General features: G+C 43.9%; 1 protein-coding gene across 1 annotated transcript; it reads left to right on the plus strand.

Moving 5' to 3' along the window:
• The first annotated feature begins 2,958 nt into the window (after positions 1 to 2,958).
• LOC144827833 (GTPase IMAP family member 4-like) lies at positions 2,959 to 36,756 on the plus strand. Its single transcript, XM_078685999.1, has 3 exons — positions 2,959 to 2,965; positions 4,116 to 4,238; positions 35,390 to 36,756. Exons 1-3 carry the CDS (start codon positions 2,959 to 2,961, stop codon positions 36,247 to 36,249), a joined length of 990 nt encoding a protein of 329 aa, XP_078542125.1. The 3' UTR covers positions 36,250 to 36,756.
• Positions 36,757 to 72,089: the final 35,333 nt, after the last annotated feature.

Raw genomic sequence — 72,089 nt, forward strand, 5'->3', positions numbered from 1 at the left:
GCCTGGACATGTGTGCCCATCTGTGTGTGTGCATACCTGTGTATGTGAAAGCATCTGTGTGTGTTTGCCTGTGTATGTGAAAGCATCTGTGTGTGTTTGCCTGTGTATGTGAAAGCATCTGTGTGCGTGTACGTGCCTCTGTGTGTGTGCGCATGCGTGTCCAGGGCAATGCAATCCTTCACTTCTGTCAAGATTAACATAAACATGACTGTTCTGTTTATATCACATTTGTCGTTGTCATAATAAAAAGAATGCCAATGTGGCCAGGCCTCGCCTCGACTTGGGGTTCTAATTAGCGTTTTCTCTCCAGCCTGAAGTGTGTTTGAGGTCAGGCAGAGCAGATGATGCATCTCTTCTACGCAGATGATTCAGTTCTGATGGCCAGGACACCCCTGGCCTTACCACACTTGATGGGCTCTTACTTGACCTTTATAGATAAACTGGGACTGATAGTCAATAGATCGAAAACCTATATCATGATAACAGGGATGGGAAAGAAGAAGTCCATACCATTTCACCTAGATGGGGGCTCGCTGGAACGAGTAGAGTCATTTATGTATTTAGGACTCTTCTTAATAATTGGGGGTCTATGATTACAAATAGAACTAACATGCTGCAAAGAAGTATAGGCGTGTTGTGGAAATTTGCCTCCAAACTGGGGAAAAAATCAATTACTGAAATGCTTAAAATATATAAAGCAAAATCAATAGCCATAGCAACCTACGGAGCTGAAATATATGGGGTATGGCAGAAGTGGGTGCCTTGCAGATGGTCAAGGACAAGTTTTTCAAAAAATTGCAATCAGTTAAATCAGTCTTTTCGAATCTGATTGCCCACAAATATCTTGCCCTCCCCTTTATTTCTGACACTATTAAATTGACCCCACTCCTTTTATGGTTGCTCATCTGGAAAAGGGATACGGTTGGAATAAATCAGACAATACTAAAAGACGTAATATCTTTAGATCAAGCCAGCAATATCCTGTGGCTAGTATATGTTGGAAGGTCTCACAGACTCGGGCTTAGCTGATTTGTACATAACACCAAACAAATGTTTGCCCTTTTCCAAGATTTAGCTGAAAAAGGCCTTCTTCAAAAAATGTTAGCTAGAAAGATAGCAACACAATCAAAGTAAAGCTAAGGTTATTCATTACCATACCTTGCCCAGAATCCCCAAGGATCATGACTCCTATCTCTCCTTTGTTTTTAATAATATACATAAATATCTTTTAACAAGGATGAGGTTAAATTATTTCCCCTTGACGGTAGGATACCCAGCGCATTTATACTCACTGAAAAAACGGTTGCAATGTCCTTGTAATGTCTTGTCTTACCAAACCATGTCTCATATCTTACTTTTTTGTCCTCAAAAAGTATATGCTCCCCTGATAACAAAATTGAGCCCAGTTTCACATTCTACGGCTCTTGCAGGTATTAACTCCCGGGAAACCCCATATATTTTTTTCATGGTTGCAAAATGTTTATATTCAGTTCTTAGTATAAGGAGAGATTCAACAGGCAGGGGTGTTGTTTTAATTGAACAAATAAATAAAAGTCTCATGCCTGGAAAATTATTTATTGCAATGTGCTTCTCGGATTTGCCCAGGGGGAATTGCATTTTTTTATTTCATGCTGCAACAAATCCTTCTCACAATGAACTAAAGTTTATTTTGCTTGTGAATATTGATATTTTATTGGACATATCTTAAAACCAATTATTATTAATTTTAGACTTCTTGTTGATCAAATGTTTTTAACTTTATGCATAGATCAAATGTGAATAAAGATATTTTGTCTTGATTTGATTTAGGATACCTTTGTCAATATCATATCCACCTCCAGAGGAAGGTAAAGGACAGTGTTTCCTTATTGTTTTAGAGTTTCAATTTAGTTTGATTAATTTCTTTTATATGTCTTGGATGGTGGCAATTACACATCTCATTGCGAAAAACAACATTTGTTTCCATGCTTTTTTTATAACCTCCTAAATCAAACCTGTTGCCTTGAATTCATTCTTCTCTAAATAAACTGTCCTTCAGTTCCCCATTTGAAGAAGCAAAACTATTAAACCTTTCAGAATATATGTAGTTATGTATTATTCAAATTGGAGAATGTATGAGCAAACTCGTAAATAAGAGTGCTGAGGTACCAATGCATCAGCGAGGGGGGTCAACGATTAATAAACTCCTAAATGATGTAGATAAATGGAATACTTGTTTTCTTAAACTAGGCAGGTTTTTTTATATGCAAAAATAATGACTTTTTATAAAAATATATTTCACAGGAAAAGGGTATGGAGCAGAGAGGATCAGTAAATCAAAGAACAACAAGAAAAGGAGAAATTACCACAGGTAAGGTAAAAATCAAAGCTTCTTTTTTGTGTATGAAGTAAAATACTGGACAGGTTTGCATCTGAGGTTTTATAGATTTGTGTCCCTAATGTAATCTGACCTTGTTATTTATTTACTTCCTGCAGATTTTCAGAAAATCCTCCATCACAAACCAAAAAGGTCCAGTAAGTATTAAAACAATCTCTTTCAGCTTTAAAGTTAGGGGACACTTGGCTCACGAGTTTAAACAAATAGCTAACAAAGCCATCAATTGACAATCCCATGTTAAAAGACAAAGTATCTTTGACCTTTAAAACCTATGCGTGGGTGGAGATGCCAACATACACATCTCTAAAACCTCAATCATATCAGCTAGAACACTTTTCAAAACAAGAAAAGTGGAATCTGATTCCATTGAGACTGGGAGCCTATTCAGCTAAGAGACTTTACCCCAAAATGGAAACATCAAGGAATGGGCCTTTGTGGACATGGAGATGAGCCACTACTCCACCTATTATGTATCTGTCCAGCACTATTAAATATTCAGAAAATCCTTTCACGGCCAACACTAAAGAGAGAACAAATAAGGACTTGCAGAAATGCTTAGGAGGCTCCACAGTCCAACGGGCATGCAAGGTGATAGAGTTTCTGAGCCTAGTGGCAAATAAATTAGAAAAGAGTGCTAGATGAATAGAACTTGTCATTTCAGAACCACCTTGTTTATTCAAATTAAAACTTCACAGCTCATATGACTACAGCATTCTATTTACAAATTATGAAACTATGCTTGTTTGGGTATAGTTTAACCCAAATTCATTAGAAGCCCACTTTTTCCAGTAGGGCTTGTCATCACATGAAACAATGGGCTGTTATGAATTAATATGAAATTAACAGGTTGTGTCACCAAATTGCTTAAATATAAGGTATTGCAATTATACCTGGCCTACATCACTGAAATGTTTAAATGTGTATAATATTATGGAAAAAAAGAAAATGTGGCCTATTTAAAAAACAACTTAACGCACAGTTGTGATTGATGAGCACACTCCAGGAGTTTACATTGATGAGCCTCGAAGAACTTGAACTTTCTAAATGAGTTATGCACTATTATGTATACCTTGAAGTGTTTCACAAATGCTTTATTGACAATGTTGATGACTGCCAACGCAAGGTTTTATATTACAATAAATCGTATTGAATGCAGGTAACATTTTATTTCAATAGAGTTGTATTGGAGTATTATGACATAGCTCTGCTTTGATTAATGTTGTGTCATGCTGAAAAAGCCAGTAGGCCTCGCTTTATCATAGTGACACTCCTTTATATTGTATTTACCATACGTAGAGATAATGTGATATTGTGGCTACTGGGTTCATGCTTCTGAGCATTCAGAACTCTTTTGAGGGTGCCACCAAAGGTCTTTCAATCTTCTGATTGTACATATTTGAACTTTCATACATATTATTCAATAGCGTGTATAATGAAGTACAATTCCTTTTCATAAGAAAAAACTATCAGTGGACAATGTTGCTGTTGCCTACAACAAAGCTGGGAATATTAACCCAGACCGACTCTTCTTGGTAGGCATTGAACTGCTCTGCTTGCCTACCCTTGGAGAGTGAAGTGATTCAGTGGGGTTCTCAGCAAAGAGAAAGTTACTGAGTTATTATTTATGAAGGACTCACATCCTTTGCAACTAATAAACCAATTTCTTACAACAGGAATCAAAACTATATACGCTCATGCTTATGCATGTTCACACATGATTGTGTACTTATTTTTACAGGTAACCACTGGTTCGGGTGGATTTCTTTGTGGGCAGCTTTGATATGGCTGCAACTCTTTGGCTTCTTTGACTATTTAATGAAGCAGATATCAGAAGCTTTGGTAACAAAGAAAAACAACACAGGTGAGAAATATAATGAAATGTTTGAAAATGCTATTAAAAAGGAGACAGTTTTAGAATCAGCCCCCACGCTCATAATTAGGTGTGGGCTGGCACTAATGGAGACACCTTCTCAGCAATGAAATGTCACTGCTGACCAAACAATACGGTATTCATTGTTTTTTATTAAGATAATTTAAAGTAGGATGCTTAATTTATAATGAATGCAATTTGCCATTTCTCTTACTACAACATCCTCCTCAGACAATTCACAAGTTTCCGAGGAAACTTCGAAAAATTGTTCACTTGAGAACATAGCATTGTGTATGAGAATAAACAAGATGCTGAAGATTTGGCAAATCGTTGCACTGGTTTCACCAAAAATGAACCTACATAGCATGAATTCAGGGCCACAGGGCAGCCCCAGGGCCCATGTGGCCCCAGCCCAGTCCCCACATGGTGTGAGAGCTAACATTGCTCCCACCCATATGGGGCAGCCCCTATTAATGCTGTTCCCTCTGGGTGGGAGCAATATCTTGTTCTATTTCTCTGCCTGCATTAGTGCTGAAAAGGAGAGAGATCATACGTCTGCTCCCAGCCAGCGAGAACATTTTTAAAGCTCCCACTTGCTGGTAAAACATATGTGCTTGCGACCGTTTGGTGGGAGATGCGAAAATGCTCCTACCAGACTAGATCACACACGCTGTAGTAGTGCGGGCAGGCAAACTACTATCTCCTGGTGGACACAGCAGATGAGCCAGCCCTGGGGGAGGTGGTCTCTGGGCACATGAAAGGTCCAGAGAAGGGGGCCCCATGGACCTCTCCCTTTTGATTTATGTGATGGGCATAGGATACCAAGGTCCTTTGCTGTGTAGCCCTCTCCTCTTGTAAAATATATAGATCTCTGGAGGATGGGGTACTTGTGGCTGAAAACACTTGTGGAGGTGGGCTGCATGTCCACTCCCCCTAGGGCAAATTATGGCTCAGGGAGAATGACTGCACACCTCCTCCCCTTAAATGTACCTTGCACCAGGTGGTGGGTACCCCTTGGACATAGATGGACTGAGGAGGGAGGCATCTATTGATTCCTTTTTTTCTGTGATCCCACAGGACTATTGATTCTATTTATTTTGGTGCCAGTTGGGTCCCTCTGTGCTCCCCCATGGGACCTTGGGGGCAGGGTGGGATATCAGAAACATATTTCTGATATGTTGGCAGCCAATCACAGCACTCTAAGGAAAAGAGATGGCTTATGGGGAAAAAGCTCCCTTGGCCAATCAGAACACCTTATTTTTAAATTGGTGCTCCTGCGTCACTCTCACAAGTCTCTTGTTGACCCCAAAGTCCACATATACAAAGATTGTGTAACCTTAACTTCTCATAAACTACAGATGTACACCAAATAACAACAACCACGGTCTACAGACTTATGGGGTCATTAGGAAAGTCCCCCGCCATCCCAACGTGAAGAGGGACTGCCTACCATAAGGCTGAGGGTCACGTGGGGGCAATTAGGATGTGCCCACCACAGTGGTGGGCGCATCCCGCATATTTAACATTGTTGCAATGCTAAAAATGCATGTCCCGCATTCCAATGCACAACATGACAGGCACTGCAAGGTGCCTGCCACGTTGTCTATTGAAATGCAGGGCAGTACAATAGGTACCCCCCTTGGATACCTCCCACCCCCCAGAGCCCCTGGGGGCCAGCAACAGGCTCCCTTCAAGCAATTCCTGCATGACTCACGGAAAGGCATTTTTCTGCCCCATAGTAATATGGCTGGCAGTGTCTAACAGACACTGCCACCATATTAAACTCTTTTCTGCCCAGTCGACTTGTTGACCAGGCGGACAAGCGGCAGACGGTTGTTCCGTCTGCCGCAGTCCCCCCACCATAGTAATAAGGTGGGGGGAAATGGGTGGCAGGCGGGGACAGATCTCAGGCACATTGCCACCACCCGCATCGACCCTAAGATTTTGCTTCCTGGCAAATTTGTTTTAATTCTGTTAAGTAGTTTTTGCTGTAGAGCTTCTTAAAGAAATCTATGGTAAATTCATAGGGATTTTGTGACACCCTTCTTTCTCTGCCCTCACTTGACAGATCACTCCAAAACATTTGATGCACAAACTGCTGCACTTTTTTGGAAAGTTTTGTGAATATTAATTAAATGGTGTTGAAGGTAATAGCAACACAAAAAACAAATACCTATTTAAATATGTGTGTGTGTGTGTGTATTATTACAGGTATTTCAGAGCAGGATGCGACAGAAGGCAGTTGCCAAGTGGTGAGATGTAAGTGAGAAAACAAAACTGAGTTGCAAAGACTGTAATTAACTTTAGTTTAGTTAAAGCTGCAATGAATGCAATGAATGATGGTTTTAAAAATGGCATATTTATTGCACTTTCAGGTTTTTTCTGCTCATACCGAGCGGCAAAAAAATATGTGACACTGGTCAATGATGTATTTACGAGCTTGAAAGGGTGCTGAGAAGTGAAGTATTTGTACTATTTTAGTTTGGTTGAACACACGTGGAAGATTATATATATTAGCTTACCCGTCGCGCGTTACTGCAATCTCAGAAAAAAGAAATTTAAGGAAACTTGTTATGATAACATTAAGTTTACATTGTGTCATTTTGATTGAAAATTATTCATTTTAATATGGAAAACATTTTAAAGTGTTTTAATTCTGTTTATTTATTTGAGTGCTTGTGGATACACAGTATTTTTTGTTTTTCCGTCTGGTGGGTACACAAATAAATCAGAAGGTTTTCTGACGCGAGAGCTGGCCACATACAGTTGTCCATGTGAGAAGCACAGATTCTCCAAATCTAGTCCACACACTTACAGCGATTGTCTTTGTGTTTTGTTGATGGTCATTGCAAAAGCGAGTCGCACCGGAAACTGTAAACGTTCAGTATTGGAAAGATTATGAGGGCCCTAGGGGGCCGGAAGGCCGATATTTAACACATTTTTTTTTTTTTGCCAGAAACCTTCGCGGGTTTGTCCTCAACAACTTCCCAAAGTTTCATGCCGATCGGATGAATGGTGTAGTAATGCATAAAGGATAAACAGACATACTTTTGTTTTTATATATATTGATATATATATATATGAAGTAAAAGATAAGCCATCCCCGCACTTCCCAGCAGGTGAACAGAGACTACACGAATCCCAAAGATCAGGCACAGTTCTTTATTTGTTACAGAGCTTACAAATCGGACGCATTTCGGGCGGATGCCCTTGCTCACAGACAGCCAGATCTTGGCCCGCCATTTTTTTAATATGCTTAGGTGTACACCAGGTGATATAATGAACATAAACAAGATACTACGCCTGGGCTGACTGTGTTGGTTGTTAGCTAGTCTTTTTTTTAACTAGTCATATAATCATCTTCTAATTCATGTATGAATACATGGACTGTGGGAATGCACAAATGTATGACTAGCAATGTATATATATATATATATATATATATATATATATATATATATATATATATATATAACTTTTTTTTTTTTCATTGAAAAAAACATAGGTTTCAGGGACGTTATAGTTAGAAATTAGCATTTAAAAAACCTTAAAAATTCACTGAAAAACCAATGGGTTTCAGGGTCGTTATAGTAATATGTGATATCATCAACAGTGCATTGCTGAGGCGCGAGTTATACTTAGCTCAACTAACTATAACAGCTGAATTTCTCCCTGAGAACTGTGTTTTTTTCTGTGAAGTTCTAACTATAATGTCACTGAAACCCATGTTTTCATGAATTTCAAAGGTTATTTAAATGCTAATTTATAGCTATAACGACCTTGAAACCCATGTTTTTTTCAGTGAATTTCAAAGGTTTTTTAAAATGCTAATTTCTAACTATGCCTGCAGAGGTAGAACATGTACAGACAGAGGTAGAAAGTCACAAAAAGAAGCAAGAGAAATGCAGAAAGAGGCAATAGAAGTCCAGAAAGATGTGCAGAATGAAGCAAGAGATTTGCAGAAAGAACCAACAGAGGTGCAGAAAAAAGCCTTGGTGAAAAGTCATTCTGTGCCCCCACCTTTTTGCTAACTGGGACTGGTGGTAACTGACTCTGACCAACCAAGCCCAGAGCCAGTGCTATGCTGAATGACACTTAGAAAACTAGGGGAGGGCGGAATTTGTGTCGTCGCACTACGCAAAGCTCTGCAAAATGGTAAAAAATATCTGCGATCAAGCGAAAGTTCAGTGAACAAGCGGAATTGCTTGATCCGCCCATTTTTTGATGCTTTTTTCCTCTTCGCAAATGATGTTTGGGTGCTTAGGGAGAAATACCTTGCAAACACACATTTTAAAAGCGTGAACAAGCCAATAAATACGCAAAGCTGTGGATCGCAGAATCTTTGGCAATTCTGCGTTCCCCGGCAACGCAAAATTACCCAAATTCTGCAAATTCTGCAACCGGAATGGAAATTACAGCTCAGGCCTAGTGAAAATACCCCCTACACTAGGTACAACATTGGTACCTCGGTGATTGGCATGACCTCCCCAGTAAGGCCCTAATACATAAAAGGGCAGGGGATTAAAACTACCTCTAACTCAGAGGTGCAGAAAGAGGCAAGAGAAGTGCAGAAAGAAGACACAAAGGTGCCGAAAGAGGCAAGAGATGTGCACAAAGAAGCAAGTGAAGTTCAGAAAGAGGCAAGAGAGGTACAGAAAGAGGCAAGAGAGCTGTAGAAAGAAGCAATGGAAGTGCAGAAGGAGGTAAGAGAGTTGCACAAAGCAGCTAAAGCAGTGCATAAATAACCAACAGAGGTACAACAAGAAGGAAACGGGGTGCAGAAAAAGGTAGCAGAGGTGCATAAAGAGGCAAGAGAGGTAAGGACAGAGGCAGTACATGTGCAGAAATAAGTAACAGATATGCTGAAAGAGGCATGAACGATGCTAAAAGAGCAAGAGAAGTGAAAAAAAGGCAACAGAGGTACAGACAGAGGCAAGAGAGGAGCAGAAACAAGCAGGAAAGGTGCAGAAAGATAGAACAGTGGCGCAGAAAGAGGCAAGAGGGGTGCAGAATGAGAAAACACAGGTGCAGAAAGAAGCAACAGAAGTGCAGAAAGAGGCAAGAGAACTGCAGAATGAAACAACAGAGGTGCAAAAAGAGGCAACAAAGGTGCAGAAAGAGGTAGGAGAGGTGCACACAGAGGCAAGAGAGGTACATAAAGAGGCAGGAGGGGTACAGAAAGAAGGAAGAGAAATGCAGAAATAGGCAAGATAATTGCTGAAAGAAGCAATAGAGGTATAGAGAGCAAGATAAGTGAAGAAAGGGGCAAGTGAGGTACAGAAAGAAGCAAGATCAGTGCAGAAAAAACCAACAGAGGTGTTGAAAGAGGCACAAAGGGTGCAGAATGAGCAAGAGAAGTGCAGAAAGAGGCAAAAGAGGTACAGAAAGTGGCAAGAAAGGTACAGAAACAGGCAGCAAAGGTACAAAAACGGAGCAGGGGTGCAGAAAGAGGCAAGAGAGATTCAGAAAGAAAAAGAGGGGTACAGAAAGAGGCAGGGGGTCTGCAGATAAAAGCAACAAACTTTGCTGAAAGGGGCAAATAAGGTAAAGAAATAGGCAAGAGATCTGCAAAAAAAGCAACAGAGGAGCTTAAAGTGCAGAAAGAGGCAAGAGGGGTACAGAAAGAGGAGAGAGAAGTGCAGAAAGAAGCAAAAGACGTGCTCGAAGAGGCAAGAGGGATGCAGAAAAAGGCAATAGCAGTGCAGAAAGAACCAGGAGAAGTGCAGAAGGAAAATTCACTTAGAGTGTTTGATACAAGTAGAGGATCCAGACCTTGTTTTACTTACTGAAACTTGGGTAAATGAAAACATCGATCCTGACTGGCACCTAGTAATTCCAGCCGGATACGTTGTTGCTAACTCTGACAGAAGAGGGATAAAGGGTGGTGGAATTGCGATAATTTATCAATCCCAGTAAACGGTTAGATTCACTTGAGAATCTACCTTAGACATCGAAGCAATGTCTTTCAGTATAAAACTTAACAACTTAGAAGTGTTTGCAGATCTGTTAATTTACCGACCCCCTGAACTCAGATCCTCTGTCTCGACTTCCCTCCAGACATATCTGGAGTCATGTTTAGACACAGAACACTTCACCATACTAGGTGGCTTAACTTCCATCTGGAAGATAATAATAATCCTGACACTATCAGTCTATTAGATACATTAGCTAGTTTTTAATTAAATCAAGTTGTCTGTGAGTCTAAACATCTATCAGAGCATACATTAAATGGTATCTGAACCAATAACTCTCTTATAGAGGTTAAGAAAGTCTGTCCTTTACCCTGGTTCAACCACTCTGCTGTGCATTTTACCATCACGCTAGTGACTTTAAATGGTGGGCGGAGGATTAGAGCAGTAGACAGGAGCTTGTGGATGTTTCCCTTGCACTTCTTCAGCTTTTAACTCTTCTGCACTTTTAACAACCATTAACAACCATTTCCTCATTTGGAAGAGGACAACCATCCTGAACTTCATAGCAATGACCTCCAGTATCAACTGCAAATGATAAACTATTTTCCTGGAAGTAACTTTCCTCATTAAAAAAAGACTCAGTAGTAGAAATATGTCTCTAATGTCCACTAAGGATTTTACAAAAGTTGGTTCTGATCACAAGTCTTTTTTTTCTACAATTGTCTTTCAGTACTTTGACTATTTTATCCAACAGTTTCATTCTCTTTAAAATCAAAATGAATAACTTCTGTTTAAAATTGAAAGCAGCATCCACTATACTTTCAATACGCTGCTTCTCTTTGAATTGCAATACTTTTCTTTTATATTTGCAACATGTTTTCATTAACTTCTGAATCACTCTAGATCGAAAAAGTCTCTGACAAATTTCTTGAAATTGCTTTTGTCTCCGAGTAGCAGATACTATTTCTTTATCATGTTTCCATTAACTTGTATTTGAAATGGAACTCTGCTTCACCTTACTTGAAAAATTCTTCTTTTGCTTTGTGTGATATTTTTTCATTAAATATTCGTAATATTTTTTTCAAAAGTTTCTGTTTTATTCACATTTTTTTCTACTTGAAGATTTTATCTTTTACTCAAATATATATTTTTCTTCTCTTTTATTTTTTTTTCACTTCTTCTAGGCATTTCCAAATGTTAAACAAAATAATTTGCTGAAAATCAAAAACATATATTCAATTATTTTTCACATTTGTTCAATATGTTAAAATAATAACATACAATTACAAAACTTCAACTAACGACTTCCAGACCCAGTGCTGCAAAGTGATGGAGCACGACGGAGAAGCACTAGGATGACAAGTAGTGCCATAGAACATACAGCAAGTATTTATTTAAATATTTAAATATACATTTACAATTTATATATAACTGAACTACCTCTTACTTTTCCCCTCTCCTCCACACCCCACCACCCCACAGCACTTTCTCTGCAACCCACCGCAGTCAACTTTATAGATACTACTTTAAAAATGTTTAATCTATGTACTTAGGATGATATTATCAACCAAACAGTACACACAAAAATTTCCATTATTAGCCTAACAATTTAATCTACAACTTCGCAAACATATCACTGCACCCAGGGCTTTAAGTGGGGGGATGACTTTGGGGATCTGACCACCAGCACTTTAAATTTGGGGCATGCGAAACGGGTCTTTATAGGGCTCTATTTTTGGGCCTCAGAAACGTAATCCGTTTTTTATTCTGTAGTGCACTGTAGTGAGGCTGTGAGAGCATGCACATTGTTCACTACTTAGAAGTGCAGACATCATGCCAAGAGACTCGCATTGTAGGAGAAGGGAAATCGTTTAAAGATAGACATTTTCTCTCAGGATTTTCCTTCTCTTTTTACAACGCAAGAACAACATCATCATGGGGTGATTAGCAGACAGACCACCAGGCATGCAACGCCCATGGCCCTGGACTCTCTCAGACAGCTTCCTCTGTGCACACACAGAGCCGCATCAGAGTACTTCACAGGTCTTCAAAATATCATTTTTTTGTTAAGACGACTGTTCTTTTTCACCCCTTTCTACAGCTCTACATCCCCACTCTGCCTATTGCTGAAAGAATTAGGCTCCCTCGAAATTTTGCTCTGGTTGTGCCTCTGGAAATGGCCACAGCCAGGCAACTCCAGCACGAACCTGCTCTGACCTTACAGACTGTCTTGTTTTAGTACTACAAAACACACGTTTTGCCTGGGTCACTTAGTTCTAACACCCCCTCTTTAACATGAACATAAAAGCTTTCTAATTACTTTCATATTCCTATACTGGGCTTCACATAGAAATATAGAACTCAAGGTTCCCAGAACCCCAAATTAGCTCTCTGATATACTTTCTCAAATGTAAGAAGTACAGGTATTCAGTATCTGTCAGTCATAGCCACTTTAAAACAGTGTACATATATACAACTCGACAAAGCTTTATGTTTCTAAATTAACATCTTACACTTAAAAGCTCCTTTACATAGCTTTCTCTAGATGTACCTTTGTTTAAAACACCACCAGAGAAGGGTGATGAAGTATGCTTCACAAAGAGCAACTCAAAGCTTTGTTATTCTTTATAAGAAACATCTGCCTGTCAATGCTATTTGCAAGCCCTTTTGACGCCTTAAGAGGGTGGGTGGATGAGTATAATATGTTTTATTTAGGATCGGGGCGGACACTGCACAGAACTAAGAACTTATAGTTAATTAAAGCGCGAGTGGATGCATGGCCAGATGCATCCATCCATAGATACATGGATGGTTGTATCAATATATGGATGGATGGTAGGATGAATGATTGCAGGGACCAGTACTTACGAGAGATGGGTGGGCTGATAGATGCTTAGGATTGGTTCTGGGGCAGATGTATCTATGCATATATAGGCGTATGGCTGCATGAATGTCGCTGTGCATACTATAGACAAGTAGGCTCATAGATTAAGATAAGCACAGGAACAGATGTATGTATGTATATAAGTAGGAATATATGCATTAATTAAAAGATGGTTGAATGGTGCAGTCCTTAGGATGGATGGATTTTGAGATTTAATTGGGCCGGTTCTGAGGACCGGCACTTATTTTCAGGGAGCCTTCAAACAGGTCTCAATCAGGCTCTGTTTTCCACCCTCTCAAAGATAGTCATTTTTTTTATTGCACTGCATTGAGAGCATGCACATCAATGTACTCATGATTATTTTGCTCACTACTGAGAACTGGAGACATCATGCTATGTTACCGAAGTTGTAGAAGGAAGAGAAATCCTTTAAAGAATGTTTATTTCCAAAATGCAGGATAATTGGAGAGGATTTTCTAAAGCACACAATGATACTTAATTTGATTTAGACCACAGCCCAACTTGCATAGCCCACACCCCTTTAAGAGCTTTGCCCCTCCCCTTTTAGAGTGCCACCAGTTTTCTTCACCCACTTACAACCCTAACTACACCCTGGTAACAAAGAAACAGTGTAAGCTTCCATTAAAAAAAAAAAAAAATCTACAATGGCATCAACACTCTCAGCCTTCTACCACAGTACAAAAGTGTCTATCAGCATGAAGATTTCTTATCTACAGAAATGTTGTGTAATTTGTGTCGCTGTCTGCTGGAACACTCATCACCAAAAGGTATTAAAACATGGGGATTTTCCCGCAAAACATATACCATACCATAAAGCGATTCATAAATGGGCACACTGCCACTGCACCACCCTCCTCCGTATCCTTCCTTAAACTTACAACTTCATAGAAAGAGCCACACCAAACCTAGTTGACACACTATAGCAATAAAGGAACTTAATTTCAATAACTGTCTGCCGGAACGCTCATGAGCAAAGTGTATTAAAACATGCAAATTTGCGAGTAAAATATATACCATGTCATACAGCACTTCATAAGTGCTCCCAGTGGTACTACATCACCTTTAGTAGCTTGACATCTGCACGTTACTATATTCTGTGTTTCAATCAGCAACATAACCACCTCTCCCACACCCACCCTGCCCTTCCTTAACTATAGGAAATCAAACAGAAACCCCCACCATTACTAGTAGCGCCATTATACCCAAACACAGGCTTAATTTTAACAGGTGTGTGCCAGAACACTTATCAACAAAAAGTATTCAAACATGAAAATTGGCGGGAAAAACATAAACCATCCCATAACACGGTTAATAAATGGACCCATTGGCACTAGATAACCTTTACTAGCTACACATCTACACGTTACAAATATCCGTGTTATAATCAGCAACATACCCACTCCCCACCCCACCCTTGCTTAACTTTACAAAATCAAACAACGAGCCCCAGCACTCCCGTTAGTGCCACTATAGCCATACATAGACTTAATGTCAACAGGTGTCCGACGGAATGCTCATCAGCAAAAGCTATTAATACCTGCAATTTTGTAACTCAAACATACACCATACCATAAGACGATGTATAAATAGTCACAGTACCATTACACCACTGCCACACCTGCCCTTGCTTAACTTTACGCAATAAAAGAAAGAGCCCTACCAAACGTAGAAACGCCACTATAGCCATATAGATGCTTAATTTCAACATGTATCTCCTGAAACGCTCATCTGCAAAAAGTATTAAAACATTCAAATTTGCGGGTAAAACATATACCATGCCATAGGGCGCTTTATAAGTTCTCCCAGTGGTACTACATCACCTTTAATAGCTCCACATCTGCACGTTACTATATTCTGTGTTTCAATCAGCAACATAACCACCTCCTTTACCCCCGCCCTTGGTTAACCATACAAAATCAAAGAGAAATCCCCACCATTCCTAGTAGCACCACTATACCCATGTACAGGGTTAATTTTAACAGGTGTCTGCCAGAACACTTATCAGCAAAAGGAGCCCATATACCCATCTTTGTGACTCTTAATCTTTTCCCCCTTCAGGCATATACTGCAGTTTCTAGCCTATGTACAGCTAGGAGTCTCCCCAGCCATTGTTTCCCCATAGAAGGTACATGATCTTGCCAAAGGGTAGCCAAACAGAGTCGAAACACAATCATACTGACATAAAAAAAAGTTTGAGCCCGGGCAGGTACATGAGAGATGCTCACCCACAATACTATCAATTAGGGAGTCATTTCTACTTGCTGTCCCAAATGGGATTCAAGGATGGCACTGATTTCCCTTTTGATCAGGCCCAGCTCAGGGCAGGAAGCAAACATGTGCACGATGTCTGCCGCAGGATGGCTGCAAAGTGGACATGTTGTTCCCGCACCTCCTCCCCATTTAGAGATCTTCTCGGGTGTTATATAGAAGCATTGTAATTGGAGATTCGTAGCAATACAAGAGGTTTGGGGCAAATTAAGGAGTCTTCTACTTCCCGGCTTCAACCTGTAGCCCCTCTTGCCACCCTTCCAAATTTTTGGGTAGGTCATCTGACATGGTCTCCATTTGTTTTTTATAGATCCCACCTAGTGTGCCAGACTCCTTGAGTAGTCCCTCAACCAACGTCACTCGATCAAAACCCCTCCTACCTCCAGTTTTCCTCCCTAAGAAATTCCTAATCGGGAGGTACTTAAAGAAATGCCTATTATCTACCCCAAAAATGTATTTAATTACAGCAAATGACCTCATCCCGGTTCCATCGATAATATCCCCAACCGTCCTCACTCTTTTATCATTCCAAATCTTCATTAATGCATCATTAAAGGTGCTGGGGAATGATTTATTGCCATACAAAGGGGTGTAAGCATGAATTAGGCCAATATGAAGCTTAACTCGAAGAAGACGGAGGTACTCCTCCTCGGACCCACCTCCATCAGCCTGGGATGACTCCTGGTGGCCGACCACATTGGGAACAGCACCAACACCCACTGACCATGCACGCAACCTAGGATTTATCCTCGACTCCTCCCTCTCCAAGTCTAAACAGGTCAACACCATCTCCTCCTCCTGCTACAACACCCTTCGCATGATCCGCACGATCTACAAGTGGATCCCGACCGAAACAAGAAATAAGGTGACACAGGCCCTTGTCAGCAGCAGACTGGACTCCGGAAACACACTCTATGCAGGAATCCCAACCAAACACCTACAACAACTACAATGCATCCAAAACGACTCCGCCCGACTGATCGTCGACGTCCCCACCACAGCCACATCACCCCCCACCTGAGAGACCTACACTGGCTCCCCGTCGACAAGAGGATCACCTTCAAGCTCCTCACCCACGCACACAAAGCACTCCACAACGCCGGACCAGCCTACCTGAACAGCAGACTCAGCTTCTACACCCCCACCCGCCAGCTCCGATCCGCCAGCCTCGGCCTCGCTGCTGTTCCCCACATCCAACGAACAACCTCTGGCTGCAGATCCTTCTCCTACCTCACCGCCAAGACCTGGAACACCCTCCCTCCCCACCTACTGCAGACCCAAGACTTACTTGCCTTCATAAGACTCCTCAAGACCTGGCTCTTCGAGCAGTAGCGGCACCCCCTCCCCTCAGCCCCTTGAGACCCTCACGAGTAAGTAGCGCGCTTTACAAGTACTCTGATTGATTGATTGATTAACAATAGCCATGACCAGTTGTGTTTCTGTGCCTGCTAGTTTAGCATAGAATTCATGTAGATAAAGTTTAGCTTCTTTCTGTGTCCTTCAGCCATACCTTGAAGTTTCCCCCCTTATCCCTGCTTTCAGGGCATCACATACGATATCCACCTGAGTGCTACCCTTGTTCTCAGAAATACATCTCGGAACCCATGATTTGATGTGTGCAATGTAGTCTTGATCAGATAAGAGTGCTCTATCAAAAGTCCACCATGGTGTTTCCCTTTTTAAAGCCTGGAGTGGAATATCGAGTACTAGCGGATTGTGGTCAGACATAATCCGAGGGAATTTAAAAATCTGACAGTTAGTTGACAAGCTCTGGGACACAAAGACATAATCAAACTTACCATGTGACTGATTTGGGGCTGATAAAAAAGGTGAAGCCATCATCTTGAGGTTCCTGCGAGGTCCAGGCATCTATAAGCCAATGAGTCTGACAAAGATCCAACAATGATTAAAAAATCTGGGATTTACGACCTTTGTATACGCTCAAACCCAGCTTCATTGTATTAGCTCTCAAATTTATGTTAAAATCCCCACAAATAATCATTGGTAATGGCCACCCAACTAATTCCATATTTAACCAATTAAACAAAGCCGAATCATCAGTAAACGAGCCATAAACCGGACAGAGCTTGAAAGGAAAAGAATCCTTATTGCCTAAAGTGAAGGCCCAACTGCCTAAATGATCCGCCTTAGAGCGTGAGAAGCTAATACTCTTCCCACAAGCCATAATACCTACCCCCTGAGTCTGCGTACCTTGAGTTGTGGAGGATATTATCTGGTAATCCGCTAGTTCTGCCACCTTCTGCCTCCCTCCTTCAATGTGCATCTCCTGTAAACATATTATGTCTGCGTTCAAATACTGCATATCCAAATTGATCCTGCACTTTTTTTGCAGACAATTAAAACCACAAATGTTAACCGATGCATTTCTAATCTTACCCCTTGCCATTTAAAACATTCTCTATTGACTTCCCAAAAATTAATTTACCATACTATATGATCTCCATGCCATTGCATATATCTTAGCCCAGTGAACCAGCCATACACCCTCAAGAACCTCACCCCCTTCCCACCCCCCACCTTGTGGCAAGTAAGGTTTGAAGACCCTTGTGATGTCTCCTGCATGGTACTGCTTCCCACCACCACCCATCAAACTCCATTGTGCCAACACTAGAAAAAACTAAATTTATTAACTCCAGTACATCAATTATACAGGTATTTCCTCTTTAATAGTCCTTATGGGCCGAGGCTCCTGATAGCTCTTGTAAAAAATCCTGAGCTTGTATCTCCGAAGAGAAGACCAGATGGATAACCTTGTGACGGGCAGGGCTCAATAAATACGCTTCACAGCCAGCCTTTTGAAAAGGAGAAATAAGCTGGCGAAGCCTCCACCTCCTTTCGACTGTTGCATGGTAAAAGTCCGGCCGGACAAAAAAGGAGTGGCCCTCCGCTGAGCGCCTTGCTTCCATGCATGCTTTGTCAAAACTGCTTGTTGCAGCTGAAAATTGCCAGAAAAAATTAATATTGCTCTGGGTTTATTATCCCCTTCCATTTTGGCCCTTCCTTTTCTTCAACATGAGTGGTAAATGATGCACTTGTTGCACTTCTGAGTCACAGTGCGAAAGTTCAGGAAAGCCGCCCTTCAGCAATCGGAGCACAAACCCACGGATATCTTCCCTCTCTGCACTTTCCGGAATGCCTAGTAGCATTAAATTATTCCGCCTTTGGATGATTCTCAAAATCTTATAGCTTCCACATGACAGTCGTTATCCTAGTTTTGTTAGATGTTGCTTGTTGGGTAATGTTCTCTGCTCCTGTCTCAAGTGCCAACACTCGTTCTTCCAGCACCTTTCTGCTATTTCTGTGCAAGTTTTGTTTAATTTCCTGATGGTCCCATGTATCAGCTTGGTTCCATGGTGAATCCTCCTATGCTCCTGTCGAGCCCCAGTTTGAATCTGTTTGAGAGTTGAATTAATGAGATCCTTTGAGGGGGAGGCCGCAGAGGTGGATGTTGTTAAGGCAGATAAATTACTCTCTCCTCGAGTAGTAACATCCGGAGTAGGTCAGTCATCAATATCAAAGTGTGTAGTGGAATAGTCTCATTTTATTTACCCTGAGTGCTTTGATCAGAATCAGATTGCATTGCTTCCCGGTTTTTCTTTTTCCCCCTTTAACCTTGCTCCAACGCTGCTTTTGAGTGCTAGGGTTAGAGAAGGAACTGTGTGAGGCTGACTCCTCCACCAGACAGACCTCCTCGGTGCTAGCGCAAACACTAACATTGGACACAAACATCCCCCAGGCCTTGATCCTACTCGACTTGTCCGCCCCTTTGACACGGTGGACCATTCCATCTTACTTTCCCGTGTCGGGGCGGCAGGTGTTGGCGGCTCGGCCTTGGTCTGGCTGTCCTCCTTCCTAAGTGATCGCACCCAAGCGGTGCGCCTGGGCGACTTCTCGGCCGAACCACGGAAGGTCTTATGCGGGGTCCCTCAGGGCTCTTCCCTTTCCCCACTACTATTCAACTTGTACATAGCCTCCCTCATCTTTGCCCTTCAGCAAAGGGAGGTCTCCATATACAATTATGCGGATGACCTCCAGCTCATCTTCTCCCTCTCTCAATCTTCTGACTCTAAATCTAATTTCCAATCCACCATGCTCTTTATCCGGGACTGGATGAATCTCAACCACCTGAAACTAAACCCAGATAAAACAGAGCTGGTTTTGACAGGTGGTTGCTCCAGTCCCTGGTCCCCCCTTTTTTGGCCCTCCTCCCTCGGGCCCCCTCCATCCCCTTCCTCCTCTGTCAAAACGCTCGGTATCAAACTCAACGACCAACTCACTTTGCACTCCCAGGTGAGCTCGGTGGTTTCTTCTTATTTTCTCTCTCTCCGCACTATCCGCAAGGTCTCCCGCTTCTTTTCCTTCACTGCCCTAAAACTAATTGTACTAGCTATGGTCGTCTCTCGTTTGGACTATGGCAATGCCCTATACCATGGCATGCCAGCCTATAGCATACGACGACTACAGCTGGTACAGAACCAAGCCGCCCGCTTGGTTCACAACCTGTCCAAATCCCATCACGTTACCCCCCTCCTAAAATCCTTGCACTGGCTCCCCATTCGTGAGCGCTCCCAGTTTAAAGTGGGTTGCCTCACCTTCCAGGCTCAGCTAGGCTCCGCTCCTGCTTTCATCTCTTCAGCGATCAATGCCTATGTCCCCGCCAGGGAACTCCGCTCTTCCTGTCAACACCTTTTGATAGTTCCTGCTTCCGCCAGAAAAAATGGGGTGGCTCTAAATTTTCCACACTGGCCCCCATTTTCTGGAACTCCCTCCCTCTCCATCTCAGATGCTCTTCCCAATACTCTCTCTTCAGAAAGGGGTTAAAAACCTTTCTATTCTCTAAAGCTTTCCCCCAATAAACTTTCCCTTGTCACCCCCCGTTCTGTTTCTCAAGGACTCAGTATACTGTAGCGCCATGAAACCGCCAGGTGTACGTGCGCTTTAAAAATAATTTAAACTCAAACTCAAACTCAAACTCAAACATTAGAGGTGTCAGAGTCCTCATTAAGGGAGAAAAATGTATTGCCACCTTTGAGGGTTCCTACTGGTAGATGCAGTGTCACAGACAATCTAGAGTTAGCAACTACACCATCTTTAGAAACCTGCTTAAGTTCCTCCCCCCCTTATCCTCCCATTAAACCATTTGCCTCCGCATGTTGGGCTTCCCCCTGTGTAGTTGCCCGAGTAATAGCCCCTTGGTCTAAATTTATGAGCAGAGAGGGCATCAGTCCTGTACTTACAGTTCACGACCCACGCTGCTTACAGCCAAAGTTTGTTGAGTCTCTGTGATATTATTGGTGGAACCATCAGTAATATTATCTGCAGCACTTCCACTTCCACCAGCTCCAGCGCACTGTTCGCCTCTCTCCTGGGTCTTCCCTCGGCCCGACAACATTCCCGGACTCACCAGTAGTTTAACTATTCCAGCGCCCTCCTCAACGCTTGGACACTGATCCTGTGCTTTCACTTTCGATAGGGACATCTCTGTGCTTCCTGCCGCTGCGGGAGTAGTGTCTCCTATCTTCTTTCCTCCAGGTTCCCCTTGAGCCGCTGGGAGGCTGCGCTGACTTGTGGCCGCTCCCGCTCCGTCATCTGTTGCCCCGGTGTCACCACGGCCACGTTGGAACTTGGGAGCCCTTGGCAACATTATGCCTTGTTGCGGATAGCGGCCCTGGAAGCCCACAGCCGTAAGTGCCTTACTGCTGTCCGGATTGGAAAGTAGGCTAAAATGCTCACTTTGTTGTGTGGGCGCCCCAGTACTCGCCTCAGCTCATGTATCAAACAGTATCAGGCCATTGCTTGTTTTTAACACACTCTAGCTGATGTCATTGCCAAGCTTCCCCGGAAGACAGATGAGTGGTGAATCGCAGATCTCACGCAGCCGACATCTTGCCACTAGTCCCAAAAAATCTTAACGCCCGTTCAGATACCGATTCTAAAAGAACGCTCACTGGTGTAGGGCAAACACATTCTCATGGTCATTCCCTTCCCTGCTTTGGAAGCAGTGACTAAAGCTAGTGTTTAGCTTTACATCACTGTTGGATACAATGGGCAACTTCTTTGACAGCCTCGGGTGTCACCTTAATTTTTGATCTGTCACTACAGACACAAGAGTTTTCACAGTATGAAATTGTCTCTCCACCTCCTTTGTTCCTCCTTTCATTGCATGACTATGCTTGCATCATTTACACCAATGGCTCGGCTCAACCGGCAACGGATTCTAAGCATGCTTATTCAGTGGCTTGCATGATTGTTGCTGGCTCCATTGTTAATGGCGAGTTTAAGTCTTCCTTTGTGCATACTCAAGCACTTGGGGACTATACAGCACGATTGGCAAAGCTGCATGCTCTTGTACTTGCACTCGAGTTTTTAGATCCTAATGTGAATACTCTTATTGTGTGCGATTCTTTTTACTGTGTTCAGTCCTTCAATGACAACTTATTCTTTCGGTCAGAAAATTACTATTGAGATTCTAAAGGTAGCACAATTAAGCATAAAACACGTTGGGTTTGAGTGGCAGATCTTAAACAATGTCTGCCTCTCACACATGTTATACATACTCTTGGCCATCAGCGTGTGGGAGCACACCCTCTGGGCAATTCTGTGGCTGATGAAGCATCCAAATCTGCATTAGCCACTTGTTCAGTAGCAGCAGTTACACGATCCAAAACTAAAATAGATAATGAGATTCTGTCAGTAGTCGTTGCAACGAGGGAAGGAGCTGGTTATCCTCAGGGTTTCCCTTCGAAATACTCTTATCACATAAGTCCAGAACAGGTTCCTTATGCAACTATTCCTAAGGTTTGGGATCGGCTGATTCCCAACACGATCCGCAGACCCTCTTTGATCAGAACAGCACACAAAGGCATTGCTTCTTCGCATGCTGGAATGGTAGCTACTGTCACTATCCTTCAGCAACGCTACTGGTGGCCTGATTTATATAAGCAGACACGAAACTATGTCCTCTGCTGTGACATTTGTCAACAAATACAACCTTCTACGGTAACCCGCCCACCACAAACACTGCTGTGTATTTCTAACAAACCATTTGGCCGTGTTTACCTTGATCACTGCGGTCTACGTTCTTCTGATACTGTGTACAAATACATCTTTGTTGCAGTTGATTCATGCACTAGATTCCTCTGGGTTTGGCCACAATGCAGTGCTGATGCTCAAAATGTCATAAGGGATTTTTTTGTTTTTGTCGGGATGTTTGCCTGTGGTACCTTCAATTCTGATCAAGGTCCATTCTAATCAAGGTCCAGCATTTGCCTCTAAGGCTTACAAGGATGGAATGAAGTCTATGGGAGTACAGGTGCAGTTTTCGGCCCCATACAGGCCTAAGGGCAATTCAATTGTGGAGCAAATGAACCATGACATAAAGAAACCTTAGGTACTGGCAGGAGCTGGTTGGCCCATTTGCATTGAGTTCAAAGTGCTCTAAATCATCTCCGTAGAAGATCTCTTGGTGGGAAAACCCTTACTAAATGCTCTTTAGCATTCACATGTTTTTTCCTGATCTTGATGATCTGAAGGCTGTGCAGCTGCCGCAAAGTTTGACGTCGACCATTGCCACTAAACAGTTACTATCTTCCACTGAACAAGCACTACAGGTTCCAGTCACCGGAGGGCTTCATGAATTGGCAATCTGGTGCATGAAAAAATTGGAAACAAGAAAGAATTTGGTCCATCTTATCGACCTCCTGTTTCTGTGCTTGATCTGAAGAGTACTCTTCGTGTCATTTTACCTCCACTTCTTGGTCGCAAATACAACTGTTACATCTCAGTGGAAAATGCAAATTTACACCGTGTGGCCAATTCTGAATAGTATGACTCCAGCTGTTTCCTGCAATGTGATAGCATTGACTCCACAGACGTTGTCTTCTTCTGTTTCAACTCCTGCAATTAACCAAACAATGGATACTATAATCAAGCTTTACCCTGTTCGTCCATTGTCATCATCGACAGCTGTTTCATTTGAATCCAATGCTGAGGATTCTGCCCTTCCACCTTTGCTTCCAAAGCCGGCTGAGGGCTACTATGGAGAGCAAACCAGTAAAGGCTTTGGCTTGTCTTCCTCGACATGAACGGTAGCTGCTTCTCCATCCAAATTAGGTATTTTATTCACTTGGTTTAAAAACACTTACCTGGTCCCACCTTGGACTTACATCTGGTTGGTTTTCATCTGGTTCATCCTGGTTTTTGTCTTTATGTCCATTGGATTTATCACAGTTTTCTCTTTGCTCATTGATGGCCGTTATCTCCTGAGTGCTATGCTGCACACTTGGTCGATGTAACTTTGTCCCCACATACATCATCACACCGCATGAAGTGTGACCAGTCCCTTATGAACATAAAGTCTTTTCCGGTGATGGATGGTATAGTTTTGGACAAAGTGGCTTTCGAAGTCCATGGTCCGACTGAGGTCCTTAACGTTCCATACGTGTTTTGCGTCTCCTCAGGGGATGTGGTGACACATGACATTCATTCTGATGATTGGAATGTGCAAGCTGTTCATGCATTATTTTCTGATTTGAAATAGTATACTGCATTTGATGCTGAAGATTTGTATTTAAATTCTGATAACTATGGGGATCTTTTGTGCTACCAACAGTATGGTCTTCATTTCTTACACAAAGCAAATACTTCAAGTCCACATTTTAATTGCACACATTGGGGACATTGTCCAAACCCATTGGGGCGGAGTGCTAAAATTCACCTATTTCTCATTCTAATTTGTCTAATCCTGTGTCCTATTACTTTAAATTGCCACAATCTTCCCCGTCTAAATTAATGTTGACCCACACAAAACTCCTTCATTCAGAAATATTTAGGTCCCTGCTGGCTTCCAAGGGTTACAACCATTGGAAGGAGACTATTGATTGAACGCTATCTGGGGTTCTAAACCTTGGCAGGTTAATGGTACAGAAGCATTACAATGTGCCTGCCTAATCCCCTCTCAAATTCTGTTTTTAAATGACACAATTTATCAGACCACTTGTTATGCCCAAGCAACTATCAAAAACGTGAATACTCCATCTATTCCATGTTTGACAGAATGTAAAAATTCCCATAACTGTTCCAATTTTAAAATGGACACATTGTGGTCTTTGCTTAATGATAGCACTTTTAATATTTCTGACATTAATTCCTGCGGTTGGCTAGCCTTGCCACAAAATACAGCATCATGCAAATTTCATTTTTACAATATTACACCTGGTTTCATGCAAACAAGTCCTGAACCTTGTTAAGTTTTTAAACATACAGTAACTACATACTCGGTGGGTAAATTATGTCAACAATGGTTGGAACATTCCACTTTATCCTCTGTGAACAAAATCTGTCACTTTTGTCAAACAACATCAAGCTATCTCATTTCCTCCTAGCTACTAGAAAACGTAGAGCTAAAAGATTTGTATACACATCTTACAATGAGATTTGGAAGCTTTCACAAATGAAAGCTGCTTTCAGTCTGAGACAATTGATCAGGCGAACTTAGAAAAAGTTTTAGCAGTAGCTGTCAACAGAATTAACACCCTTTCATCCCGCATTTACACATTAGATAACATTGTATCCTCTGTAATCGATATTGTTCAAAGTGATGTTTCTGTGTTGTACCATGGTCAAAATCAGTTGCGATCTGTAATGCAATTTGCTTGGACTTTGCAGACTATTAACATGGGGAAAGTGCCTTGGAATTATTTAAATGCCACTGCTTTATTCTTGTCATTCAACATGACTCAAAAGCAAACGTTTATGTCCATGAAAGATGCTGTGTACACACTCTAGCATATTGAACAATTAGATCCATTGCCATTTTCTGAAGCGGAAACAGACTCTGCTGTTTGGTTAATTCATGATGTTATCTGTGTACCTTTCTCGCTTTTCCAATTTATATTGTGCATGCAAATTGTTCCTGTAGGTCGCTATGAACCACTCGGTATTGGCTTCCTGCATGAATTATGGTCCCTGCCTTTCTCTTACTAATGTATGCAAGAGGGTAAGGAAGTGTTTCTTACGGGGTAGGATTGTGATTCTACAATGGGACACTCAATGGTATGTAAACCTATAAAATTGCATGGCACTTGCAACGCTTCTCCACCTAAGTTGACTTGCTTTTTAAAATGAACTCCAGTGCTATCTATTACTCCAATAGTTATGTAAGAGCAGAGAGGCGCACTCAGTGAAGTCAATAGTATATGAGAGTCCAAAAAGAATTGTAGATCTTCAGTTCTTATTTGTAAAAGTTTTCTTTATTTTCGTGTACAGCGGCACAGCCAACGCGTTTCATTCCCATTCGTGCCTTGGGAATTTCATCAGGGCATATATACAGACAATCTAGTCTATGCGGTGTCTCTCGACGTCGTACTTCTTAGAAAACCGTTTAGAAGACAGTCATGGTAGGTCACTGTGTGTACCTGCAAAATACTCCGTGTTAGGTTCCAAGTGGAATGAAGATCCAGGTCCCCCCGAAATGTCAGATTACTGTTGCTATGGCAAGTCAGTGAGGGTAGAGGTTCCGGACCCCTTGGGGGAACTCCGGAGGGTAACAGGAGTCCAAAACGCTCAGAACAATATCCGATTTCAATATGAAACTGCAGAGGCGTAGTGACGCGACGGTGCCGTAGGTATGGCCCCCGTTCTCCGCTGCTCCTCCTCCCGGAATACTGGACGCCTGGATCTTCATTCCACTTGGAACCTAACACGGAGTATTTTGCAGGTACACACAGTGACCTACCATGACTGTCTTCTAAACGGTTTTCTAAGAAGTACGACGTCGAGAGACACCGCATAGACTAGATTGTCTGTATATATGCCCTGATGAAATTCCCAAGGCACGAATGGGAATGAAACGCGTTGGCTGTGCCGCTGTACACGAAAATAAAGAAAACTTTTACAAATAAGAACTGAAGATCTACAATTCTTTTTGGACTCTCATATACTATTGACTTCACTGAGTGCGCCTCTCTGCTCTTACATAACTATTGGTCTGATCTACATCCTTGGCAGCGGATGGTGAGAGTAGCCGCACCGCCTAATAATTTTGAAACAGACAAAGTGGATGTGCGAAACCTTGGTCAGCTGCTGGTTGCTTTTGTTTGCTATCTATTACTCCAGTTGTCTCTTTGCTTATGAATGACAGTTATCTTATTTTGAATAGCCAAGACTGCTGTGGTTTGCGGGCAGGAATCCCGTTTTTAGTTACAGTTTACCAGCGCGTAACTTGCTGTTGCAATGTCCTTTTTCCGCCCCAAGGGAGTTTTGATAGCTCGATATGGCCTTCCATTCCCACTTTGACAGACTTCAACAAGTTATGCAGGCTCAAAGCTCTTTTACTCCAACAGAATCTCGCCCTTACTTTTGCATGAGAAACCTCCAAGTTACAGGTGGCTCGGACCTTGAGTAAGATACATTCCCTTCTAAATGCAAACCTCCCACTCCATTTTTTTTTTAAATATGGGATCCAGTCTTGTAACTTCATTTCAGATGACGTTTGGCATAATACCAGCTTTCATTCATTCTGTTTTCTCGAGTGTCTTCGGAGGATTACCCTTAATTTTGGTACTTGTGTCTGGAATATTGATGCTTATTCTTCTACTTCGTAATGGCTGCACACCTTGTGGCCCTAAAATGGCCGGACATGCTGCAGCTGTACTGTAACTGCCTTGACCAGGCTTTTGGATGCTTGCTGCTGGCAACGCTTGGTGTTATTTATGGCCTGACATTTCGGTTTGCATACTTCACGTGCGTGCAGTCAGTATTTCCCTGTTGGCGATGTCCTTTTCAATGGGCTATGGATATTTGCCACTCAAACCCGTCATGTCCAATCCCTGATTTCTGCCGGTAGATGGGTCCCTGAGAGGCACATAACAAGGCTTGTTCGAAGGATGGTAAAATGTCATGTGCAGCTTTACTTGGAATTTTATCTGAACGGGATGTCAGTGCAGCGGCACATGACTTCCTGCAACAAAGCTTCATTGAGTATCACACAAGCTTCCCCCTTTCACTATTGACATAATCTGCTTATCAGGAACACGCTTGTTCCGTCAACTTGCTTAAATGGATGGCATCTCTGTTTTCTACCAATGAATGGGATGATCTTCTGGAGGGCATTGTGTTTCTCTTCACACAAAACTTTATGGATTGACTGACTATGTGGTCTTCACGTTAATCCCATCTGGCAAGTTTTGTCCTTTCAGCACCAAACCATATTTTTTTCTCCAATTCGTTTTTTTTTCTCAATTACATCTGAACTCTGCTCAGCCTTTTGAACTCTGTCTTGGTCACATGAAGTTACCAGGTGGAGGGTGTCATGAGGGCCCCTAGTCACTTTGTCGACATTGCTAAGTTAGCATTAACTTTTGCTGCCATGCTGCTGCTTTTGCACACGTAACCATTATAATTTAGTTATTGCGACATTCTGTCTGTGCCTCTCACACAATCTTACGTTGTTATTCTCATTTTCAGTATTTTAAAGTTTTGTCTGAAACATGAAATGCAAGGTCGAGCAACTGTACATTCTGTTATTCTGTTCTGGTCAGTTCTTGTTACCTAGACACAACATGTTGCACACAGCTGCAGAGCTGGAAAGTCATGCGTTCATAATACGCTGTTGCATGCTTTTCTAACACACTTGGAGAGAACTGTTCCATGGAGAAGAGCTCTGCTGTGCATATGATGTAACTTTAACGTCCAGCCTTTTAAGGTAGGGGGTCTGCTGACAAAGCCTAGAGATCTTTCTTTATATAATATTAGGAGCTTATTATCAAGGGGAGGGTAAATAGGCCTCATTATTATTTAGCCTTTTACATACAATCTTTATAAAATGACTACTCCTTTTGTATTTTATGGCATAGTAACAATTCTGTCTGTGCTAAGTTTATGCATTTTGCTGTTCATAGTGGCTCGCATCCTGTATTACAGAGCGTGATAGTAAAAATAAACATTGTCAACTATTTCAATGACTCTGACAGTTCTCTTGTGTGGACAAGTACGAGTGAGTAAACGAAAGAGTGTTCTTGTTCCCGCGGGAGTGCTTATGTTCTGGGTTGTCTAAATCATTTCCTATCTCCTTGATGTTGGTAGGAGACCAAATGAGACACCATAGCTAGTCGGTTTGGGAGTTTGGATGCTAATGTGGTAGGTTGGTACACCCCTATTCACTGGGGCCCCTTTTTCTGCGCATAGGTCTGTGTATGTGCAGAATCCCTGCAACACTGTCTGTTGAGTTAAGCCTGCCTGCTCGTTGCTAGCTACCTATGATTGAACATGGGAATAATTTATTGAAAGCTTGTCTTAGCACTATATTGCATTAATAATCCACCTTCCAACATCTTTGCCTAAAATTCCTGTCTGCTCTACTCCTCATCCTCCTCAGATCATTCCTTCACTAAATGATGTGCAAACCCACAAACGCATCCCATGAAGTAACAAATGCTCTGAAAGAGTTTATTTCTGCTTGCTCCTCCTTCTGTTTGCATTCAGCCTGGTTCTGATTGGCTGTTGCGATAACGAGATTCCCGAGGAGGAATTGTAGAATTGTAGAATTTTTCTTTTGTTTGCCAAGTGTCTGGGAAGTGTTTGAAACAAATTTTAGATATATCACTTTTAAATTTAGGTTTAAACTTTTGACTAATATTCTGATTTGAACAGACAGATAACAAAATACATTAACAGTGAACGCATTATTAATTTAAAACAGAAAGTTGAAATATAACAAGATAGCAAATAACATTCTTGTTTAGACATGCAGCATGCCATTATTACATAACATGAAATACATTTGTATATATCATTCAATTTTTATATATCATTTAACACTTCTTTACAGAAGAACAATATTAAAAAAAAACATTAAATATTAAAACAAACCATATAAAATATTGCATTTGTGTGTAAAATAAGAGGATACCATATGTAAGGGTTTTGGATTACCAATGAACAACCATGTAAAGGAAATTGTGCACAAAGAATGTTTATGTTTACTTAGTACTAGTGTTGGAAAGTGACTTACCACAAGTAATATGGCCACAAACACAAAATAAGGTTTAGTTAAGGTCTCAATAAATAAATCCCTTGCTCAACTCATGGTAGCTGGCAACTAGTAGTTCGGCTCAACTTAAGAGACAGGTGTGTAAAGCATTTAAAAACAACAATATATTAAAGAAGAAAGACATAATGCACAATAAAAATACTAAACCAATTCTTATAAATATGTTATATTTTTATGAAAAAATAGATATCAAAATAACAAAAACCCAATGTAGGGAACCAGAGATTTATACACTTTCTATTGCTCAAAAAACAATAGCGCCAAATTGGGACATCTCGTCGACAAAGTTAAAGTCTCAGGCCAACCGTGATGGAGCCCTGGTTGAACACACTAATCAGGAGACCTTGGTCAAAATTTTCCCTTCACACTTAGACACCTTTCTTGTGGATTTTTTCTCGATGTTGAGTGAGTTCTTCTTCAGGCCAGATTTACTTTGGGGTCATCCGATTGATCCAGCACTAGTGCTTGATCAACTCCTTGAAGGCTTGAGCTTCGGAGCTTTGAGCTGGATCAACCTGAAATCCAGGTCAGGTCGTGGTTCCACATGGTTGACTTGACTCTTAAAGGTGAGTCTGTCACCGTAAGGAGATTTTTACAAAACATTCACCAAACTTCTGCAGTCTCTCAGAGTACAGTCATTTGGATGCAGATCCAGGTTCCAAAAGGGCAGTCCTTCTTCGCCTTATTGTTTCAGACAGCAGATCTGAGATGCAGGGTGCCACCCAAGTGTATGATCACTTCATCCAAAGTGTGGCATATACTTGCCTGGGAGAGCACCATTTTTCCAAAATCCAAAATGTAGAAAGTCTCTCCTTGGAGGTTAGATCAGTCTAAGCCAACCCATTGGCGTGGCTAAGATTCCCTTACACTCCACTTCCAGCCTTCTCACTAATTTAATTTCAGGGGTTCCTGTGTGGCTGGGGGTGCAGGATGTGGGTAAGAGCCTGTACTGTTCTAAAGTGTCATTCTCACTTTAAAGATCAGTTTAGCTACCCCTCTGCATTCTGAATCTGCATCAGCAGTTCTCCAATCACAGGAAATCCTTTGTCTTGCTCAACCGGGCCACTTCACACCTCATTAGGACAGCTTTCCTTAGCCTGTCAAACAGTAGCCAATTAGAGAAGGCCTTCCGGAAGCCTGGATTTTGGCTTAAAGAATAGAGTGTTTAATAACGAATGTTCTGTTATAAACCTAACAGTGGCAAATTGTTACAATTATCATGACTATAATTTTAAGTCCTTAAATTGTAGCTCACTACTGTCAATTTATACTTAAGTAAAACATTCAATTGTTAGCCTATGGAGCTAGCTATCTACAATGGGGGAAAATTACAGTTTTTTCCTCACTAGGGCATATAATACATATTTGTTATACTCTGCTTATAGTTAGAAGTCTCTCTATCTGTGAGGCACCTAGGGGAAACTTTAGAGGTGGCATGTTTGTAAACAATGAGGTAGATTACTACTTTGGAAGTACCTTTAATTCCAAATTTGAATTTGCATATCATTTACTTTTAAAGTAAGTCTGCAAAGCAGGACTGCTTTTAAAATGATAGCAGGCAACACTGCAGTGCACACTCCAGTGCAGGAAATTGATGGGGCCTCTAAATCTCCTTGCCCTAATATATACTGAGGACTTATAGGTCGTTTGAATCCCCCTTGCCTTAATATATGCTAGAGACTTGCAGGGGTCTGCCATTGGCAATTATAATTAAGCCTAATCACTGTGTACTTTTAATCAGAGTTCAGGTCATGGGTCCGGTTAGCAGAACTTAGGGCATAATCAGAGTCTGAATACCATCATCTAGTAGTTAAAAAGGGGCTCAAAATGGGAGGACTCTGCAAACAGGTCCTGATTTTTCACAACTAGCTATATAAATTGAGCCTGTTGATAATAAAAAAAAGTTAAATCCGGTATTTGTAAAGTGCACAGCTACCCGGAGGCATCCCAGCGCTGGGGGCCGTCGGGAAGATTAAGCAAGTTACTGCCCAGAGTCACATGGTGCTGGGCTGACCTGCCACCGGTGCTGCAGCACATTCTAATTTATAGAATTATAGATGAAAACAGTGAATCACTGGAATGTTTTTCACCAAAGGGTTCTAAATGGCATCAAATAGACTACAAAAGCAAGGATCGAGTTGTCTAAGATGTCACTCAGAACTCCAAGGGGAAAAATATCTTTAAAATTCACTTTTCACCCATCTATAATGTTATGTTATGAATGGCCCAAAAAATGGTCTGCCCCTGCTTTCATCTGCTATACAGTTGCAGAAGAGTAATGGGCTCTGTTATGTATCATTGTCCAAAAGATTAACAAAAAAAACTTGCCTGCCACCACCTTTCTGGCCCTCCTCCCCTTTCCTGCAGTGGCGCTTTGTACTTTCATTCAAAGAAGGGAAGCAAACTCTGGGAGAGCCTGTCAGCCTGGCCTGGGAGGCCTTTATGACATAACTGCAGTGGGTAAAATGTTTTATTTTATCAACTATTTCTATATTGTATCAGTGAGTTACGGCATTTAGAAACCAAAGTCAATGATAGAGGCTCTCTGCGAGAGCCGGGCATACCAGTGCTGTTACTGTTTTGTTTTTGTTTTAATCCCTTCAGGCCACTCTTAAAACAACTCCTTACTCATCCCTATACCCTTAACTTCGTAACCAACATTTTGGCCCTATTTACCCCGAGTCCTGTTTCCCCCTCATGCACTGCGTACTCCAGTGTGTATTACATGTGACCGCACTCTGCAGTTCCCTAACTGAACTGCACACATAAAAAATAGGAGAGGCATGGGCTCAAGAATCTGCAAATAATTGGTAATTAGCATTTTACACTTTTTTTACAACAACATTGTGAGACCTGGGGTCACCAGCTCTCAAGGGGGTAGCATGGCTCGAGCAGGAAGGCAGCCAGGGGCTTGTGTGTAAAGCAGCTACTTAACGCACACACCCAATGTAAGACACAGTGGCGCAATAATGGAGACCACACTAGTAGTTGTATTTGAAAGAATCAAGATCTTTTATATAGGCTTTCAAATAGAGCGTTGCATTATTAATTCATCAGCATTACATTGAGACATTTCATGAATCACGTTCAGGTTACCTTTCCTATGAATGGGTGAACATTTCATTAAAACAATAACCAGTTCATATAGCAGTAAAACATTAGCTGACCCCGCCTGTCGTATCAAACTCTCTGACAGGCAACGGGGTAACTGTATTAACCTGGAGGATCCTACAAGAAGCGACTATAGTAATGCGTATAAATATCACATCCCTTACAGGTAATACAACATATCGGCAAGTACTTATCAGTCCAACAAGGAACTCCAAAGAACACAACCTTTAATTATTTGTTTCAAGCCTTTCTTCTTATGATTTCCGGTTGGCTTGCAACCAAGATCAGATCATCAGAATACTATGGAAGCCCACCTCTGTAAGAAAATTCAGTACAGTGAAGTGAATCTCCCTCTCAATTCAGGCTTGTAAATACGGTGCACTATAACATTTCAGGCTTGTAAATACGGGGCACTAGGAAAATTTCCGGCTTGTAAATAGGGTAGAGGAGTACGTGTTCAACCTTCCAACCTCCAAACTCGGGAGGCACATTCAAAAAGGGGGGCCAACGGGGCCCAGTCTCAATCCACCCCGGGGGAGGGGCGACCTTGGGTCACACTCGGCCTACCGCCCTCCTCCCCGGGGGTTACCTGGTACCTTAAGCCCTCCGGGGCCCTCGCGTCGGCTGAAGTCGGCGGGAGAAGCTTCCGCCGGCTGGGGGGACCTCTCGCCGCCTGGCGCGGTGCTCAGGGGATGCAGGCACCAGCGCTGGGGCAAGGCGGATCTGTGATGCGGGGCAAACGGGAGGGGGGCTCTCAGGCTCCACGACCCCCCCCTCGGCGACGATCCCGGGCTTCCCCGATTGAAACAGAGGCACGGGGACGGCAGCCAATTGCTGCGCGGCTCAGGCGGGGGCGCGGCCGAAGACGCGGCTCGCGTCCCCCGTCACGTGATGAGGGGAGGCTGGCTTTGGGCCTAGCGCGGCCTGGTGAACTCGGTGCAGCGGTGAGTTGGCCTGGGAATTAGCGCTTCCGGCCACAGCACGATAACGGCGGGCAGCGCTTCACAGGGTCAATTACTTTGCAGCCATTCACAGAGTCAATTACTTCACAGCGCTTCACAGAGCCAGTTACTTCACAGCGATTGGCAGAGTCAATTACTTCACAGCGCTTGACAAGGGCAATTACTTCACAGCCCTTGGCAGAGCCAGTTACTTCACAGCGCTTGGCAGAGTCAATTACTTCACAGCGCTTGACAAGGGCAATTGTTTCACAGCGCTTGGCAGAGTCAATTACTTCACAGCGCTTGGCAGTGTCAATTACTTCACAGCGCTTGGCAGAGTCAATTACTTTACAGCGCTTGGTAGAGTCAATTACTTCACAGCGCTTGACAAGGGTAATTACTTCACAGCGCTTGGCAGAGTCAATTACTTCACAGCGTTTGACAAGGGGCATACAGGTCAGCCCAATTGTAGGCAGGGGGTGCGCAGGGCAGCACAGTTCAGTACCTGATCCCAGAAAGCAGTCTTCTTGGCGCTTGGATGGCTCTGCGCCCTTGGTTGCTTGTTTCTTGAAGTTACTGGGGGGGGGGGGTGATGAGTTGAAGGCCTGAGGAATTTTCCTCAGTCACTGCAGATGGACCCTGGGGTTCCCTACCACTGGGCCAGATCGTGGAGAAGTGTGGCTCACTGGTTAGAGGCGGCAGACCCGTAAGCAGAGGACGGCCCGGGACCAGGGTTCGATTCCCGACGCGGCAGGGTTGTGGACCAGGGTCAGCGGACTCGATAATTCTCGCCTCGGTGCCTACTCTAATCAGAGAACACACTCGGCAACTCTGGGCATAAGCTTGCCTCATCTTCACAACGGCCCCCCCAGACCGCCGGGGATGCTTGGTCGCACCTTAGAGATACCCATCAGGGACCATCTCCCAGGGTGAGCCAGGACGGGTTCCCCAGCGGTCGAAGCGTGGAGATACTCCTCCGGGAGTCGATTCCTAGCGCTATATAAACCCGCAATTAAATTAAATTAAATTAGGGGGCTAGCTTGGGACACCTCACCCAGCTTAAGAGGCAGCACCTAAATCCTGTCACTCCTAGTAGCATAGGTTCCTCACTAGGCCCTCCCGCCTGAAACTCCTGCGTGGGTTCCCCAGGTCAGTGATGCCCCAACTGACTAGAAAGTTTCCCTCCTTTTCCTTATATAGTGTCAGTTGGCAGTTGGCAGTGGCAGTTGGTGCCTCCCCTATTCTAGAAGGTTCCAGGAGCTTCCCTCATTCTAGCTATGGGCAAGCTGGCAGGCTGGTATGGCAACATTGTTTAAGGGTTCCAGCCAGCTCCTGGCTACTAGAGTGCGCCTAATCAGACCACGCTGCAGTAGCAGGGGTCAGTGGCAGCCATCTTGGGGGAAGAGAGCACCAACACCTAGCATGGGTTTTCACATTACCCAGGGCATTTTCACCTCACAGGGCCTATACAAATACATTATAAAGTGGGGGGGACATCCTGAATTAGGGGAAGCAAAAAGTGAAAAATTTCTGTGAAAAGGGCCAAGTCCAACAAACATGTAGTTCAAAATGTAGCCTTTGATTCTGGGCCTATGTCAATAGTGTTACACCTCTGCTTGTCCTATCATTTTTTGTGCTGAGCGCTCCCCCTGAACACCGACTCTCTGACCTGAGTGCAGAGACTCCACCAGTGTGGACACTGCACAAAAAAATTCCAAAGCCCTTTGTAAATTGTAAAACATTGGAAACTTACATAAAAGTGTGACTTTACTTTTGTGACTAAGGGCCAGGGTCTCAGCACGGTGCATCATTATATATGGACGCTGTTCTCCAGTTCCATAGGTGGCAGTTCTAGGCCACATCTCCTCTATACTGCATTGTTGAGGTTGTTCCTCGCCCTGACCTGTGTAACCGACGCTCTCTTCTCTTCATAGGTCCTGCTAAAGCTGCCCCTCCCCAGGTGAAGAAGGAACTGAGGCTCGTGGTGGTCGGAAAGACGGGGGTTGGAAAAAGTGCCGTGGGGAACAGCATCCTTGGGAAGAAAGAGTTTAAATCTGAAGCGAAATCAAAATCAGTGACAGACGAGTGTGAGAGACACATGGGTTATCATAGGGACGGTGGACTCATCTCCGTTGTCGACACTCCGGGATTATATGACACAGTCTTCTCGAATCAACAAATTCTGGAAACCATCTCCAGGTGCGTAGTGCTGTCCTCCCCCGGCCCCCACGCCATCCTCCTGGTACTTCAGGTTGGCCGTTTCACCCCGGAGGAGAGGGAGGCTGTGCGTCAAATACAGGAGCTGTTCGGAAACGGATCCGCGCAGTTCACCATTGTGGTGTTTACACGAAAAGATGACCTAGAAGGTAAATCCATCCAAGAATACCTCGACGAGGCTGATGACAATCTGAAAAATGTGCTTCAAACCAGCGGCAACCGCTACGTGGCTTTTAATAACCGCGCGCATGGGGCCGAGCGCGAGGAGCAGGTGCGGGAGCTGATCAAGATAATCGAGAGGATGGGGGCGTACAACGGGGACTCGTGCTACACCAACGATATGTTCTTGAAGGCAAAAGAGGCCCTCATGAGAAAGGAGCAGGAGATCAAGGACCGGCTGGAGAGAGAAGGGAAAACAATAAACACAAAAGCCATCCGTGAGGAAGCTGAGCGCGATGTGATGAAAAGCGTACTTGAGTTCTGCAAGAGAGCAGGGAAACATATGATGAAAACGCTGCGGGACGTCGGTGAAAAACTGAAAGAGATATTTTTAAAAGACATACAGCATGCACCTTAAATTATTAGTAGTAAACTCTAACTCTGCCTCCAGTACACCATGGCCCTCCGTTAGATCTGAGCTCAAACCAATGAGGTCACAAAGCTTTGATTGAAAATTAGCCCCACCACCAGTTAATAGGCATAGTTTAATTGGTGACCGCTATTTTTTACGATATACTACTAGTAACCAGGTAACACCATGATTAGATAAAATTTAGTAAGTAAAAATAATTACAACTTAAGTTGATTTAAATGAGACACAAATGGAACAAGGTTAGAAAGTATACCTAAATAAAAGTAATGAATTATGAAAACTATATTTATCTTAATGGGCCATAGTACCACAACATGTAATCATCAGTATATTTTAACAGTTATTTGCATGCACACACCTACCTACATACGCATCCATCGATTTATCTAGATAGACATTCCAGTGTAAAGCCTAAAAATACCAAAAATGAGTCTTTGCCAAACAGTAACTACAGATCTGTCTTTATTAAATGGTCTTCCTTTATATGTAAAACAGGTGTTGCAGCTGTTTTAATTTCTTTCTCCTAATTACCTTGACCTCCACACACCAGCAGAAATATCTCTCATGCAGCAAGGTAGGTTAGAGACAGATTGAAGACACTGGAACATAAAAGAAAACCCCTTCACAACCAGAAAGGGAAGTGCTTAAAAGACACTCGGGCCGTATTTTGTAAAAAGGTGTGCCTAGCGCTAACCAGGAAAATGCAATGCATTAACGTATTGTTGCTGTTGTGTTGCTCCCCGACACAGTGCCGTTCACAATATCAAGCAACTTTGTTGGCAAGGTTTACCATAGTAGCCACAATTTCAGGTTATTCACTTTGAATGTGTGCTGTTCCTTCTATGTGCAATTAGATCAACCCTATCATTGCACTTATTTGATGTGATAAATGAATATATATATATTTTTTAACTTATTTATTGAAATTTTCAGTAGAGATACATAAAAACTATTGCAATAGCCAAAAGGGAGACAGAGCTGAAATAATCAGAAAAACATATCCAAGACATATCTGGATACACATAAAATAACTGGTCATGCACATTATAAAGTGTTACAGGTCTTTACACACCACCGCTGGAGCACAGGAGATAGGTAAGCAGGACATGGTGTTATATGTTTTACATTCTGCGCCAAAAGAGAACTAAAAAACATTATCAGGGAGTGTTACAAAACGGTGGATCACAACAATGGTCAGGTAAGAGAAGTCTGGCCAGTAGGTGATGTGGATGTTAGAGCTGGTATAGGCAGGCTACAAGGTGTAACACCATCTACAGTAGAGTGTTCAAGTAAATATGTCTGCAGTGAACCCCAAATATCCCGGGGGTGAGAGGAGCACGGGAGAACTCCTGCATGAGTGTTGAGTTGAGTTTGCCATAATATTGAATCTGATAACCGGTCTTTACATTTAGGAGCACGCCCCCCACCCCAGCAACAGGCTATGCATCGCTTAGCAATCACAAGATAAAAGGAACAAAGCGCCAATGTTTAGCAGGGAGTTGCTCAGTATAACCTAATAGTGCCAACATTGGAGATCTCTGGACAGGTAGAGGGACCATGGAGTCAAGGGCCGAAAGGACATCGTCCCAAAAAATGCAGATATCAGGGCAATCCCAAGCAAGGTGTAGGAAATCAGCATGTTCCTTGTACATCTGTTGCAACTGTGCGAGTCCCGCAAGCCAAATCAGTGGAGTGTAACTGGGGTATAATAGCTTTGATGTATGAATCTGTAATGAATGATACAAAGCCTACTATTGGCTGATATTTTTTCAGTCTGTCCACAGCAGTACAACCATTGTGCATCTGTGATGTCCTGCCCCAATTTCGGTGACTACTTGGCACGTGCTGGGCATGCGGGATATTAAATGTTGCGATAGAGGCAGTGTTAATGCGTGGATACTAGATGTGAAGCTAGGTGCGTGCAGGAAATTATGTAGTGGGGTAAATGTCTCCGGTTTGGATGGGTATGTACCGAAGCTAGCTTGTACACCGTGGCGAAGGCAGGCATATAGGAATGTTTCCATAGTGGAGGGTGGGGGGTCCGTGCACAGTTGTTGAAGAGAACAAAATGTACTGTTACTGTAGAGGTCACCCCAGCAACGCAGGTTTCGTCTACATGCAGTTTGTTTAAAGAGTCCTTCCTGAAAAAACGTTAAGTCAGGATGATATGTGAGCGGAAGGAAAGGAGAGTTTAACCTAGGTGCGTGCATGTGACCTAATATGCCGGAAATTGGCAATCTGGTGCATGAAAAAATTGAAAACAAGAAAGAATTTGGTCCATCTTATCGTCCTCCTGTTTCTGTGCTTGGTCTGAAGAGTACTCTTACTGTCATTTTACCTCCAATTCCTGGTCACAAAGACAACTGTTACATCTCAGTGGAAAATGCCATGTTACACCTTGTGGCCAATTCAGAATAGTGTGACTCCAGCTGTTTCCTGCCATGTGATTTCATTGACTCCACAAACGTTGCCTTCTTCTGTTTCAACTCCTGCAATTAACTGAACAATGGATACTATAATCAAGCTTTCCCTTGTTCATCCATTTTCATCATCAACAGCTGTTTCGTTTGAATCCACTGCTGAGGATTCCGCCCTTCCACCTTTGCTTCCAAAGCCGGCTGCGGTCTACTATGGAGACCATACCAGCAAAGGCTCTGGCTTGTCTTCCTCGACATGAACGATAGCTGCTTCCCCATCCAAATTAGGTATTTTATTCACTTGGTTTAAAAACACTTACCTGGTCCCACCTTGGACTTACATCTGGTTGGTTTTCATTCTGGTTTTTGTCTTTATGTCCATTGGATTTATCACAGTTTTCTCTTTGCTCATCTATGGCCGTTATCTCCCTGAGAGCTATGCTGCACACTTGGTCGATGTAATTTTGGCCCCACAGACATCATCACACCGCATGAAGTGTGACCAGTCCCTTATGAACATAACGTCTTTTCCGGTGACGGATGGTATAGTTTCGGACAGAGTGGCTTTCAAAGTCCATGGTCCAACTGAGGTCCTTAACGTTCCATACGTGTTTCGCGTTTCCTCAGGGGATGTGGTGACACATGACATTAATTCTGATGATTGGAATGTGCAAGCTGTTCATGCATTGTTTTCTGATTTGAAATAGTATACTGCATTTGATGCTGAAGATTTGTATTTAAGGGGCAGATGTATCAATATTGTGTTTTGCGATTCTGTAATTGCAATTTTTTGCAAATCGCAATTGCAGAATCGCAAAATGGTATGGATGTAGTTTTTTGCAATTTTTTAGCGATTTCTTAAAAATCGTTAATAATTCTGAGAATATTTTGTGATTCCTTAAATTTCAAAATTCGCTAAATAAGAAATCGCAAAAAACGGGAATCTGCAATGCAGGTACAGGCAGATGACATCACACCCAGAAAGTGGGAGTGATTGCCTGCACCTGCTTGCCTGAGCCACACCCAGTGGCAGTTGAAGAGTGTTTGGAGGCAGAGCAGACCTGTTTGGAGTATAATGGAGTCCCAGAACACACAGAAGGGAATGGCTGGAGACAAAAGGAAGAGAAAACAAAAGTTTTCTGAAAAGGAACAAGAAATTCTGATTGAAGAAATGGTGTGCAGCCATGAGTTGCTTTTTGGGAAAAAGGCATTAAAAGTTCCTGAATCATGGAAAAGAAAAATTTGGCTGGAGATTGAGCAAAAAGTCAATGCTGTTGGAGTAACAAGCCATACCATAGAAGAACTGAAAAAAGATGGTATGACATGCGTCAAAGATCTAAAGAGAGGGTTGCTAAAAGAATCAAGGAAGCAAACAAAACTGGTGGTGGAACTTCAACAGCAGATCAACCAACACCACACGAGGAACTTGTTGAGTCAAAACTGCTTCCAGAGAGTGTGAGTGGAGTGGCTGATATAGACAGCTCTGACCCTGACTGACTGACTGAAATATTTTTAAAGCGCTCGATTGCAGCGGCGTCTTGGCGCTGTAGTACAGAAAAACAGGTAAGAGCAGGTTAGGGTAAGGAGAAGAGCAAGGTTTTCAATGCCTTCCTAAAGCTCACCTACACCAACTGCACAAGGTAAGATGCATGCAAAGAAGTCCAGAAGAAGAGTGTAATGCATGTGTGTTTGTGTAGCGCATGTACTCAGTCTGAGGAATGTAGTAGTCCTGGGTGACAGTTAAACATATAGCAAACAATGCATCATGGGAGTTGTAGAGCACTCATTATTTTTTCAAATTTCCATCACAGAAACACATGAAAAGTTTTTAATTTTATTTAGAATGCAGGAATATAGTATAGTGAAAGGTAGTTGTCCAAAAAAAAAACAACTTTATATGTCACAAAGTGCACATTCAAACACAAACTCATATGTCTCACTCTGCATCCACAGAACAATCAAGGAAATACAGGGATCAAAGTGAGGGTGATGAATCACCTCCCTATGTTGTATCTGATGCTGAAGGAGGATGCACTGATGACACTGTCCCTACTCCAATTGTGCGCAGAAAGCGCAGGCATGTAGCTCCTCTGCCACCATTGGAAGAAGATGATAATAATGATGGGGGTACAGTAGACAGTGGCCATGACACAGTGGGCCCTCGTGACTCCCAAAAGCAACCCCAAAGTCAAAGAAGGCCACGTACATACAGGTTGGATACATGTAGGAGCAGCAGTGGTGAATTGGAAACACATACAGTTTTTGTCGGTCTTGGAGCAGGATATGCTTCACTTGCAGTGCCTGCAACATAAGGCCCTTTGATCAATAAATAGACAGCTATTAAAATTAAACAAAAATCAAGAAAGCATGGCAGCATCAATTGACAGACTGTGTCTGACCCTCGAATGTACTGAGACTTCTCGCAACGGAGCTGCACACCATGCAAATGTGAGAATGCAAGGTATACAACTGTTACCACGCATTTTTTACCACGCACTACCATTACAACGCAGGCATAACCACGCATACCATTACAACGCATTGCGCTGGGGGGCGCTCTAGGATAGGGAATAAGTTTAATTTTCTATCCAACACCTTCCCTAGTGTCCACGGGGACTGGCGTTGGAATAGAAAATTATACTTACCACTATCCAGCACCTCTAAGCGCTATGCGTTGTAACGGTATTCGTTCTAAATACAGCGTTGTAAAGGTATGCGTGGTAACAGTATGCGTTTTAACGTCATACATCCGAATGCAAGGTTACACAAAAGCCATTCACTGGCTATGTATCGTGACATCCAACTTCACCAGGCGCAGCATTGACATGCAGCATGAAATGAGTGAATGCACACATAACATGGCAAACAGCTTGGATAAAGTGACCTCTGCAGTTGAAATGTTGCAAACTACAAACTCTAGCGCAAGCGCTCTCATTGCTTCAGCTGACAGCGAGGACACCTCCAGCAGGAGTAGTAGGAACCCCACACCAACTTCTCACTTGACGCAGCGCAGAAGTGGAAGGCGCGCTGGCACTGCACCTGATCATGAAAGCATGCAATCAGAAGAACGCCCTGCGACAAGCCGCCAGCGCAAGAAGTGACAATTTACAGTGCAATACTTTTTACATTAGTGCATTGTCTAACATGGCTTTCTTTTACATTTGTGCTACTTTTCATTTATTGTGAACTAACATTTTCTGTTTGAAAACTGCACTATGGTTTGTGTGTTGTGAATAAAAACAGCACTTGCCAAAATGAGAAATTCTGTAGAATTGCTTGTCTTACCTAAAAGTAATTCCGTGTAATCTCAGACCGTCTTTGACGGCCAGCCGCTGCTCCTACTCCTGCTGCAGCCCTTCTAGGTGAAGGTATGTCATCATCATCAGATGTGTCTGACTCACTCACTTCAATGTCTGTGCCTTTGCGCATAGCCATGTTATGGAGCATTGCACAGCTAGTTACACTTTTGCAACAGGTTTCAGGACTGTATTGCAAAGCTCCTCCACTTTTGTGTATGCAGCGGAAACAACTTTTTAAAATGCCAAATGTGCGTTCAATGACCCCACGCATTGACCGGTGTGCCCTGTTGTATCTTCTCTGTTGTATCTTTGCTGGGTTTAGGTATGGCGTTAGGATGAAGTCATGCACTGCATAGGCACTATCACCTACATGGAAGAAACAAAAGAGTAACTGTATGTTCCATTGTCAATTGAATGATGTATGGATGGATGAATGTATGTATGCATGAGTGTGATATACCTAGCTGGTATCCCTCTCCAAATTGTCCAGCACTCAGACTTCTATGAATTCCACTATGTCGGAAAATGAAGGAGTCATGTGTGCTGCCTGGGTACTTTGAAACAATATCATTGATGATATATTTTGCATTGCACACAATCTGGATATTGAGGGAGTGGTAGCTTTTCCTATTTCAAAAAACATATTCTGTGGCTGCTGGTGGAGTGATTTCAATATGGGTTCCGTCAATGTATCCAATCACATGTGGAAAACGTGCAATTTGATAGAAATCCAACTTGTTTTCTTGTATGGCTTGTTGGGTGTTTGAAAAGTAGATGTGATCTTGAAGCCTGTTCAGCATTGCATCCAGGAAGACATGAAAAAAGCGTAAAAGGGCACTTTGTGACACCCCGCCAACCTCTGCAATGACGCTTTGAAAAGACCCTGGCGCCAAAAGGTGCAGTGAGCACAATACCTGCACATGGGTTGGAATTGATTGTGTCCTGCCTGTTGGATGCTCCAAAAAACGTTTCAATTCATCAATGAGATCCAAAATGGTGTTTGGATGAAGTCTGTATTTGTCATATATGTCCTCTTCAGTCTGCTGGAACAGCGTGATGCGTAATCTGAAAATTCTCTCCTGTCTCTGTCTCCTCTGTGCAATAGCTTGAATACGCAGCCTCCTGGCTATTAGGTATAGTCCAGCCATTTTGAAGAAAAATCAGTGCATTGTGGGTGCCTTTTTATATATTTTTTTAGTTACCACCTGCATGTAGTTGGTGTTAACTGCGATTTCTTAATTTGCGATTTTTTAAAATTTGCTAATTGCAAATTTTTCATACGATTTCTTATGCTGCGATTTCTTGTTTGCGAATTTTGCAAAACTTGAAACACGCAAAATAAGGAATCGCTAAATAATTCTCAGAATACCAGTTCTCGCATATTAAGAAATTGCAAATATTGCGATTTCTTATTTTGCAATGTGATTTCTTTAATACATCGCATTTCCCATTTTTTTTGTCGCAAACGCTGCTATTTAGCGATTCGCAGCGTTTGCGGGAAAAAAACGATTGTTACATCTGCCTGCAAATTCTGCTAACTATGGGGATCTTTTGTGTTACCAACAGTTTGGTCTTCATTTCCTACACAAAGCAAATACTTCAAGGCCACATTTTAATTACACACAATGGGAACATTGTCTCTTCATGCATGGACATGAACAGCACAGCCAATTCTGGGGAAAAGGGACACCCCATTGCCACGCCTTTTGTTTGAGAAAAGAAATCATTGGCAAAAGAGAAATAATTCTTTTTCAGAGCAAACGCAGCCAGATTTACAATGAATTCAGTAGGTACCCTGAATGGTCTTTCTCTGCTATCGAGAAAATGAGTTAACACAGCCAGGGCCTCATCTTGGGGAATCTGTGTGTACAACTCAGTGACATCTAATGTCACTAATAGATCTTTATCTCTTGTAAAATGAACATCCTGTATTTTAGTAATGGTTGTTCTTATTTTCTGTCTCCTTCCTTTTCCATTCTCTTTTAGAACTAATACTTCCCACTTTTTGCTAGTGGTCGTCAAATACATCATGGAGGTGAGCAGGGGCTGGTGTTTGCTCTGGTGGAGCGCTAGAGAGTTTTGGACATATGTGCAGCTTCTCATTAGTGTTTCTTCTTTCTTTTTTCTTTAGTGAGGCTTTGGGTCCTGATGAGAATCCCCTTACTGGTGGGTTTCAAAACGCGTAGACCTTCAGTTTAAACCAAACCATTGTTTGTATTTTTTCTTACTTGTTCATGATTTATGATCCAGGCAAATTGATAAAGTTCATTCGAATGTCATAACAATGTATATATTTGCTTTCTTGTAGGAAAAAGTTCTTCCTCCTGATAATTTGTTTGTTTGGTTTACTGTATATGTTGTATTACAGAGTATGTGTATGAATGCAGTATGGTTGACTGAGAATGTTTAATGTGATAGTGTCGTAGTGTATTTTGTACAGATAAATGTGGGCTTGTGGTGATAAATTTTGTACATATTTAAAAAAAATTCTTTTAAAAAAAAATGAAATAATTTTGCATAATAAAGAGCAATTCATGAGCTTTATGGTATAGTGATGGTTCATTCTTATACCAGAGAGGATTTAGCATAGAAATTAGTAGCAGTATTGGCAATTGTTTTTGGTTGTATTATAAGTGAGCTCAGCCTTGCTGCTTTAGAGCCAGACCCTTTTTTGGTATTTAGTGTACCCACTCTAGCATATTGAACAATTAGATCCATTGCCGTTTTAGGTAGCGGAAACAGACTCTGCTGTTTGGTTAATGCAGGGTGTTATCTCTTTACCTTTCTCGCTTTTCCAATTTATATTGTGCATGCAACTTGTTCCTGTGGTCGCTATGAACCACTCGGTAGTAACTTCCTGCATGAATTATGGTCCTTGCCTTTCTCTTACCAATGTATGCAAGAGGGTAAGGAAGTGTTTCTTATGGGGTAGGATTGTGATTCTACAATGGGACACTCAATGGTATGTAAACCCATAAAATTGCATGGCGCTTGCAATACTTCTGCACCTAAGTTGGCTTGCTTTTTAAAAGGAACTCCAGTGACATCTATTACTCCAGTTGTCTCTTTGCTTATGAATGACAGTTATCTTATTTTGAATAGCCAAGACAAGTGTGGTTTGCGGGCGGGAATCCCGTATTTAGTTACAGTTTCCCAGCCAGTAACTTGCTGTAGCAAAGTCCTTTTTCAGCCCCCACATGGGAGATTTGATTGCTCGATATGGCCTTCCATTTCCACTTTGACAGACTTCAACAAGTTATGCAGGCTCAAAGATCTTTTACTCCAACAGGATGTCGCCCTTACTTTCGCATGAGAAGCCTCCAAGTTACAGGTGGCTTGGACCTCGAGAAAGATACATTCCCTTCTAAATGCAAACCTCCCACTACATTTAGGGGAATATTTAATGCGTCTGACACAACCAGCCTTGCACATTTTTTTTTATTATGGGATCCGGTCTTGTAACTTTGTTTCAGATGACGTTTGTCATAATACCAGCTTTCATTCATTCTATTTTCTCGAGCGCCTTCGGAAAATTACCCTTAATTTTGACACATGAGGCTGGAATACTGATACTTATTCTTCTACTTTGTAATGGCTGCACATCTTGTGGCCCTACAAAGGCCGGACCTGCTGCAGCTGTACCATAACTGCCTTGACCAGGCTTTTGGGTGCTTGCTGCTGGCAACGTTTGGTGTTAGTTATGGCCTGACCTTTCGGTTTGCATACTTCACATGCGTGCAGCCAGTATTTCACTGTTGGTGATGTCCTTTTTAATGGGCTATGGATATTTGCCACTCAAAGGCGTCCTGTCCGATCCCTGATTTCTGCTGGTTGATGGGTCCCTTAGAGGCACAGGTGACCATACCCGGGACACAGTGCGGAGAGCGGCGGTACAGATGCACCCGTCTGTCTTCTGAGGCGTTTCTGTCTAAAATGCTCAACTGATCCTTCGTCTATGCCGTACTGCGTGGAGACACTCACGTAATATTTTTGGAATACCCCACCATCTTTCTACCTACATGTTTGGAGTGTCCTCCTTCATCGATTAACCTTGCTATATCACGTACTTGGACCATATCTTTGATAGACATCTCCTACTACAGTTTTATCATCATACAGTCCTGGGTCCTGTCGGGTCAGAAGTATCACCGACGGAGGGACTCTCCCTACGACACTTCATTTTTCGTTAGCCTTGAGGAGTCTGTTCCACAAGCGACAAAACATGTGTCGGCTGGTTCTCATGAACATTAAAGAAAGACATACTTTCCAACGACTGATTCCAAGAAATCCTTTGATTTGTTTAAAAATGAAACGCTTTGTCTCCATTGTCTCTTGTGTCTACTATGACATCAATGCTTATTTATTAGAGTGTGCATAGGTTGCTGTTTTTCTCCTTAGAGGCACATGACAAGGCTTGTTTGGCGGATAGCAAAATGTCATGTGCAGCTTTACTTGGAATTTTATCTGAATGGGATGTGTGTGCCACAGCACATGACTTCCTGCAACAAAACTTCTTTGAGTATCACACACGCTTCCCGCTTTCACTATTGACATCATCTGCTTAACAGGAACACGCTTGTTCCTTCAACTTGCTTAATTGGAAACTACATCTCTGTTTTCTACCAATAAATGGGATGATCTTCTGGAGGGCATTGCGTTTCCCTTCACACAAGCCTTTATGGATTGACTGACTATGTGGTCATCACGTTAATCCCACCTGGCAGGTTTTGTCCTTTCAGCACCGAATCATATATGTTTTTTCTCCAATTAGTTTTTTTTTCTCAACTTCATCTGAACTTACCAGGTGGAGGGTGTCATGAGGGCCCCCAGTTACTTTGTCGACATTGCTAAGTTAGCATTAACTTTTTCTGCCATGCTGCTGCTTATGCACATGTAACTATTATAATTTAGTTATTGTGACATTCTGTCTGTGCCTCTCACACAAAGTAACGTTGTTTTTCTCATTTTCAGTATTTGTAAAGTTTTGTCTGAAACATGAAATGCAAGGTCGAGCAACTGTACATTCTGTTATTCTGTTCTGGTCAGTTCCTGTTACCTAGACACAACATGTTGCACACAGCTGCAGAGCTGGAAAGTCATGCGTTCATAATACGCTGTTGCATGCTTTTCTAACACACTTGGAGAGAATTGTTCCATGAAGAAGAGCTCTGCTGTGCATATGATGTAACTTTAACGTCCAGCCTTTTAAGGTAGGGGATCTACTGACAAAGCCTAGAGATATATCTTTTTATCAAGGGGAGGGTAAATAGGCTTCATCATTATTTAGCCTTTTACATACAATCTTTATAAAATGACTACTCTTTTTGTATTTTATGGCATAGTAACAATGCTGACTGTGCTAAGTTTATGCATTTTGCTGCTCATAGTGGCTCGCATCCTTTATTACAGAGCACAATAGTAAAAATAAACATTTTCAACCATTTCAGTGACTGACAATTCTCTTGTGTGGACAAGTACGAGTGAGTGAGCGAAAGAGTGTTCTTGTTCCAACGGGAGTGCTCATGTTCTGAATTGTATAAATCATTTCCTATCTCCTTGATGTTGGTAGGAGACCGAATGAGACACCATAGCTAGTCGGTTTGGGAGTTTGGATGCTAATGTGGTAGGTTGGTACACCCCTATTCACTGGGGCCCCTTTTTCTGCGCATAGGTCTGTGTATGTGCAGAATCCCTGCAACACTGTCTGCTGAGTTAAGCCTGCCTGCTCGTTGCCGACTACCTAGGATTGAACATGGGAATAATTTATTGAGAGCTTGTCTTGGCACTATATTGCGTTATTGGCCTTATTACGAGTGGTAAGTACATACTTACCCCCACTAATATTCCACCTTCCAACATGTTTGCCTAAAAGTCCTGTCTGCTCTACTCCTCCTCCTCCTCAGATCATTCCTTCACTAAATGATGTGCAAACCCACCAACACATCCCACTATGTAACAAATGCTATGAAAAAGTTTATTTCTGCGTGCTCCTTTTTCTATATGCATTGAGCCTGGTTTTGATTGGCTGTTGGGATATCAAGATTCCTGAGGAATTGTAGAATGTAGTATCTTTTTGTTTGCCAAGTGTATGGGAAGTGTTTGAAACAATGTTAGATATATAACTTTTAAATTGAGTTTTAAACATTTTACTAACATTTTGATTTGAACAGACAAAATAAATAACAGTGAAAACATTATTAATTTAAAACAGAAAGTTGAAATATAACAAGATAACAAATAACATTATTGTTTAGACATGCAGCATGCCATAATTACATAACATGGAATTCATTTTGATATATCATTCCATTTTTATATATCATTCAACACTTCTTTACAAAAGAACAATATTAAAAATATTGAAACAAACAATTTAAAATATTGTATTGGTATGTAAAATAAGATGATAAAAAGACTAAATACCATATGTAAGCGTTTTGGATTACCAATGAACAACCATGCAAGGGACTTGTGCACAAAGAATGTTTATGTTTCTTAGTACTAGTGTTGGAAAGTGACTAACCACAAGTAATATGGCCACAAACACAAAAAAAGGTTTAGTTAAGGTCTCAATAAATAAATCCCTTGCTCAACTCATGGTAGCTGGCAACTAGCAGTTCGGCTCAACTTAAGAGTGGCAAATTGTTAACATTATTCTAACTATAATGTTAAGTCCTTAAATTGTAGCTCACTACTGTCAATGTTTATACTTAAGTAAAACATTCAATTGTTAGCCTATGGAGCTAGCTATCTACAATGGGGGGGAATTGCAATGTTTCCCTCACTAGGGCATATAAGACATATTTGTTATACTCTGCTTAGAGTTACAAGTCTCTCTATCCCTGCGGCACCTAGGGGAAACTTAAGAGGTGACGTGTTTGTAAACAATGAGGTAGATTACTACTTTGGAAGAACCTTTAATTCCAAAGTTGAATTTGCATATAATTTACTTTTAAAGAAAGTCTGCAAAGCAGGAGTGCTTTTAAAATGACAGCAGGCAACACTGCAGTGCACACTCCAGTGCAGGAAATTGATGGGGCCTCTAAACCTCCTTGCCCTATTATATGCTGAGGACTTATAGGTCGTTTGAATCCCCCTTGCCTTAATATATGCTAGAGACTTACAGGGATATGTCATTGGCAATTATAATTAAGCCTAATCACTGTGCACATTTAATCAGAGTTCAGGTCCTGGGTCTGGTTAGCAGAACCCAGGGCACAATCAGAGCCAGAATACCAGCATCTAGTAGTTAAAAGGGGGCACAAAATGGGAGGACGCTGCAAACAGGTCCTGATTTTTCACAACTAGCTATATAAATTGAGCCTGTTGATAATAAAAAAAAAGGTAAATCCAGTATTTATAAAGTGCACAGCTACCCGGAGGCATCCTGATGCTGGGGGCCACCGGGAAGATTAAGTGAGCTATTGCCCAGAGTCACATTGTGCTGGGCTGACCCGCCGCCGGTGCAGGGGATTGAACCTTGAGCCCCAGCGGCCGGTGTCAGACGTCCTGGCCGCAGCACATTCTAATATATAGAATTATAGATGACAACAGTGAATTACTGGAATGTTTTTCACCAAAGGGTTCTGAATGGCATCAAATAGACTACAAGTGCAAGGATCGAGTTGTCTAAAATGTCACTTAGAACTCCAAGGTGAAAAATATCTTTAAAATTCACTTTTCACCCATCTATAATGTTATGTTATATATGGCCCCAAAAATGGTCTACCCCTGCTTTCATCTGCTATACGGTTGCAGAAGAGTAATGGGCTCTGTTATGTATCATTGTCCAAAAGATTAACAAAAAAAACTTGCCTGCCACCACCTTTCTGGCCCTCCTCCCCTTTCCTGCAGTGGCGCTTTGTACTTTCATTCAAAGAAGGGAAGCAAACTCTGGGAGAGCCTGTCAGCCTGGCCTGGGAGGCCTTTATGACATAACTGCAGTGGGTAAAATGTTTTATTTTATCAACTATTTCTATATTGTATCAGTGAGTTACGGCATTTAGAAACCAAAGTCAATGATAGAGGCTCTCTGTGAGAGCCGGGCATACCAGTGCTGTTACTGTTTTGGTTTAGTTTTAATCCCTTCAGGCCACTTCCATAACAACTCCTTACTCATCCCTATACCCTTAACATTGTAACCAACATTTTGGCCCTTTTTACCCCGAGTCCTGTGTCCCCCTCATGCACTGAGTACTCCAGTGCGTATTACATGTGGCGGCACTCTGCAGTTCCCTAACTGAACTGCACACATAAAAAATAGGCATGGGCTCAAGAATCTGCAAATAGTTGGTAATTAGCATTTTACACTTTTTTACAACATGTAGTTCAAAATGTAGCCCTGAGTGCGGTAAATTGTAAAACATTGGAAACTTACATAAAAGTGTGAGTTTACTTTTGTGACTAAGGCGCAGGGTCTCAGCACTGCGCATCATTATATATGGATATGGATGCAGTTTCTCCAGTTCCACAGGTGGCAGTTCTAGGACACATCTCCTCCCTACTGCATTGAGGTTGCTCCTCACCCTGCCCTGTGTAACCAGCGCTCTCTTCTCTTCATAGGTCCTGCTAAAGGTGATCCGCCCCAGGTGAAGAAGGAACTGAGGCTCGTGGTAGTCGGAAAGACGGGGGTTGGAAAAAGCGCAGTGGGGAACTGCATCCTTGGGAAGAACAAGTTTAAATCTGAAGCGAAATCAAAATCAGTGACAGACGAGTGTGAGAGACAGATGGGTTATCACAGGGACGGTAGACTCGTCTCCGTTGTCGACACTCCGGGATTATATGACACAGTCTTCTCGAATCAACAAATTCTGGAAACCATCTCCAGGTGCGTGGTGCTCTCTTCCCCTGGCCCCCACGCCATCCTCCTGGTGCTTCAGGTTGGCCGTTTCACCCCAGAGGAGAGGGAGGCTGTGCGTCAAATACAGGAGCTGCTCGGAAACGGATCCGCGCAGTTCACCATTGTGGTGTTTACACGAAAAGATGACCTAGAAGGTAAATCCATCCAAGAATACCTCGACGAGTCTGATGAGAATCTGAAAAATGTGCTTCAAACCAGCGGTAACCGCTACGTGGCTTTCAATAACCGCGCGCAAGGGGCCGAGCGCGAGGAGCAGGTGCGCGAGCTGATAACGATAATTGAGAGGATGGGGGTGTACCACGGGGACTCGTGCTACACCAATGAGATGTTATTTAAGGCAAAAGAGGCTTTCAGGAGAAAGGAGCAGGAGATCAAGGACCGGCTGAAGAGAGAAGGGAAAACGATAAGCACAAAAGCCATCCGTGAGGAAGTTGAGCGTGTTGGGAGGGAGGGGTGGGGGGAGGAGCAGACCACAAACAGGTTTTGTGTATAAAAGGCCACTTTATTGGAACAGGTGCACATAACAAATTAAATGCTCCTCGGCCAATGCCTTACTAAACTAAACCTCACTAAATAAAAACACTTACCTAACCCCGACCACCCTCCCCCACCCCTAACATTTATTCAAACCCACCCCCACCCGAGCATTACAAAAATTACAAACACTATAATTAAATGCATAAACATATAAACCTATAAAACTAAAACATCTATTAACTCCCCTGCCTACCCCTTCACCACTTACGATCACCCAACCTCTGTGAGTACCCCAACAATCAACCTGCCTAAACAATCCCTGATGATGACCCAACTTTAAACTTAAACAACAAAAACTCTTCCAGCCCTGGCAAACTTCCTCTAATCCCCGCCACCCAGAAAGCCCGGGGGAAAGATACTACCCACCCCTCTCTGCCCCCAAACAAAACAACTCATTTATGCCTCTCTTGAGCGCTCCTGTATGTTGAGACACCAAGATAGAACTTCTCTAACCTCCAACAAATAAAGGTCCATACCCAACCGGGATAAGTGGACCCCATCGCCCCTGAAAAACTCTACTGACTCAAAATGAATGTCCCTATGACAGACTCTACCAAAACCTAAACTCCTGCAGAATCTTGAAATATGAAGGTTGACCTTCTTACGCGCCCTATCAATCGCCATGGGATTCTGAGTGCCCCTCCAAATCCGACATGGCACAAGCTCTGTCCACAAAATGTGGCAACCAGACCACTGTTCCCGCAAAAGTGAAAAATCCCTTTTCATTGCCCTTAACAAAACAACACCTTTTACCCCACAAAGTTCATTCTCCCCAAATGAATTAACAAAACATCCAGGCACTGGCTCCCGACCAACCACATGTTCAAAGCAGGAAACAACTCCTTCCACAACATCCCTCCCTTACCTTTTCAAACAATGTTAAACAAGCGCTCATTAAAACCCAACATTTTCCCGATATAAGAACTGCCAGCCTGGACTTGAGCCCATTTTACGAAGGAGTGCCCCACTATCCATATGGTCAATTCCAGGGAGCTAGGACCCACTACCGAACCTGCAACAAGAAAAACAATATGAGATTCATGTAAAAGATGATGACGCAATCGCTTCTTCCGCATCACTCCGCACATAGCGTTTGAAACAGTTGGATGACCAGCGCCCAAGCCGCATAATCTCCCCTAGATAAGCCTCGATTGCAAGCCTCTGTTGCTGCCCCAATTCTAAAAGGATATCTCCCAAACTGAGACCCATTCAGACCAATGTGCCCCAAAGCTTTACGCAGCACCATGCTCAGTTGATAGTCCGTCAGCCTGCCCCCATCAGCATGTCAAAAAACCCGTACACTAACTTCCCCACCAGACAAGGTCTTCCAACGCCTGGCCCAGTATAAAGGGCATGTCAACACCGGGGAGGCTGTTTCCAACCATACTCCCTTTCCACCACTTCTCTGGTCTGTTTTTGTGCTGGTCAACCAAATATGAATCCCTGTCTCAGAAAAGAAAACGCCTTGCCAAGTGATACCTAATTTTAACCTGGAACCTTAATGTTCAGAGACCCGAAAGTCGCCAAAAAACATCCAAACCATGGGAGTAGAAAACAAACATACTTCAAAACCATCCCTACAAACAACAGGTAACGCCGCCAACAAACGCGCTAAATTCTGCCAAGATAACGGCCTACGTGTTAAACGCTCCCCGCCCCGCTCCCTAGCCCAACCTTCCAACATCCTCCTCCCTACTTCCCCCGCAGAAGGAGAGTAGCCCCACAGAAGTTTCCCCGTAAAAGAAATACCTGCTAATTTCCCTGCGAGGGTAACCTTTGACAGACCCTTCTCAATGAGGACTAGCAGAAACTGTATAACATCCTCTGACCGCCTCCATGCCTCCTCCCGCCGACAGGCCCCCGATGCTATGAATTCATTCCAGGCCAGAGCATAAGCTGCACGAATAGAAGCTGACAATGAACCTACCACCAACTGTAAGACGCTTCGTTGCCTACATACCACAGATTGTCCAGCATTGGGGACGGAGTCCTGTCCACCTCCTTGGCCAGCCCATGGAATCTCTCCCACTGTGAACCAGACAAAGCATCCTCAATGTCATTGTCCACACCAGGGATATGAAGTGCCCTGAACGCAATATCAGGTCTAAGGCAGCCAAGAAAAAACACCCACAGCAACTTCAAAATCTGATCATCTCTTACGGACGTCCTGTTGATGATTTCCACCATTGCCATATTGTCAATCCTGAACAACACCTTCTTATATGCCAGTTACTCACCCCACAATGTCAATGCCACCAGCACTGGAAAAAGCTCCAAAAAGGCGATGCTCCTCCCACCAACCTTCCACTGTGCAGGCCACTTCTCCGCACACCACCTGCCCTGCCATTATATACCAAAACCATCACTGCCTGCTACATCTGAAAACATTTGGACATCCCACTGAACATCCTCCTCTCTGACCAATGGTATTCCATTAAAGGAATGCAGAAATGTTTTACACATACGCAGATCCTCCTTCACCCCAGCCGACAAGCGGATATGGTGGTGAGGCAGATGGTGTCCTGACAACGCACGTCCCAGTCTCTTGCAAAAGGTCCTCCCTGCTCTGACCACCCTGCAGGCAAAAATGAGATGGCCCAACAAAACCTGGATGTCCTTCACCATTACCTTATGTTTTGCAAGCATTTCTTCCAACAAAACCAACATTTTCAAATTTTTATCAACTGGCAGCCATGCCTGGATACCCACCGAATCAATTTCAATGCCTAAGAATGACATGGTCGTACATGGGCCCATTGTTTTCTCCCAGTGCCAAGGGGACACTCAGCTCCCCCATGAGCTCAAGGAACGTGTCCAGTGCTACCTGGCACTCCGTGGAGCCCGGGGAACCAACAAAAAATAAGTCATCTAAGTAGTTTGTTACCAGCCAATGACCAGTGTGTTGTGTGAAAAAGTGCTGAAACACTCGAACAAAGCACAAGACATTGAACAACCCATCGGTAATGCCTTGTCCACGTACCATTGTCATTCAAAATGGATTCTGAAAAGACTCCAATCATCCGGATGTACAGAAAGCAAACGAAATGAAGATTTTATGTCGCATTTTGCCATCTCTTCAGTTGCGCTTGCGGTAACAACCAGTGACATAGCAATGTCAACTGAGGAATATGACACTGAGGCTGCCTCCTCATCAATAAAATCATTGACTCAAGACCCCTCAGGCCACGAGAGGTGTTGTATGAGTCTGTTCTGACCCACTTCTTTTTTGGAAACGACCCCGATTGGAGAAACACTCAAACCGTCCACAGGCCAGTCATCAAAGAACCTGCCATCCTTCCTTCACCAACTTCTTTGTCCAACTTCTCTTGCACCACTGACTTATGTTCAACTGCTGACTTCAAATTTTGTGCCCACCGCCTTTGCAAAGGCCCCTTGTAACCCAAACGAAACATTTCTGCCAAGCCTTCCAACAGTACCTGTTTTGCTTCCAAATCGACGCAATCCCTCAAACCTGTCGCCAATGCTGCCAATCTAACTGGCTTAGGAGCTCTTGGGCCCAGGCCCCTGAGCTCCTTTACCTCCCCTAACACTCTGGAAATGCTGTGATGGCCCAGATGTGCTAGCCCCTGCTGTTTGTTGCCACTGCTGACTTCCTTGCTGCTTGACTCCCCAGCATTTAACCAAGGGGTGTTTCTTTCCACACTGAGAGCACTTGTGCCTGAACTTACAATACTCCCTTGTGCACATGCCTTTATTAAACTCTCAGCACGCTCCTGACCCCAATTTTGTAGCTGTTGCACTCCCCACCCCTTCCCGGGTGGGATTCCCCTGAAAGGACCGGTACACTAAAGGTAAAGGTAAACCACTTGCTGTAAATATAGTTTTACCCCCTGCCGGTGCCCCCATTGTGTGTTGCCATAAATCAGAGTCCAATTCCCCCCACTTTGCCTCCAGATCCCAGGCCATTCGGGCCCTGAACTCCTCATTATATTGCGCCCATGCATACCCACTACCCGTGATCTGCGCTTTCTGATTAACGTTCATATATTTAAAAATAGCCACGCAGTGCTCAGGAAACTTTTCACAATATACGCTGGCATATATCGAAATGCTGCTGTCCAATTTTCAATTGTCAACAGCACCTTAGGTCGCTTGGCCAGCTCCTACTCTTCCTCCTTTGACCCTTCTTTGGACCGCACCTCTCTGTGAAGAAGTTTCAAAATTTCAACGTATTCCCCCTTCCAGATGTGCTCTTTAGTAGCTAACATCAAATGCGCACACAGGGGCTTCGTCACACCCATGTAAGGCAGATTTTTAAACTTTAACTCTTTACTCTGTAAAGGTTCTTTACTTGGCACCTCAGGGTACGTATTCATTCTACTCTCTACTTTAGTGCCACCACCTCACCAGTCCCCACCCCTTGATCTTTCACGTATTTACCCTTATGGAGCTTACCACCCAGCTCCTCCCGTACATCTTCAACCCCTGTCCCCACCGACACCATTTTAGGTTTGGCCAGTGGGACATCATTCTCACCTGGTTCCAACAAGGCTGCCTGACCAGGGGCCGCACTCCATGCCACTTGCTCAACAGGGTCCACCGTCCGAGGAGCCCTCAACGAGGGGCCATGCTCTCTTCTGGGTCCCAACGACACTGCCCTCCTGGGCTGCACCGCCTCTGGTGCCTGTAAAACACTAGGAGAAATATGAGAAGGCACCCCCCATCTCATTGTCCCTCCACTCCCCATCTTCGGGGCTGTCCTCATCATAATCCAGTACACTCGCCTCCTCTATCTGTAGAGGATCTGTCACAAAACCAACACTGCGGGCCTTAACTGACCCAACATTGCTTACACCAGCCCTTGCAGCCCCAGAAAATCAGACTGTACTTGCCGATACTCCCCCCTGCATTGACATTCCCGAGTGTTCCTGTCCAGTGGTCCTATTGACCATCGTGTCCTGCTTGATGTTGGGGCCAGCGAGGTCGCACCTGACCTTCTCGTGCTGACCGCGCCAGGATCCCCTACTGGTACGGAATGTGTTGCTCAAGGCTCCACCCTCCCTTCTCCTCGGCGCAGTAGGGCCGCACCTCACCCTACTGAGTCCACTGTCCCGCAACGCTCCCTACCCAGTGAAGAAAAAGTTTGGCCTGGTGTGCTGGGACCTCGCAAAAAACTACCTGGCCTACTCTCCTGCCTGCTCTAAAAGGTGCCCACCCCCTCCCCCGCACTGCCCTGACCAGCGGAACGCGGCCTAACCTAACTTACCCAGGGCAAACAGAGGGGAAGGGGTCCCCCTCCATTTCATCCTCACTCCATTCCAACATCATCTGTGTCGTTTGCGCAGGAACCGGCGCAACTTGGCAATCGCTCCTCACCCCCAACAAACACTATAGATTCAGGCCTTGCCACTATGTACCCTTTTGCCTTCCCAGCACTCCCTAATGCGCTCTTGCTCCACGGGAGGGTAACCAATTCACTGTGCCCACCTTCCCCCAAGCTCCGCACTTCCTCTGCCCAAGACGGGAAAACATCCAGGCCCTCCCACGTTTGGCCCCCTGCCGCCGGCTCCAAATCCTCATCTGACAGGCTCATATGCCCAAGCATTACCCTCTTCCACCCCAGCAACCTGACCCTGATCCATCCCCAAAGGCTGTAACCTCCCCCCAACCCCCCAACCTGCGCCCATTCCCCCTCCCCTGAGGAGCTGTCACCTACTGAAAAGGCCTTCCCTCTAGCAGGAGACAGTGAAAAAAGTAGAGGGCTGACTGAATCCCTCCCCCCTGCCTTCGGAACCTGGCCCCACCCCTACCTCCCTGTCCCTCTGCTCAACACAACCGACAACAAACCAGATAGGGCCCTTGCCTGCGTGGCCCACTCCCCCCCTCTTGCCCCCTGCCACATCTGAATGTACCCCCAATACCTGAGTGGGAGACCTCTGATCTCGGGGCTCCCCCACCACCACTCCGCTCACACCAGAGTACTGGCCGGATGCGCCACATTACTGTGCTGCTCCCCCCCTGTAACCTATTCCTCTGAAGGGGGGTGCCAAGGGAGCCTGAAAAATCCCCCTCCCACTTCTCCCCCACTGCAGCAAACGATCCACGATCGGCTGACATAGACGCAGAGCGCCTCTTGCCGCCTTGACCCCCACGCGCTTTGCTCCCCGTGTGGAGGCGGATAATGCCTGCTGCTCCCTGACAAACGCAGTTGAGGGCTCCTCAGCTGACAATGCTCCCCCCGCCCGCACCTCTTCCGCCTTCCTGCTCCCCAAGGATCACCTCCACAGTGCCGACTCGACCTTCAGGCTTCACACGCCACACCAGGGCCGACTTCTGCAAACGTGTGTGGCCCGTTCAACTGCCGACAACATTTGAGGCTTTTTAAGCGAGATGCAGGCTGCCACCACCGCGGCTACTCCCGCCGATGCCCAGAACGAGGTCCATTCGGCCGGCCTCGCACAAGAGCCGAAGGGCCTCGAGCACCCGGACGTCTTCTGCAGCCATAATCCCTCACCAGAAAGTCTAAAAGCATGCTAAGGAAAGAGCGCCCTAGACTAAGCAATATATATTCGCCTAAATACATATTTCTCTAAAAGAAAAAATTCCCTGACTAACGCTCCCAGCCACCAGGTCACCAAAGACAAAATGGTGGGTCTGGGAGCAGTAGCCCAACGTATTTATACGTTGGGCTGCTTTTGGGCTATAAAAAGGAGCCCAAAAACAAAATGCCCGCCCGTGCTCCTCGAGTCCCCTCCCCCCGCTCCCAAACCGCCGGGGGGGACCTCCCTGCGGTTAATCACCCCCCAAACTCCCATGTGATGACAAGCGTACTTGAGTTCTGCAACAGAGCAGGGAAACACATGATGAAAACGCTGTGGGACGTCTGTGAAAAACTGAAAGAGATATTTTTACAAGACATACAGCATGCACCTTGAATTATTAGTAGTAAACTCTAACTCTGCCTCCAGTACACCATGGCCCTCCGTTAGATCTGAGCTCAAACCAATGAGGTCACAAAGCTTTGATTGAAAATAAGCCCCACCACCAGTTAATAGGCATAGCTTAATTGGTGACCGCTATTTTTTACGATATACTACTAGTAACCAGGTAACACCATGATTAGAATAAATTTATTAAGTAAAAATAATTACAACTTAAGTTGATTCAAATGAGACACAAATGGAACAACGTTAGAAACTATACCTAAATAAAAGTAATGAATTATGAAAACTATATTTATCTTAATGGGCCATAGTACCACAACATGTAATCATCAGTATATTTTAACAATTATGTGCATACACACACCTACCTACGCATCCATCCATCCATCCATCCATCCATCCATTCATCTAGATAGATATTCCAGTGTAAAGCCTGAAAATACTAAAAGTCAGTCTGCCAAACAGAAACTACAGATCTGTCTTTATTAAATAGTCTTCCTTTATATGTAAAGCAGGTGTTAGAACTGTTTTAATTTATTTCTCCTAATAACCTTGACCTGCACACACCGGCAGAAATATCTCTCATGCAGCAAGCTAGGTAAGAGACAGATTGAAGACACTGGAACATAAAAGAAAACCCCTTCACAACCAGAAAGGGAAGTGCTTACAAGACACTCGGGGCCATATTTTGTAAAAAGGTGTGCCCAGCGCTAACCAGGAAAATACACTGCATTAAAGTATTGTTGGTGTTGTGTTGCTCCCTGGGCACAGTGCCGTTCACAATATCAAGCAACTTTGTTGGCAAGGTTTACCATAGTAGCCACAATTTCAGGTTATTCCCTTTGAATTTGTGCTGTTCCTTCTATGTACAATTAGATCAACCCTATCATTACACTTGTTTGATGTGATGTGATGAATGAATATATATGATTTGTTTAACTTTATTTATTGAATTTGTCAGTAGAGATACATAAAAACTATTGCAATAGCCACAATGGAGACAGAGCTGAAATAATCAGAAAAAACATATCCACAACCTATCTGGATACACAAAAAATAACTGTTTATGCACATTATAAAGTGTTACAGTACTTTACAAACTACCGCTGGAGCACAGGAGACAGGTAAGCAGAACTTGGTATCATACAGTTGCTATTACATTCTGCGCCAAAAGAGAACAAAAGAATAAAAAATTAAAATAAATACAAATTATCAGGGATTGTTACAATACGGTTGATCACAACGATGGTCAGGAAAGAGAAGTCTGGCCAGTAGGTGATGTGAATGTAAGAGCTTGTATAGGCAGCCTACAAGGTGTAGCGCCATCTACAGTAGGGTGTTCAATTAAATATGTCTGCAGTGGACCCCAAATATCCCGGGGGCGATAGGAGCAGGGGAGAAGTTCTGCATAAGTGTTGAGTTGAGTTTGCCATAATATTAAATCTGATAACCAGTCTTTAAATTTAGGCGCACCCCCCGACCCAGCGACAGGCTATGCGTCGCTTAGCAATCACAAGATAAAAGGACACAAAGCGCCAATGTTTAGCAGGGAATTGCTCAGTATAACCTAAGAGCGCCAGCATTGGAGATCTCGGGAGAGGTAGAGAGACCATGGAGTCAAGGGCCGAAAGGACATCGTCTCAAAAAATGCGGACATCAGGGCAATCCCAAGCAAGGTGTAGGAAATCAACATGTTCCATTCTATATCTGTCGCAACTCTGCGAGTCCCGCAAGCCTAATATGTGGAGCTGCGATATATGAATCTGTAATATATGATACGAAGCCTACTATTGATATATTTTTTCAATCTGTCCACAGCAGTACAACCATTGTGCATCTGTGATGTCCTGCCCCAATTCTGCTGGCCACTTGGCACGTGCTGGGCATGCAGGATATTTAATGTCGCCACGGCGGAGGCAGTGATAAAGCGTGGATACTAGATGTGAAGCTTGTACACCGTGGCAAAGGCAGGCATATAGGAATGTTTCCATAGTGGAAGGTGGGGGTCCATGCACAGTTGTTGAAGAGAATGAAATTTACCGTTACTTTAGAGGTCACCCCAGCAACGCAGGTTTCGCCTACGTGCAGTTTGTTCGAAGAGTCCTTACTGCAACAACGTTAAGTCAGGATGATATGTGAGCGGAAGGAGAGGAGAGTATAAGCTAGGTGCATGCTTGTGACCTATATGCGGGACCAGGCCAAAATCATACAGTCCACAGAGGTTGGGTTGCCACCGCAGGGCAAAGCTAGAATGACTCCGTCCAGTGGGATGGGGTCTGCGAGCCTAAGTTCTGTGGCAACATGGGCAGTGTAACAGGGTGGGTGGAACCAAAAGTGAGCAAAATGGGGTTGAGTGCAAAGGTAATAAAGTTCGAAATTGGGAATATCGAAACCACCATGCGAATGAGGCGGCATCAGCACATTCCATTGTATACGTGGTTGATTTCCTCTCCATACGAGGCAAATCAACTCCGATCGGAGTGTGGCGAAGAAGTGACGACCAGGGTCGAAGGGAATGTTCAAAAAAAGGTATAGACATTTTGGGAGGATTACCACCTGTATAAGAGAGATGCAACTGGTCATGGTCAGGGTAAGGGCAATCCACCTTGATGCAATTTGTGACATGCTCAATTGTGCAACCGTAGTTGATGCTCATCAATTTGTCCCGGTCCGATGTTACATGAATCCCTAGATACTAGGCATCCTCTGCACACCATACAAGTGGATAATCAGTGGTAAAATGAACAACCGAGCTGGTCAAGGGGAATATATGTGATTTGGACCAATTTATATGTAACCCAGAGGGTGAGGTGTGTCCATTGATCAAAACTCTCACAGTGGGTGAGGTGTACGAGAGTCTAATCCATGTGAGGAAACCTAATGGAAGACCCATACATTGTAAAACTGTGAATAGGTAGTCCCACTCCACTGAATCAAAAGCCTTTGAGGCATCAGCTGCAATCTAGGGTCTATGGTCTGCAAAATGGAGAACAGGGTCCTGAGATTGTGGGACGTGGCCCTACCTGGGATAAACCCGGCCTGATCGGGAAGGACTAACTTCTCCATAAGTAGCCGGAGTCGATTCGTCAATAATTTAGCCAATATGTTTGCAACTGTATTAATTAGTGAGAGCGGCCTATAGGACTCGCAGCGATCTGCGGGTTTGCCAGGTTTCAGTAGTGACGTGATGAGTGCCTCCCTCATGGCGACAGGTAGGGTTAGTGTGTCATGAGCCTCAAGGAACACTGCTTTAAGCACTGGGAGAAACTGATCCACGTACATTTTGCAAAAGTCAACAGGCTGCCCATCCGAACCGAGCGACTTCCCTGATGTCAGTTGTACTAAGACCTCCTGAAACTAATCGTCCTCAAACGGAGACGCCAGAAACTCAAGTTGGGTATCCCCCAGCCACCCAAGGGTTATGTCACTAAAAAAGGAAGAGAAATCTGGAGGGGTCGAACGCTGCTAGCTATACAGCTTCGAGTAGTAGGTAGTGAATATCTTGACGATGTCTACACTGTCTCTATAACGCACACCGCCATCATCCACAACATCCAGAATGTGGTTAGAGAAGCGGGGCAGCCTGATAGTGTGCGCAAGTGCACAACCAGGTCTCTCACCCTTACCATAGCGGCGGGCAGTGTAATACTACTTCCCTCTGAATAACACCTCACGAGTCACAGTGTCGGTATACTCTGTAAGCAGCTCGCGAAGTGCAGTGCTGTGGAAAAGCAGCCAGTTACTACCGGTTACCCAGGCTGTTGGCGCAAGGACGCCTCTAATTTCCCATAGCAAATAGTACCAAATAAAGAGACAGGCGCTGGAAGCTGGAACGCAAGAACAGGGTTTATTTCTCATGAGGAGAGCCTGTCATTTCGGACACGCACACAGAATGTCTTCGGGAGGTGCTCTAGCTGCATCTTCGAGACCTGGCCTCTTATACACAGGTTTATTGCTTTATTACACGTGACACATTCTTGATAAGACTTTGATGTACGGAAAGACATCCTTGGAATCCCCACTTCAAGCTCGTTCCCACACATATCTACAGTAAGTGATGGCTATTCCACAGCAGGATACTCTGTCGATTCCTGGAGCGGGGTATCTGATCGGGTCGCACGGGGTGGGAGGCCTTTGATTAGTCGGAGATCCTTTGAATCGGGGCAACTGCTTACAGGAAGGGGGCCAATAAATGGCAGCTGCAGGGCCAGGTGGCTGCTTGGGAGCGGGGTAGGGCAGAGGGAGGGGGTTCATCAAAGGACGGGGAGGTGCTGGCCCGGGGGGGGGGGTTTTGCTTCCGAGGTAGGGTCGCGCTAGGGAGGGGCGCGTGGTCAATGCATGAGTGAGCGGGGGGGAGAAGGGGGGGTGCTCACAGCGCCAAGGGAACGCGCTGGTGATCGGCGAGGGGCAGAGGGGCCATGGCGCTTTCAAAATGGCGACTGCTTACTAGAGTGTACGGGCCAGAGTGGGGACAAGGTGGCGCCGATTATGTTGACATCGCAAACCAGATTTTAACAGTGCGTTGGTCTCCAGAGCTAGTCACCCACATGTCTGTTTCCAGCTGTTTGATTTCGTGTTCAAGATGATTCAAATCCCTCCTAATGTCCCTGAGCACCCCAAAACTTTTAGACATAAAAACACCCCTAATTGAAACCTTAAAGGCTTCCCAGAGCATGCCAACACTGTCAACAGAGTCTTTATTCCTAAGGAAAAAGTCTTCTATCTCTTCCCCTGTTCAGTTTGGAACACAGTGTCCAAGCGTGCCTCCGGCACCAGCCTCCAGCAGCAGGGAACAGCCACAGAATCCAGAAGCCCTAACGCAAGGCACACCAGGGCGTGATCAGAATAGGTATGCGCCATGTGAGTGGCCATTTGGATCCATGGAGCAACCCCACAGGAACATAACCAATAATTCAATCTAGACCATGTAGCCTACCCAGCTCTATAAAAAGTACCCTCTTTGGAGCAGGGTGCACATGACACCAAGCATCAACAAGACCTTGCTCCGCAAGTAACCCTGTTAGAATGTCCCACGTTTTAGTGTAGTGTTGTGGAAGAGGGTTGGAATGGTCCATAGAAGGACAAAGGACTGTGTTTACATCCATGCCCCATATAACATGTGTAGATCCTATCTTGAGTATATGTCCACAGAGTGTCGTAAAGTAGTCAGGGTCGTCAAAATTAGCACCGTAGCTGCAGACAAGAGTTTCAGATGGTGTGGCTAAGTTACCCCAGATAAGACAACTGTGACCTGAGAGATCACCATACCTGCCCCCCAATCTGAATGGTATGTTTTTCTTTATTAAAATAAGCGTGTCTCGCCAGTATGAGGAGTAGGATGAAAAGGCTCTCACGGAGGCCCAGCAGGAGCCAAAGCATGAGGGTCTCTTGGGGTCAAGGTGTGTCTCCTGGAGCATGGCAATTTATATGTGGTGTCTGTCTAAGTATGATAAGATCTGGCGGCGTTTGCAAAGATCTCGAAGGCCCCTGACATTCCACGTGACGAAGTTAATGTAGGAGGGGTCTAACTGTGACATAAGTGGAGGGAAATCAAAACTATGGAAAAGATTTGCTGATGTGATGTAACAGAGTACCCAAGCGTGTAGTGGCGGGGATGATGAGTAGTGAAAATCCAGTACATATGAGAGTTGTATAGCCAGCATCTGTCATCACTAGAATATTCAAGTAAAAAAACAACATTGCAATGTCTTCAGTAAGAAATAACAGTCCCACACACACCCCCACCCACATCGACACCCCAAACATGCGGGATCCTGTGCCCCACCCAAATCCCTAACTGAGAAAACAGGCCAGTCCATTCTACCAGGACTAAGCTTAGGTAGCAAAAGATACTCAAGACAATGAAACATGAAAAGGAAGTTCTGCATAGGGGGAATCCGCATGTAGAGGGCACCAGGTGGCAGTCAACTGTTCCTGTAGCCAATACCCAAGTAACTGCGGCGCAGCCTTCGGTTACAACCCATAAAAGGGAGGAAGTGGCATAAAGGGGAAGGGTGCTCGGCACCATATGAAGGTTCTACACATGAATAAACTTCATAAATGTCATGTGCCAGAAGCAGTTATAAAAAACCAGACTGAGAAAGAGAATAAAGGAGCATAGTCTGACTGGCACTTATCTGTTGCTGAGTGCAGTCCAAATGAGGCAACAGGGCAGACGCTGCAAACCAAAAAGTAAATTGTTCCATAACAAAGGATGTCCATTGAGGGTGCTGCAGCATGGCTGACCCTAGTTCGTAGTGCGGAGACAGCCATCCTTGATGAGCAAGTGAGACGCAGCGTCATTGGGGTCCGTGCTAGTCATTGTGCGATGAAGATGGACTGGAGTCGCGATCAGGATGTGGAGAACGTTGTGTAATGGTTTTCAGGAAGTCCTCAACTTGTTGTGGATTAGTGCAGAAGACGTATCTGCCCTTGTGCGTGATACGAAGCTTCGCAGGATAGAGTAGAGCATTTTCCATACTCTTTGCAGAGTTTCGGTTTAACAGGGAGAAGTTTCCGTCGTGCCTCCTGGACCGCGAGCGTGAAATTGGAGTAGATCGTGAAGGCGTTCTCCTCAAATTGTAGTAACTTCAGCTCACGTGCTTTTTGGAGTACAACGTCGCGATCACAGTAATTTAGCAAGCATGCGATTATGGGTTGTGGGGTTTCTCCAGGGGCGGTCTTGGGCCCAAAGAGCAATGCGCGCGCTCCACCACCAAATGTGATGAGAACGAGTCTGCGCTAAAGGAGCCTTTTAGGAGACATTCGACATAGTCCTCCATACGTCTGGTGTTGGTACTCTCCGGAATGACTAAAATACGAACATTATTGCAGCGGCTCCTGGCATCGATGTCCTCATTTTTAGCCGCAATTACCCTCATCCATTTTTCCATTTGTGCCACTTGCACTTGCATTTGGGAAGTAAGGTCCTCATTTTCGGATATGCATCTTTCCACCTCCTTTAACTAACCGTCGTGTTTATCTACTTTTTGTAAAAGAAAATCCAAGCGGTTATTCATAGTGGCCATTTTGCGGGACAGGTCAGATAAGCTGTGTTGCACTGCAAGTAGTATGGACTTGACGTCGTCATCAGAGGCCTGGGGCGAGGAATGCGATTATTTCATATTGGCGGGAGCCAGGTCAGTGTAATTCGATCTCGTTGCCGCCTTTTTTTTGGTATCAAATGTTAGGCGTGGTTGGTGACTGTCAGGCTTCCCCATCGCACCACACAGCTAAAGACAGACAGGGCCCTTTGCAACTTGATAAAGTAAGTGTCACCTGGTTGGAGAGCACAGCAGGAAGGAAAAATGTGCAGCGGTGCACCAGGGTGAGGCAGGTTCACAGTGATGGCAGCGCAGCAAAGCACACAACAATGGAGGGCCACAGTCCCAGAGCTGGTCCTCGCAAGATAGCAGAGATGTCTGTAGCCGGCTCTCGTCGCACCCAAGCAGAACAAGCGTAGCCCAAATGTGGTGATAAACAGATCATGAGAGAGGTAGGTGCAGTATGGTGCAACAAGAGCACATGTCTGCAAGTAAGTCAGCAGACTGAAGTTGACTGGTCCCACAGGCCCAGCAGCAAAAACTAAACGGCTGCCAGGTAAATCTTCATGTAGAAAGGGGTGGCTTAGCTACAGCAAGTAGATGAGAGTGTATACATCAGTGTAGTAGCAAGCAGGCGCTGGATGATACAATACTCACCACACCAGGCAGGCTGAGATAGGGCTGTAACCCTGAGGGGGGGGAACTCCCACCCTTGAGTATTTCTAGGCAATGGGCCAATATTCAGGAAACGGAGAGAAAGAACGCTTGTGTGATTTGAGAGAGAAAGGATATAGAAGAGGAGAAGAGAGAAACATTCAGTATAGAATCTGGATCTAACCATACAAGCCAGAAAGTCCTAAATAGACGATGGACATGTTAAGAACCCCTTCTAATCAGTCTTCATCAGTTTATGAAATCCTGCTTTCTATCAATGTCCAAACCGGGAATCACAACATGCATGAAATAGTACGACACAACCAATGAAATGTGTACCTACCACAGAATGGAAGATTTAAAGTGTCTCCATAGGTAGAGGAGGGTATATGAAAAATGCTGTTCGAACAGCTATGTTCCTGTCCGGCAAAATCTAAGATATAAACATTGGCAAATAAGTTCAGTTACCCTCACAAGGGTCCATGACACATATTTAATTTAATTTAATTTAATTGCGGGTTTATATAGCGCTAGGAATCGACTCCCGGAGGAGTATCTCCACGCTTCGACCGCTGGGGAACCCGTCCTGGCTCACCCTGAGAGATGGTCCCTGATGGGTATCTCTAAGGTGCGACCAAGCATCCCCGGCCGTCTGGGGGGCCGTTGTGAAGATGAGGCAAGCTGATGCCCAGAGTTGCCGAGTGTGGTTTCTGACTAGAGTAGGCACCGAGGCGAGAATTATCGAGTCCGCTGACCCTGGTCCACGACCCTGCCGCGTCGGGAATCGAACCCTGGTCCTGGGCCGTCCTCTGCTTACGGGTCTGCCGCCTCTAACCAGTGAGCCACACTTCTCCACATAAGGCAAAGAAAAAGAAAAATGGCACATGGTCCTATTTTTCCACACTTACAAATCAACAACAACATGGCGGCCGTTCAGGTATTGACCATGGTAAATCAGAGAGAGTGCGAAACATGACCCACAGATATGAGGTCCAAAGGCGACTCTGTCTTCGTGCTGCGAGAAGTCAAATTTCAATCTGTATGTGAGATTATGAACCCGTTAGCTAGGCCCCAACAAGATATGTCACTCAAAAGACAGCCTAACATAGTTACCAAAAGGCTGTGGCTACTCCTTGACCTATGCAGGACAACCTACTCGAGATGAGAGTGTCTAATGGGTAAACCATACCTTCAGATAATCATGCAAAGGTATGGGCTTCAGAGCAGTAGAGAATTTGATCAGGCGGTCATGTATCTGATGAGCGGTATCGCTAGACCTAAAGAAAGGGACGAATGAACAACCAAACTTTATTCCAAGGGTTTTACTTTCGTAGGGCATTCGCAAAGCCACCTGTTAAGAGCTAAGCTACACAAAATGCAAATATCTGAATCCATTTTCAGAAAACCACAGGCTTCCATTTAAGTTGTGCAATCTGACCTACAATCTATTCAGATGATAGGTACATTCCACCAGTATGCAGCTTCTCACAGAATGCCCGATAAAGCAATACAACCAGGATCTAGAAAAAAGATGTGTGCCTGGATTAAAAATATATACCTAAATATATACCTCCAGGGCCAACACATACTAAAGAAATCTTATGAGTATATCCCTCAGTCCCTACCAATTGTAAGGTGTATAAAAATGACGAAGGGGATTATCACATCAGGGCTGCCCCGAGAATAAATGCATAATAATTGTAAAGGGAGATAAGCGTTACATGCATGTTATTAAAGGATAGAGGGGATGAAGCCGCATGGTAGACCCATATAACGAAACCCGACTCACCCCTCCTGCGTAGTGCAAGTGATCTCGCTTTACCTCCCCGGTTCATTCCATCACGTTTCAAACAACGAATATTACTCTCCCCATGTGGCGGTCCATAGGTGGTTAACGTCTCCTTCCAGTAGCAAATAAACACAGTTTCCGCGATTTGAATACCGCGGGGAAGACAGAGAAGTCAGAACACCTGAATGGAGCAGGCGTGATGCACTCAGTCCGAGTCATGTGACTCATCATATTGTAATGGTGGGCATATCATATGTTTGTCTAAGGATCTAATATAAATAAAGACAATTACTAAGTACCGCAAAAGGAAATAACGTGGAACATCGGGGTCATGGTAAAAATGTGTGAGCTGCCTATTTCTCCTTCCCGAAACGTCTAAAGGTCCGACATGCGGCATTAATAATCCCCAAGTTGTTCCTAAAACGCTAACAAGAGGCTGCGATAAGGTCTAGAAAAAATGAAGACCAATATATGGCAGTATATACTAATGAAGCGGTCATATGTTCGATATTCTCTCAGTGTCTAGGCAATAACGCAGCGGCCACCTTAGCCTGGTCTAATACCAATCCTATGTGTACTCTGTATGTGGGCAATGTAAGCTGAATTGTTATTGACAATAACATCCAAACCAACGAAGAAGCTTATGAGGCTACAGAATCTCATGTGACAGTGTGCAGAGTACTGAATGCTTCAGTACTCTTCTGAGGAAATCCAGTCCCTTACAGTAAGGGCCTCATTCGCTTAAAAATTAATCGTCTAGAAAACATGACATCATATCCCCAACTTACTTATAATAATGCCCATAACCCAGGCAGGTTAGAATGATAATAACAAATCAAGGTCCAGTTCCTAGAGCAAGAGGATTCCAAAGAATCGAAGCATCTCCTCACGGCAGAGCTGGAGCAGTGAGAAAGACCGGCAGTAGATGCATTAAAAATGTGATGCACTAATCTGCAGAAATATAGTAGATTAGTATTTACCAATGCCTGAACCTCACTGGATATTCTTGCCACTTGTAGTTCAAATGTTTCTCGAGCAGATGTTAAGGCTACTTTTTTTAAAACAATAGTGCTTTTCATTTGCTTAGCTTTTTTAAATCAGCCCTCAAAGTTGGGATAGAAGGCCACACCACACTATTCATACCCCCTTGGGTGGGAGGGAAAAAGGCATTGTTACAGCAGGTCACTATCTGGAAAACAGATAAAATGCATAGGATCCCACCCTTATCAAACAGCAGTCTTGGTCACTTAACATTAAATAACTCCCATTAAAAAGGACCATAATGAGTGGGAGCATTGCAGGGGCTGGTATTCCCTTGAGATAACAGCTAAATTGCTATGATGTATTACATGTGCCGTAAATTGTAACATGTTTGCAAATGAATGAATATCTGATAGAAGAGTTCCATTCCTTTCTTGTAAGGTAAACCTCTGTTGGCACATTTACATTGGTAAGAAAACGGGAGTGATCACTGTTCATGAATGAAGTTGCCTTCTAGGGGATCATATCTACTGACAGGGAAATGTTTCATGCAGGCTGTGAAGTGAAATGTTGAAATTGGCAAAGATATTAAGCCTTGTATTAACCATACATCAGAAGGTGTTTCTGCTATCGTGAAAAAGAGCTGCTCTAACTTCTTGAGATGTAACATTGTTCACGTGTCAGTTTGAAAGGCATGAAAAGGTGACTGGATTTGAGACAATGCCAAGGAAGCCAACCATTTTTAAGGGTCTGAAGCATACAGCTAAACTCCATGATGGATCTAAGGTGACTTTGCCCACGGTACAATAGATATATGTCACTTTATATGATATCAATGCCAGATACACAAAAAAAACTGAGTCTAAAGAAGCACCATGGTATACTTCTAAACTGAGAGAGCTAAAACAAAAGTGCAGGAAGCTAGAGAGGGAATGGAGACAGGCATCAGGGGTGGAAAGTAGAACTAACTATAGGGAAGCGATCAGGAAGTATAAGGCAGAAATAAAAACGGCGCAATCCTCATTCTATGAGCAAAAGATAAGGACGGCAGCCAATTCCCCGAGGGAAATCTTCCAGATCGCCAAAACTCTCATTAATATCCAGCAAAATCTCCTTGACCCCAAAGAGGCCCAAAACCGATGAGACAAGCAGGTGGAACACTTTTTCCAAAAATTCCGCTCATCTCCGTCTCTTTTATCTCAACAAGGACCAAATCCAACTCCCCTTCGGATTGAGAACATCCCCGCAATTACACACTGCCCTTAAACGGAATTTCCTCTGCTTGATGAGGATTCACTGAACACTCTAATGTTAAAAGTGTCATCTGGTTCTCCTACTGACTTAGCCCCTCCGCGCAATCTGTTGCTAGTTGCTGATATAATCAGACCAGTAATTGTGAACACCCTAAATGCCTCTATCACTGCAGGAACAGTACTGCTAGCAAGGAAATGCGCCCAAGTCAGAGCACTACTGAAAAAACCCAACCTCTACCCTGCAGCTAATTACCGCCCGATCTCCCTCCTGCCATGGTTGGGCAAGCTGCTAGAGAAGCATATCAATTCCACTCTGGTCAACCATCTGGAGTCTAACAACCGACTCCATGACTCTCAAGCAGGCTTCCGCCCAAAGCTCGGGATGGAAGTTGCCCTTTTGGCAGTAACTGAGTCAGCACAGAGGTACATGGACCAAGGCGGCACTACAGCAATTATTTTGCTGGAACTTAGGGCCGCCTTCGCCACACAGTGGATCACAACATCTTGCTCTCATGCATAAGACACCTCAGAGTCACAGGGCTAGCCCTCACCTGGCTGCAATCCTCCTTGGAAGACCGGGTGTTCCAGGTCTTGGAGGGTGCCAATCAATCCAAACCATGGCCCCTCAATCCAAACCATGGCCCCTCAACTGCGGGGTCCCCCAGGGTTCTTCCCTAAGTCCCGCCCTTTTTAATATTTATGTGGAGCCCTTAGCAGAGATAGTGTGCCCCTTCGGCATCGAAATTGTCACCTACGCAGACGACATGGGTACCTTACCAGAACCCAAAGACCAGATCAAAAGTCTTGGAGTATGGCTAGACAGCACCTTAGGTTTCAACCATCAAGCCACCAAGCTCTCTGCAACTTGCTTCGGCCTGATGAGGATGCTGAAGAAAATGTTGCCTCTCCCCCCCTTTCAGGCTTAGAGGATCATGGTGCAGGCTATTATCCTATCCCGCCTCGACTACGGGAACGCCCTATACATAGGCGCTCCGGCGAGCTCCATCGAAAAACGTCAGGTCACTCAAAACTCTGCAGCACGCCTACTGCTTGGGCTGCCTCGGAGACACTCAGGGTCCGCCGCCTTGGAAAAACTCCATTGGCTGCCTATGCAAGCCAGGATCCAATTCAAGGCGATGTGCATAGCCCATAAAGCTATGTGGCACGCAGGCCCTGCACTGATCTGCTCCCCAGTCACCCCCTACCACCCCCTAAGAACTCTACGCTCCAGTACTACCTTTCTGGCAGCAACTCGGAAAATTAAACGAGCTAGATGGGGGGCCATTCACCTCCTGTTGGAGCTCCATGCCCCTGATCCTACGTAGCAAACCAAAACTACTCAAGCTTCGCAAACGTCTGAAAACCTTCCTCTTCCAGTAACTTCACAGTCTGATGGCTGCCTCCACCCACCCCTCCTAAGCGCGTATGAGGCCTCAGGGTAGAAGTGCGCTTTATAAAATCCCATTTCATTTCATTTCATATTACAATGTTATTCAAATTGAAAATAAGAGAAGACAATTAAATAATACTATTAACACAGAGAATGCAGTACAATCTCTTCTTTCTGGCACTAGATTTTGGCAGAAAAAAACATAAAAAATATCCTAGGTCATTTTATATTTTGTACGTACAATATTAGTAATTAGTGCTATGCTGTGTGCATTTTCTACATCAAAGTGTGTGTATTACTGTTTAAATGTTTGTAGTCTGAGACTATACAATAGGAATGATTCAGTTTTAGCACATGAAAAAGAGAAACACAGGGTTCAATTACACCCTGGTACTCTAACTGGGAAAGTATTTCCCTAATGGGTGATTTAGCATCGCTTTTGTTTAGGTATTGTGGTTGCACTTGTGGGCTGGAACTTATGGGTATGACATGATAAGTGAGTCCTTATCCCGGTCAACATGATTGCGGTATAGAACCAAGGCTTGTGCAAGAGCCCATTCTACTGCATTAGCTTGTTTGACGTCATCAGGGACAAGCGCAGAAAATGATGGAAATATAACATCCTCATTTTTGGGGGATAATTGAATAAAAAGTGGGGGCCTATCGACCTCTTCTAAAAGGATAAGACAACATTACA

The sequence above is a fragment of the Lissotriton helveticus genome, chromosome 4_1, assembly GCF_964261635.1.
Source record: "Lissotriton helveticus chromosome 4_1, aLisHel1.1, whole genome shotgun sequence".
NCBI classification, from domain to species: Eukaryota; Metazoa; Chordata; class Amphibia; order Caudata; family Salamandridae; genus Lissotriton; species Lissotriton helveticus.

Bases quoted from the DNA above. Each gene is read 5' to 3' on its own strand.
- LOC144827833 (XM_078685999.1), top strand. The intron at 4,239-35,389 runs GTGAGAAATATA...TTCTCTTCATAG, and splicing joins AACAAAGAAAAACAACACAG to GTCCTGCTAAAGCTGCCCCT.